The sequence below is a fragment of the Fundulus heteroclitus genome, chromosome 16, assembly GCF_011125445.2.
Source record: "Fundulus heteroclitus isolate FHET01 chromosome 16, MU-UCD_Fhet_4.1, whole genome shotgun sequence".
Taxonomy (NCBI): Eukaryota; Metazoa; Chordata; class Actinopteri; order Cyprinodontiformes; family Fundulidae; genus Fundulus; species Fundulus heteroclitus.
The window spans coordinates 37,078,110-37,143,537 of NC_046376.1; the positions used below are offsets into that span (position 1 = coordinate 37,078,110).

The 65,428-nt window shown below is 40.3% G+C and overlaps 2 protein-coding genes and 1 long non-coding RNA gene across 5 annotated transcripts in view; 2 read left to right on the forward strand and 1 right to left on the reverse strand.

Moving 5' to 3' along the window:
* Nucleotides 1–15,009, forward strand: part of praf2 (PRA1 domain family, member 2) — an 18,431-nt gene extending 3,422 nt beyond the window's left edge. The window contains exons 2-3 of the mRNA XM_036148612.1: nucleotides 12,595–12,812; nucleotides 14,348–15,009. Of these exons, the coding sequence (XP_036004505.1) occupies nucleotides 12,595–12,812; nucleotides 14,348–14,487 (358 nt within the window). The 3' untranslated portion in view covers nucleotides 14,488–15,009. The remainder of the gene's footprint in view (nucleotides 1–12,594; nucleotides 12,813–14,347) is intronic.
* A 16,168-nt stretch (nucleotides 15,010–31,177) lies between these two features.
* Nucleotides 31,178–47,030, reverse strand: LOC110367361. Of its 2 annotated transcripts, none has more exons than XR_004933027.1 (3): nucleotides 46,830–47,030; nucleotides 33,132–33,627; nucleotides 31,178–31,301 (listed from the first exon to the last, which is right to left on the reverse strand). It is a non-coding gene; the product is annotated as an uncharacterized LOC110367361 (long non-coding RNA). The 2 variants fall into 2 exon arrangements; XR_002427408.2 differs by lacking the exon at nucleotides 46,830–47,030 and having other exon boundaries at nucleotides 33,132–33,348; nucleotides 33,447–33,806.
* Nucleotides 31,207–52,164, forward strand: LOC105920976 (endoplasmic reticulum membrane sensor NFE2L1). Of its 2 annotated transcripts, none has more exons than XM_021312989.2 (6): nucleotides 31,207–31,316; nucleotides 33,803–33,976; nucleotides 46,908–47,057; nucleotides 47,181–47,352; nucleotides 47,607–48,206; nucleotides 49,847–52,164. In XM_021312989.2, exons 1-6 carry the CDS (start codon nucleotides 31,311–31,313, stop codon nucleotides 50,827–50,829), a joined length of 2,085 nt encoding a protein of 694 aa, XP_021168664.2. In that variant the 5' UTR covers nucleotides 31,207–31,310; the 3' UTR covers nucleotides 50,830–52,164. The 2 variants fall into 2 exon arrangements, with proteins under 2 accessions (XP_021168664.2, XP_036004509.1); XM_036148616.1 differs by having other exon boundaries at nucleotides 31,232–31,316; nucleotides 49,902–49,989.
* Nucleotides 52,165–65,428: the final 13,264 nt, after the last annotated feature.

Sequence of the window (65,428 nt, forward strand, 5' to 3'; positions counted from 1 at the left end):
TAGGTAACACTTTATTTGTGCATAAGATTTACATGATACTGTCATTAACGGGTTGCACAGTGGAGCAGTGGGTAGCACTGTTGCCTTCTGGGCTCAAATCCTTCTGGTTCTTTCAAATCTTCTGGGTCTTTCTGCATGGAGTTTGCATGTTCTCCATTTGCATGCATGGGTTCTCTCCGGGTACTCCGGCTTCCTCCCACAGTCCAAAAACATGACCGTTAGTTTAACTGGCTTCTCTAAATTGTCCTTAGGTGTGAGTGTGTGACACAATGGTTGGTTGTTTGTCTTGTCTGTCTCGATGTAGCCCTGCGACAGACTGGCGACCTGTCCAGGGTGTACCCTGCCTTTCGCCCAGTGAATGCTGTGTGTGTGTATATATATATATATATATATATATATATATATATATATATATATATATATATATATATATATATATATATATATATATATATATATATATATATATATATCTCATCCCACAGCATCTGGTTTTTCCACCAGATGCTGTGGGATGATGGTATTGAATGCTGAACTGAAGTCCAGGAGCGTGCTCAAAGTGGTGCGGCGTGGGTGGACTTGGAACCTGTTAATAACTGCTTACAGTTCTAGTCAAGAGTTGAGGCTACACTCTGAAAGACATTACCAGTATTTCTGTATGTTTGCTGAGAAGATGGATGAACTTCTGTCAATCGTTGGTCTAGACCTTAGACACCAGTGTACTACATACAGGGCAGTCATTGAACCAAAACAAAGACTACACAAATAAATTTATTTCACACCACAATGAGCTATATACTATATACAAGAAATATAAAAATCAAACAGGAGTTAAATCTTAAAAATCCATCAATGGACTGTTGCCCTCTTGTTCCCATTCTGGATCTGTGTGATCTCACATTTTGTTGAGCAGAGGGGGTAGGGTGTGTAGCATGGGGGTTGAGGTTGTTGATTGCCATCTAGTATGACTCAACTGTCTGGTAGCGATGATCTCTGGAATATGCAGATGAGTGGGGGGGTTTGGGTTGCTAGTGTGCATCTTCCTTGATAAGTGGATGAAGTTGAGGACACCGGCTGTGAGGGCAAAAGTGGAGTAGGCTGTAGGCTTATTGTCTAGTAAGAAATATGACTCGTCATCCAGTCCTTCTGGTATATAGGGGACCTGTGGCTCATTCAGCACATTTAAAAGTCTATCAGCAATGGTTGTCTTGTTGTCTTGTGGCCTACCACCTCAATGCAACAGTACTGTACTGGTAGTCGCAGAAGTATTGCCTGAAGTACCGGTAGTAGCAGTTGTTGTTGTTGTTGTTGCTGTTCTTGTGACACTGTTGTTGTTGTTGCTGTTCTTGCTCTGTGGCCATGAAGGCCTTTCTGCTGTGCTACCTGTGAACTAGTTTGAGACAGATGATGCCGGAGATTGCTGCTAAATTTCTCCCGAGCCATCTGTGTGTGGGAGTGGGGTGGGTTGTGTATATTCTCCCTCTGGTGTAGCTGGTGGCAAGTCCAAATTGCTCCTTGCACTAAAAATAAAATGAAATACAGCTGTTATATATCTGCTTGTGTGTGTACTTCTCAAAAAATAAAGGGAACACTAAAATAACACATCCTAGATCTGAATGAATGAAATATTGTTATTGAATATTTGTTCTTCACATAGTTGAATGTGCTGACAGCAAAATCACACAAAAATTATCAATGGAAATCAAATGTATTAAGCCATGGAGGTCTGGATTTGGAGCCACACTCATAAGTAATGTGGAAAAACACACTTCAGGCAGATCCAACTTAGATGTAATGTCCTTAAAGCAAGTCAAAATGAGGCTCGGTAACTTGTGTGGCCTCTACATGCCTGTATAATCTCTCTACAACGCCTGGGCATGCTCCTGATGAGGTGCTTGATGGTATCTTGAGGGATCTCCTGGACAGTCTGTCCTGCAACGTGGCATTGGTGGATGAAGCGAGACATGATGTCCCAGATGTTCTCCGTCGCTGCGACAGATTTCGGTCAACTGTAAAATGAGAGCAAAAAATAGGTACACTTGGTTCCGTTTAAACTTTTTTTAACCAAAGCTGACTCAACCAATGAAACCTGGCCTAGCTGGGATATTAGCCAGTCAGAAAGAGAGTAGGGCGGGTCTATGCTAAACTGATATCTGCTAGTCTGAGGTTTGTTGGTGGAAGATCTCAAACTGGCCACATATGGCATAAATGAAAGTAGTGGTTGTCATATTTTTTTTTTTTTGGATTTGTGTGAACCAGTAACTCAGAAACTTCAGCGCATTGAACATTTAAGAACAACTCCTTGATAAGCGTGTCTATCACTGCTCTTGTTAAATTAAAAGGTTATTTTCACCTGTCGCCATGTCATCTATCAGCGTTTATTCCCTCGCTTCCAGTAACTTAGCTAATAAACGTGGGCGACCAACCAGGGATCTCCTCATGATTCGCTATTACGCTTTTATTTAAAACATTAAGAAGAGTAACTCACTAGCTAAGGCTAAAATAGCATGGACATGCTTTTTCTAGAAGAAGAGTCTGAAATATTGACCGTTGACGGTGGTGTTAAGAATAAATATAGGCTTGCCTGAGAGAAACTGATAAGAATAGGAAGATTGTCAGGTTGTGGTGCAAAAAGCTTAACCTGCCAAGCGTGTTTATTTGCATAATATGCCACCAAATACTGCATGTTTTCTGCAGTACACCTCCTCTTTACCTGTGAAATAGAGTGACCAAATGTCCTGTTTATGCAGAACTGTCCCGAATTTTCACTGTAGTCCCGCAAACTGAAACATCCCGCATATGACAGATTTTGAAAAACAAAAGTTATTATTTGTCAGATTTGTCCGTCCGTCTGTCTGTTTTCTTCCACTTATCCGGGGCCGGGTCGCGGGGGTAGGCCCAGATGTCCCTCTCCCCGGCCACTTGGGCCAGCTCCTCCGGGGGAATCCCAAGGTGTTCCCAGGCCAGCCGAGAGACATAGTCCCTCCAGCGTGTCCTGGGTCTTCCCCTGGGCCTCCTCCTGGTGGGACGTGCCCGGAACACCTCACCAGGGAGGCGTCCAGGAGGCATCCTGACCAGATGCTCGAGCCACCTCAACTGGCTCCTCTCAACATGGAGGAGCAGCGGCTCTACTCTGAGTCCTCCCCGGATGACTTAGCTCCTCACCCTATCTCTAAGGGAGAGCCCAGACACACCACGGAGAAAACTCATTTCAGCCGCTTGTATCCGGGATCTCGTTCTTTCGGTCACGACCCAAAGTTCGTGACTATAGATGAGGGTAGGAACGTAGATCGACCGGTAAATCGAGAGCTTTGGCTTTTGGCTCAGCTCTCTCTTCACCACAACGGATCGGTACAGCGCCCGCTTCACAGCAGATGCTGCACCAATCCCAATCCCGAATAGACATTACCAGGGAGGCTTAAGAGTGTGATTCCTCTATAGTTGGAACACACCCTCCGGTCCCCCTTTTTAAATAGGGGGACCACCACCCCAGTCTGCCAATCCAGGGGAACTGCCCCCGATGTCCACGCAATGCTGCCGAGCCGCGTTAACCAACACAACCCCACAACATCCAGAGCCTTAAGGTACTCAGGGCGAATCTCATCCACCCCCGGAGCCTTGCCACCGAGGAGCCTTTTTAAAAACCTCGGCAACCTCAGCACCAGAGATGGGAGGACCCGACCCAGAGTCCCCAGGCTCTGCTTCCGCAATGGAAGACGTGTTGGTGGGATAAAGGAGGTCTTCGAAGTATTCTGCCCACCGACGCACGATGTCCCGAGTCGAGGTCAGCAGCACACCACCCCCACTGTAAACAGTGTTGGTACCGCACTGCTTCCCCCTCCTGAGACGCCAGATAGTGGACCAGAATCGCTTCGAAGCCGTACGGAAGTCTTTCTCCATGGCCTATTTGTCAGATTTGGAAAAGTAAAAAAAAGAAATTATTCCACCTCGCTTTTCTGAAACAAAGAACGCAGAGCTGCAGTCATCGTCAGTGAGAGCTCTTTTGGCTGTCAATCAATATGCAGCAGCGCTCCAATACAATGACAAGGATTTTGATGCATACAAATTATTAAGGAAACTATGTCAAAAAAATAAACTGCAGCTACAACATAGACTGGAGAACACTTTCTAACTGTATGAGACCAGAGAAAGACGATTCTCAGAGAGCTTTTAATAAAGTTTCCCAAAGTTATTTTTTATTTGTACATGGAGTGGAGCACGATGTGAAGAGACGCTGTAGAAGCGAGTTGCACAAGAAACACAGCTTAAAAAGCCTCATGTCAATCTATGGACTCATTTTTGTGGATAGCTTAGTTTATGGTACAGGTAGGTAATTTTGTGGGGCACTTGGGTCTGCCTTTTGTTTGTGCACATCTGTCAGCACTTTATCTTACATTGATGCTGTTTTGTTGTTGGAAAGTATGTCGTCTGTTTCTGAGTTTCTTGTCCCTCAGAGAAGTATTTAGATAATTGCACTAAAAAGCAATTATTAGAGGTAGGTAAGCACTATGGTATTGAGGTTGATGGCCGTTGAAGGCTATTCTGATTGCAAACCTGTTGGAAAGAAACATTTTAGTGCAACCAGTTGTTGAACCTAGTGCTACATCTTTGGAATTCCCAACTAGCTTGACATTTGAGTAGCACAGGCGGTTGTTAATGCAGTTTGAACATGACACATTTAAAATAAAACCACAGCTGGAGATTGAGTGCACCACGTTGGAGATAGAGCACACAAAGCTGGATTTGGCCAAGTAAAGTGAGGCTGAAGCTACAGCTTGCTACAGGTCTATGGCCTATCATGCAGAAAGCCAGGACCTTCATGCAGAAGTGAAATGCATGTTGAACAACGGCATTGCAGAGCCTTGTTCTTCAAATTGGGCATCCCCTTGTACTTTAGTTCCAATATCTGGAGGAGAAGCAGCAACCATCTTTCAGTCAGACAATTCTTTTGAACATTTAACCCTTAGTTTCCATCATCCAAACTGCAAAGCAATAAAACCTCTTCTGTTTGTTGTTTTGTGTCATCCACCATGCCCTTGCTCTGTTTGTAGATCAGTTCTCAGACTTCTTATCTGACTTAATGTTAGACACTAACAAAGTTATTATGGTGGGGGATTTTAACATTCATGTTGAATTTGATAACCTTAATGTGGCCTTTTAATACTATCCTAGATTCAATTGGTGTTGCTCAAAATATGCATAAACCACTCTTGCCTTCATACTTTGGACCTTGTGCTGACATATGGCAATGATTGCGAAGAATTAACAGTATTTCCTCAAAACCCTGTCCTATCTGACCATTTTTAATAACGTTAAATTTAAATTTGAGCTAAATTTAACTGAGTTCTCCACTCCCAAAAGAAGAGTTCATTATAGTAGATCTTTATCAGATAATGCTGTATAAAACTTTAAAGAGTCTGGCCCCCTTTTAATTTTCCCAGTATCACAGAAATGCCCAGCATATGGCAGGAATATTGTTTCTTCCCATTTGGCAGGAGAGAGCAACTTTACCCCTATTTTTTGCAAGTTACAGTTGCAATAACCACTGATAACTACTGACAGTAGCTCACGCGGCACAGATCACCATTTTGGGCTGAAATTGGTTCTGAAAGAGTTTTTACTTGGTGAGAACAATGCAGAATAACAAACGGACCGTAATTTTATGATTCTTGATTTGTTGTCTATATATTCCACACAGGGCTGCACAGTGGGTAGCGCTGTTGCCTTGCAGCAAGAAGTTCCTGGGTTCGAGTCCTACTCTGGGGTTTCAAGGCCTTTAAAAAACCATGTGTATGCATGTGTGTGAGAGAGTGAAATACATTTAAATGAATAATTTAACTTTTTCCAACTATTTTTTCTTTATTAAACTATAAAATGTAATTTATACATGCATTGATTTGTAATACTACATTTCTTTGTTTAAGAGCATACAACAAAGCATTTTAGCATGAAAGCACTTATTTATTTACATATTTAATAATATGCCACACAACATGTCTGTCTTTAAGTAACATAAAACAATATATTGAAGTTTGAAATCACGTGTTTAAAATCAGAATCAGAATATTTTATTTGTCACCGCGTGTTACCGTGGCCAAATTTCTCTTTTGCTACTCCGGTTTACATTACAGTTCATATTACACATATTGAAGACAAAAAAAAAACTGACAGACAAACATACAGGGGCAACAGTGGCGCAGAGTTTAGGGAGTTCGTTCTGCAATTGGCGGGTCGTTGTGTCCTTGGACAAGGCACTTCACCCGCATTACCTGCTGGCGGTGCTCAGAGGGCCCGGTGGCACCGGTGTACGGCAGCCTTGCCTCTGTCAGTCTACCCCAGGGCAGCTGTAGCTACTAACATAGCTCACCACTGTCAGGGTGTGAATGACTGAATGTAGTGTGTGTAGCCCTCTGGAGGTCATCAAGACTAGTTAAAGCGCTATACAAGTACAAGCCATTTACCATACAATGGGTTAAAAATTATTTATTTTTTTTAAGTACAGGAAAGTCTCAGATAAATACAATGAGGTAGTATGGTGCTTATTGAGCAATGATGAGGTTTATACATTATACATTAATATACCATATGTCTGTCTGTTAAAGAGCATTTATTTATTTCAACAATAAAACATATTATTTTGTGTGTGACAGCGTCCTGTATCATAACCACTTCTATTCCGTTTTTAACAAACCAAACTGTGAAAATCAGGCAAAAATTCAGGAAGTCATGATGTATTTTAGTTGCAGCTTCCTCTGTACAAATAAATACACTGGGGTCGTGTGAGAGACCCATCCAAGATGGTGGCCGCCCTGAAACTTCAGCTCCAGTAGGCAGCACCAGTCCATGGGGCGTCTACCTGTATAATGGCTATGCTCTTAACGGTATTTTTAAGGTCACTCTTAATTTTTCAGGGAGACTCCAACCAAAACAACATTGTTTTGCCACCTTTAACACAAGCCAAGGGGACTGATGGGTGGGGCTAACGTTCTGTTCTCACATCTTTTCTTCGCTTACTTTCATCAACACTGTTGTCAACTATTTAGCAACATTTCCAACTTCTCTAGTGACCATTTTATTCAAAAGCAACATCCATCCATCCATTTTCTAACTCTGTTAATCCCTCATGGGGTCGCGGGGGTTGCTGGTGCCTATCTCCAGCGTTCACTGGGCAAATGGCGGGGTACACCCTGAACAGGTCGCCAGTCTGTCGCAGGGCAACACAGAGACAAACAGGACAAATAACCATTCACGCACACACTCACTCCTAAGGACAATTTAGAGAAGCCAATGTTAGATATTAAGGTATATTAAGGCCCATCTTACCCCAGCCTTAAGATTTGGCAGTAAATGAGGAATCATTGATCAAGAGGTAAACATTGTAATAGGCATATTTAATTTATTGGATATCCATGAGACAAAAAATTACATTACCAGTGCATCTACGTCCATTCCCTGGCACTGCAGCTTTTTGTCTGAAGTAAGTTTTGCCAAGACATCTTTTAATACAGTGTCTGCCCACCTCTGCTGTGTTAAGGAGAAGGTCTTGTGAGCTGTCTGTTTCTCAAACAAAGGAGCTACTTTTCCCAGTACGGGGTCAGGCTGCAATGACCTAACAGCCATAAAACTAAAGTTGCATGTTATCTTACCTGGCAACAGATGGGAGACATACCTTACTGCCTGACTAAGATATTTTCCTCAACACCAATTAACCTAACAGTCATGTTTTTGGACTGTGGGAGGAAGCCAGAGTACCTAGAGAGAACCCACGCATGCACAGGGAGGACATGCAAACTCCATGCAGAAAGCCCCAGGGTTGGAACCCAGAACCTTCTTGCTGCAAGGCACCAGCGCTAACCACTGTGCCTCTGAGCAATGGTTATAGCAAATTTTTGCCGTGTTGTTTGAGACTTTGGCAACAAGTAAAACCACTGATGGCTCTTAGTTTACGGTCTCTTCAGCAAACCATCAGCTGTGTGCCTCTCCCGCTCTGAAAGCACCAACAGCCAGTCAGCTTCGCCGTGCTGCTGCAGTAAACTCAGCTTGAAGTCTGTTTCCCTATTGAAAACGAGTCACACATGAGCAAAGCTTCCACTAGATTACAAAGCGGAATGTAAATATACTATAAACATAATCTTTAATGGGTAATGGTATTTTTAGTCTCTAAAACTGATACAGTTAAATGGATCCCTCCCTGTTATTGATTCACACAGCCTTTGCTTTGGCTGTGAAGAGGGGCAAAAAGGTGCCTTTTAACACAAAAAGTAGATAAAGCATTTCAAAACTACACATGACAGTCTTTAAATGAGAGGTCAAAGAGTTTGATGCAGCACAACCAAACATACCAGAAACATACCTGAAACTCTTACCGAATTCATCGTCCTTGATGATCAGTTGTTTTCAGTGGTGAATGGTATTGTTTATTATGTGTGATGTTTTCTTCTGGGATCTGGGATTTCAGCTGGATCCATCTGCAGACATGTAAATGGTACCACTAATTGCAGATGTCACACTGAATCTGTAAAAAACAAATGTAAAGTCAATCAAAGCCATCAATGAGATTTTTTCAATCTTTTTTCAAAATGTTTTTTTGTGATTACTTGAGGTGTAGACAGTCTCTTCACAGGAGATAGACACCAGCCCGCCAGCAGTCCTGCATAGATTAATAGGTGGTATTAAAAGTGTATAGATGGATGTTTGTGTGAGATTTGTTATCAACCTGTTAATGTTCACATTTTAATTTTTCATAATATTTTGCTGTTTTATGGGTATATTAAGTCGAGTCCGAGTCGATTCCACTACTCATCCGAGTCGAGTCACTATTGACGTGTGATGTATGACATGAAGCAGTAACATTCCATTGCACTAATAACTCTTTCGCTGTAGTTACCCTTGGTTTTACTCGGTAAAACTACCGCTTTTTCCAAGTCTAAGACGTCTCCTAACCATGGTTTTTAAACATTGTTGTTATGGAACGTGCAACAGCGACTCGATGTACGCTGATAGGCCGCATATGAAGGATGTTAAAGCCGCAAGCGGCGTCGATCGGCCCTCGCAGCCAAGCGCACTCCGGCCTATTGGCCACCGCCGCGGTGCCGGCCAGCGGGCGGGGTTCGCGCACCGCCTCGGTGCCGGCCGGCGGGCGGGGTTCGCACAACGCCGCGGTGCCGGCCGGCGGGCGGGGTTCGCACACCGCCGCGGCTCCGGGCGGCCGGCGGGGTTCGCGCACCGCCGGCCGCCCGCCACCGCAGATGCTGTCACGCATTTTCCTCGCCCGTCCACCGGGCGATTCCCACAAACGCGTTCGGCAGCCCTCCCCCATGACTCACAATCTGGTGTGGATCGGTCGATGCAGCGAGGAGATACAGCCGTTGGATAATGATAATGCATTTGGCCACCGGACCGGACTAAATTGTTCGGCGGGCCGGAAAATTTATACCGATTCCTGGACGGTGACTACAAACAGAAAAAAAACGGCCGATGACGGCATGAACGCTGAGCAGGCGAAAAACAACGACTTACCTTCCTATCAACTTGGCCAGTTTCCCAGTCTTTCCGAGCCCTCGACACTCAATCCATCGTTTGAGCTGAACGCTGGTATGTTGTTCCACAGTTCTACCAGTAAAATGGGCGCCTAGACATCCTCTTGTGAGTTTAACAGCTAAAAAGTCGGTCATATAGTTGTGTCTGTTGCATGTGTAATGGCTGGTTGCTACGTGCGCTCTCACACTGTTTGCCCAACCTTAGCGGCAAGGGGCGTTGCTCATGAGATGGTGACGTCACGTGCGCGGTACGACATTTAGATATTAAAATCATACACCAAATAATATTCTAATGACATATTAAAATTATAGCCTAATGATATAAAAAAAAGTCGAGTCTTTTTCTCAATTTCCGAGTCAGAATGAACTGAATGTAGGAGTCCGAGTCCAAGTTCGAGTCATCAGTGCTCAAGTCCAAGTCAAGTCACGAGTCTCTAAATTTAGCTAATGACTCGGACTCAAGTTCGAGTCTCTGACTCGAGTACTACAACACTGGCTCTTGGCGTAGCATGACTGGGCTCACTTTATCCATTTTATTGAAGTTTCTTACCACATCTTCTTATATTGTATTTTACTCTTGTCAGGATTCTGCAGGCAGTGCCGTGCAGCTTTCTGCCGGCGTTGACAGGTGGGCTTGTTGCGCACCTGCGGCTCGTTCGGCAGCTCGTGCTGGAGCATAAAAGCAGGGTTCAGTCAGCTGGAGGCCGCCAGAGTGTTAAACCGTAGTGGTATGCCTCAGTGGCCACTGTCTCACGACATCAAACCTTTTCCCTGCGCTAACTTCTGTTTCTTGTTTCTCTCAGGTGGCCTTGCGCTAAAGGATTCTAATTCCAGGCGTCCCCACGTATTCCTATGTCTCTGATCAATGTTCCGAGTTCTCTGTTTCCGGACCCCACTCTGGAGATCCCCCTTGTGCTCCCTTGGTCTTACCAAGTCAGGCTGAGACCTTTCCCTGGACTTCTCTGGTTCCTCCAGCTGCCCTCCGCTCTCTTGGCAGACACCCTGTCTACTTTTAAGACTAATCTTAAAACTTTCCTTTTTGACAAAGCTTATAGTTAGAGTGGCTCATGTTACCCTGAGCTCCCTCTATAATTATGCTGCTGTAGGCTTAGGCTACTGGAGGACACCAGGGCCTATTTTTCTCACTCTACTGATTTCTACTGTTCTCCAGTTTTGCATTGCATTACATTGAAATGACTGTTGTCATTTCAGCTTTTAACTTTTTGCTCTCTCTCTTTTTTCTTCTTAGTAGGTACACCTGGTCTGACGTTCTGTTAACCGTGACATCATCCAGGGAAGACAGATCACCCGCTATTACCATCTAATGTAGAACAGATTACTGGATCAATGTGTGCTTCTGTGCTTTTTTGTCTGTCTTGTTGTGTCTCTGCTCTGTCTTCTGTAATCCCCAGTCGGTCGAGGCAGATGACCGTTCATACTGAGCCCGGTTCTGCTGGAGGTTTTTCCTTCCCACTAATGGGTGGTTTTTGTTTCCACTGTCGCTTCATGCTTGCTCAGTATGAGGGATTGCTGCAAAGCCATGGACAATGCAGACAACTCTCCCTGTGGCTCTACGCTTCTCCAGGAGGGAATGCTGCTTGTCGGGACTTTGAAGCAATCAACTGGTTCCCTTTATATAGGAAGTTTTTGACCAATCTGTATAATATGATTGATTTTGACTTTATAAAGTGCCTCGAGATGACATGTTTCACGAATTGCCGCTATATGGGCGACTGTGGCTTGATGGGTTGAGTCCAGCTTCCCCTTGCCACATGTCGATGTGCCCCTGGACAAGGCACTTAACCCCAAGTTGCCTACCGAGCTGCGTCTCGGTGTATAAATGTGTGCGCGTTAGTGAGAGCGACTGGGTGAATGTGGCTATAGTGTACAGCGCTTTGGGTGGTCAGCATGACTGGAAAAGCGCTATATAAGTTCAGTCCATTTACCATTTTACCATTTATATAAATAAAATTTAATTGAACTTTTTCCAAAAGTCTACAATAAAATATTTATTCTAGTTATAGTATAAGTGAGCCTTTAACATAATATGGGTGATGTCACCTCTTAGCGTTTTGGAGAAATACATTTATGAAAATTAGTCCAAACATGTCCCAGATTGGTGTTACGATGAAGCTTGACTTGCTATTTCTTCAAACATCTACTGTAGAATTCTAAAATATTTATTCTATTTTTAGTAGTGAGCATATTAGTTTGGTCATACATTTAAATTTTCTGGGGGTCATGTTTCTTTCTCTTTATTTCTATCTTTTTCTCCTGCAAGGCCACCCCTACTTCTCTCTCACCGTAATGCACCAGGTATGCGCAAAGCTAATCTTTAAGAGACAGCTGTCATCACTTGACCACGGTCTGGAAATCAGGGACGGCTCTCTACTGTAGAGCCATGAGTAATCATCTTTATTGCTGTCAAAGTGACTCGTCCCTTTTTTATATACAATGTTGGAAAAATGGAGAGTAAATGATTGATAAGTGTAGCTATGAGTGATAACTGAAGCGATTCAGCTGACATACAACAGCAGGAAATAGCAAGAACCAGCTTTTATTTTGGAAGTCAACTTCCGCTTTTTGGCGAGGGAATTTGCATATTACCCAAACATTTAGAGCTGAGCTAAGTATTTAGCAAGCGTCAAGCTAGCTAAATATTTAGGTTCGTTTTTGCTTGTTTTTACCGAAGAAAGTATGAAAGATGTCTACAGCACTGAGGCAGCTGCTAGAAAATTCAGTAGTTGTACTATTTGGAGGTTATTATCCTGCCTTTTTAGCTGAAGTGGAGAGAGTTAAAGTAACTGGAGCTGTACAGTTGTGAAAGGCACAATAATTGAACATTTTTTATTTAATAAAATATACTGCTTCATCTAGTAAATTCTAATGAATCATTAAACCTTAAATCTGACTTTAGCAGTACAGTGTATGCAAAGTGGCCTTTGACAGTTTTTTCTTAGGGCAGGGAAGCTGAAGCATACTCTGCATGTAAACTTAGTCTTACTGGGAATGTTTAGAACTTACATATGTTTTTTTTTTTTTTTTTATCCCTCAGGTATTTCCAGCCCCTCCAGCTGTTTGTTGGGATGACAGTGGTCACCGTGTTGTTCCTGGGCTTTGTTTGGGCTGCGGAGAACAAAGCGCCCATCCGCCGTTTTCGTAGAAACCACCCACTTTTTACGGTGCTCACCATTCTCTTGGCCAGTTACCTCTTCATATTAGTGTTAGGAGGAGTGGCTGTGTTCCTGCTTGGAATAGCATTCCCAGTACTGAGTAAGACTGAATATACACACATACACTGCTCCATATTTACCATCTACTGAAATTAAGTCAGTGAAATTTAGGCAGAAATATACTGATAAATTATATATTTTTTAAATGTTTTGTTTTAAAATATTCGTATTCATTTTAATTAGTTTTCACAATGCTTTTGTACCACATTATCACCTAACATCACCTGTATTAGATAATCAGTTCATTCATTCTGTTCACTTGGATGAATAAACTCCTGTCCTAGAGAAATCATAAAAACATTTTATGATTTCTCTATATGGCCGCATTTCAGTAAATTAGAAGATTATTCAAAAACTAACTTTTTTGAGTAATTTATTTGGAAAAATGTAACCTATTATATAATTTTTATTATAAAGGAATATTTCTGTTACTATTTATGTTTATGGCTCGCAGCAAAGGATATGCCAAAGTCTGGCTTCTCTGTAAATCCAATTCATCGAACTACTAAAAAAAGGATTTTTAATGCACAAATTGGAAAACTATGTCAATGTATTTTCCAGTTTATACACTCAAGACCTGGCCAGCTATGTTACATGAAGTACTACATAAATGCAGCTTTGCATGGAGATCAGCCTGTGGTTCTGCTGAGGTGTTCAGGAAGCACAACTTTCTTTGTTAGGAATCTTCAGCTTATCTGCATTGTTGGCCCTGTTGTCTCTCACCTTCTTCTTGATGATTATCCATACATTATCCTTAGTGATCAGGTCCGACCAGCTTGCTGGTCAATCAAGCACAGTGATGCCCTGGTCATTAAAGCAGGTGATGGCACTTTTGATGGTGCGGACAGGTGCCAAGTCCTGCTGGCTAATGAAATCATTACTGCCTGTCATAGAACTGTCAAGTCAGCAATTTTCCTCATGACTGCGTAGACCATGACATATATTTCTGTATTAAGATCCTTTTTTATTTGGTCTGATTGTAATTTTATAGTTTTCTGGGAAACTGAATTTAGGTTTTCATTAGATATAACCCCAAATCAATAAAATTAACCTTTTAAAAATATTAATACTTAATAAATCTCTTACAAAGGCGTGCCAGTGTTTTAATTACTCAACTAAATGGAACATTTTTCCAATGTTTTTATTTATTGAGATCCACCTGTGGATCCCTACTTGTGTTTACTGTTCTTTAGCTATTAAGATTAGTGTAAATTATTCCTGTTTTGGTAAAGAATCTGATAATATAGTTATTAGTGTGAATACAGTAGGCATTTGAACTTTTTCAGTATTTCAATTTAGCTAGCAGTTTTTCCTGTTTCAGTTTTTTTCTTTCAGCTACCTTCAGCTTACCGCATCCACACTGCATTTTTGCAGGAAATGCAATTTTTTGTATTTATACGTTGTCAGATTGCAGAATGTATCTCTGGACATTTTTTTCCTGCATCTAAAGTAAAATAAGTCAGAAAATAAAAAACAAGAAAAATAAAAAGTACTTTCTTGTTATACTTGATACTTGTGCTTTGTTTGAAAATGTTCATTTAAGAGAGGTAATTTTTTTCATCCGTCTGCTTTCAGTGGTCCTCATCCATGCATCACTGAGGCTGCGAAACCTAAAGAACAAGCTGGAAAACAAACTGGAAAGCATCGGTCTAAAGAGGACCCCCATGGGGCTCCTGTTGGAGGCCCTGGGGCAGGAACAGGAGGCTGGATCTTAAACACAGAAGGAGAAGGTGAAGCAGGGGCTAAAGAAGAAGATAGAACATTTTTATTATTATTTTCTTTACTGATCAGAAGCATGAAGAAAATTTACCAAACTTGAAGTTTTAAAGTTTGACTATTGTTGCACATTTGGTTATGGTAACTTACTAGAGAAGAGACAGTGTTTCCCTGTTTTACTGTTGAACCGTTTGCATTTTATCCCTCAACTCTACATACCGTAGCTTGTCTGCGGAAAGACATTTTAAAGCTGCCTTACATTAATGTTGAAAAAACATACCATTGAAAAACGAGTGATTTTACATGACAAGAATGTCATCAGCAGATCTGTAATAAGGGATCAGTGACTTTCTAACATTTAACTTAGAACTGTTTTTCTGATTAAGAAATGTCCTTCTACCTGAGATGATAATCTGTCATCTAGGCAGAAAATGTATAGAAGAAATGTAAAATATCGTAGCGCAACATATGTACTCCTCGGATATATCACCAATTAAACAGAGTTTTATTTTTGAAGCTCATTGCAAATTGGTTTGTAAAATCAGACTTGCAGTGCCTCTGGACTGTTTCCTCTGCATAGCATAATATTTTAATGTCAATTTGACATTTTCTTGCTCAGTTCGTGTATGTTTTAATGCAGACACTTGAGATTTTCATGAGGGTTTGCATTTTAATTGAAAACATGTCAGTTTACTGTTAATACAAAGTAAATTTAATCTTTTTTCCTGCAGTTTGAGGAAAAACATGTCAAAGGCAGCACAGTGTGTAAAAGCAGTGTTTAATGCATTTAATCTTTAATTTAATCCGGGTTTCTTTTAGTAATTTTATTAAGGCTTGTAAAACACATTTTTCGCCTTGCATCACTACAGTGATGTTTTTTGTCCTCTTTTGGTTGATGGGAACAGCAGGTTTGGGACCACTGCCATCCTAATGCCCTTTTCATAATCATAATAATTGTCATCGTTATTGTCATTGCAACATGCATTCCAATGAAATGTGTCCTCTGCATTTAACCTGTCAATCAGGGAGCAGTGGGCTGCCACTGTGTGGCGCCCAGGGAGCATTCTCAGGCTAAGGGTCCTGCTCAGAGACCCATAGTGGCAGTCTGTGGGAGTCAAATCAGGAACCTTGCAGCCTCTCCATGATGCAAACACCCTGCTCTCTAACCACTAGTTAGAGAGCAGTTTAGAATTAGAATGATTAGAAGAATTGGAAGAATGTGAAGAATTTGAAAACATTTGAAAGAATTTGAGAAATTTGAAGAATTTGAAGGGATTTGAAGGACTTGAAGAATTTTAATAATGTGAAGAATTTTAAAAATGAGAAAAAATTGAAGAATTTAAAAAATTAGAACATGTGAAGAATTTGAAGGAATTAAAGAATTTAAATAAATTTGTATTGGTTTCAATGGGAGCAACCAAAGAAAACGCACAAAAAGTGAAATATTTTAAAAAGTACAAAAGTTAGCATAACCATGAGATATAGCAGTCATGCAAGTGAGAATACTGTATAGCATTCTCACTGAATACATTCATACATACAGGGGTTGGACAATGAAACTGAAACACCTCTCATTTTAGTGTGGGAGGTTTCATGGCTAAATTGGACCAGCCTGGTGGCCAATCTTCATTAATTGCACATTGAACCAATAAGAGTGTGAAGGTCCAATTAGCAGGGTAAGAGCACAGTTTTGCTCAAAATATTGCAATGCACACAACGTTATGGGTGACATACCAGAGTTCAAAAGAGGACAAATTGTTGGTGCTGGCGCATCTGTGACCAAGACAGCAAGTCTTTGTGATGTATCAAGTGTAATCCAGGGTAATGTCAGCATACCACCAAGAAGGACAAACCACATCAAACAGGATTAGCTGTGGACGCAAGAGGAAGCTGTCTGAAAGGGATGTTCGGGTGCTAACCCAGATTGTATCCAAAAAACATAAAACCATGGCTCCCCAAATCACGGCAGAATTAAATGTGCACCTCAACTCTCCAGTTTCCACCAAAACTGTCCGTCGGGAGCTCCACAGGGTCAATATCCACGGCCGGGCTGCTATAGCCAAACCTTTGGTCACTCGTGTCAATGCCAAACGTTGGTTTCAATGGTGCAAGGAGCGCAAATCTTGGGCTGTGGACAATTTGAAACATGTATTGTTCTCTGAGTCCACCTTTACTGTTTTCCCCACATCCGAGAGAGTTACGGTGTGGAGAAGCCCCAAAGAAGCGTACCACCCAGACTGTTGCATGCCCAGAGTGAAGCATGGGGTGGATCAGTGATGGTTTGGGCTGCCATATCATGGCATTCCCTTGGCCCCACTACCAAGGACTACCGAACTATTCTGGAGGACCATGTGCATCCAATGGTTCAAACATTGTATCCTGAAGGAGGTGCCGTGTACCAGAATGACAATGCACCAATACACACAGCAAGACTGGTGAGAGATTGGTTTGATGAGCATGAAAGTGAAGTTGAACATTTCCCATGGCCTGCACAGTCACCAGATGTAAATATTATTGAGCCGCTTTGGGGTGTTTTGGAGGAGCGAGTCAGGAAACATTTTCCTCCACCAGCATCATGTCGTGACCTGGCCTCTATCCTGCAAGAAGAATGGCTTAAAATCCCTCTGACTTCTGACGAATTGACGCTGTATTGGCCGCAAAAGGAGGCCCTACACCATACTAATAAATTATTGTGGTCTAAAACCAGGTGTTACAGTTTCATTGTCTAACCCCTGTACATACCATAACATGTTTGGACAAATATGGGAGTACAAAAATCAAGGTTCCGACTCAAATACAATTACAAAAAGTTAAACTGCCCCTTTCCCGGTATTTTAAGATTACCTTAAATTTACCAAAAATCACTAGCTCTATCATCTTTGAGTCTTTTGGGAATTCATTCAAGGCAAAGAGCTTCTAACCTCTAGTTTTAACTCTGGGAATAGTTAGGTGATCCGTTTAAATGATCAGTAAATGAGCGTTTAGATACTCAGCTGAATACATGTTCTCCCATGTGTTACTGTGTGTTTTTTAACTTGAGTGAGGATTAAGAAAAATGTTCTTAAATAATTTGAGGAAGACACTACATGTACTGCATTGTTGTGTTACTGAGGTATTAAACATATACAAGGGTTCAGTTTTGTTATTATTCAGTTATGGTATGCTATCTCTAACGGTGCACTTTTTTTGGTCATAGGTTTTATTTTCCACATTCCCAGTCAGAGCATCAGTATATACCTTTCTGATGATTTGTAGAGTATTAACCCAGTGTTATGCATTGCTCTGTACATCATGTATTTGCAAACTTGTTAATTTTTGTGTTTTATAGACAAAAGCAGAGAAATGCATTATAGAGTTGCTGTTGCTAATGGTAGTTAGTACCATAGACATTATATTCGTAGACAGCTCATTACGTGCTGGAGCGCCTCCTTCATCGCCGCCATATTGAATGAGTCTCTCCCACTCAAGGCTGGCACAGCAGCCAACGGGAGTCAACGCAGAGGGAGCAACTTTGCCTGTATTTTCTGTAGCTTATGGTTGCAATAACCGGGGATAACTATTGAAAGTAAATCACGTAGTGCTGTTCACCATTTTGGACTGAGATTGGTTCTGAAGCTGAGTTTTTACTTGGTGAGAACAATGCAGAAAACCCAATAGATGGACCATAATTTTAGGCTTATTAATCTGTTATTGCCGTATTTCACAAAACAAAGCTGAATCACATTTGCCATATTAAGTAACTTGGAGTTTCAGTGTACAAAGAAGCTGTGCAAAACAGTTATTTTTCAAGGCCCTTTTTATATTTTATTATAGGCCTTTAAAAACCGTATACATGTGTGTATGCATAGCACTCATAAGAAGAAATTATTGTTGGTGTGTAGAGAAGGCTCAGGCTTGTACATGTGAGAGAGTGAAAAAAATGTTAATGAACAAACGCACTAAAATATATTAATTTATACATGTATTGATTTGTAATACCACATGTCTCTTTGTTGAAAAACATAAAACAAAGTAATTCAGCATGAAAGCACGTATTTATTTAGATATCTAATATTATGCCATACCACATGTCTGTCTTTGTTAAATAGCATAAAACAAAGGATTTCGGTATGAAATCACACATTTATACATTAATGTCATATATACTGTTAAAGAGCATACATTTATGAAATACGTTGTTTGAACAAGGTATTTCATCATTAAAACCTGTTTTTTATGTGTAACCATGTCCTGTATCATAACTACATCTCTGCGGATCTATAACAAACCAAACCGTGTGAAAATCAGGTAAAAAATTAGGGAGTTATGATTTATTTTAGTTGGGCAAACAGCTTCCTCAGTACAGATAAATGCACTGGGGTTGTGTGAGAGACCCATCCAAAATGGCAGCCGCACTGAAACGTCAGCTCCAATAGGCAGCGCCAGTCCTTGGGTTGTCTAGATATATAACGTCTATGGTTAGCACCACAACAAATGGAGGAGCCCATTATTCTCCAGTTTGCACATAGGACATACCCAAGTTGTGTGTCACATTTTTCCCATCTGTGATTTCCGATACAAATATAACACAACATAAGTCTAAGATCAAAGAAAATTGTAAGCATCAGCTTTTGAGTCAACATTGTTAGATATTTTGATGTCAGAGGATCGATATCGGAGAGAAAAAGTCTGGATGGAAATGTTCTATTTGAAACCTTTTATAGGAAGAAGCAGAAAGTATTTGTTAATGTTCCTGCTTTTATGATGAAAATAAGGATTAAGAGTATACTATGTTAGTTTGTGTCTCTCTAGTTATTACATTATGCATGTATTGATTCACTAGCTTGTTAATGCAGTGTATTGTTTTGTTCAGAACATGTGGCCGTTCTTTAATATGACTGCATCACCCCGAGTTGCCTAACTGACTGTGCTCTTTTGTCCAACCTGCACAACCTGAACAATTCTTTATTGCGAGCAAAAAACAATATTATTGGTCTACCCACAAGTAAACGAAGTGGTTAAACGATTATTTGTATCTACAAAGTGGAGACCAATTCCAACTTTAAGGTGCATAGCCACGTTATTTTTTATTTATTTTTTACGTCAAGTAGCTCACTCTGGTTTCATACAAAGTTTTTATGAAAGATTTTCACGTCCTGCTGGCGTATTAGTTATTTTGGCGTTTACGCTTTGTTTTTGCTCAATTTATGAGTACATAAAGCCTTTGTGTTTATTTTTATAACAGAGGAAGTACAACACTGCGCATGCACAGCAGGGGATTAAACAAGGAAGCAGCTAACGGCTATTTGCATCTCCTGGCAAAACAATGAAGAAAGGTTCAAGATCCAGTGAAAAAAAGCAGTGAACAATATGGTTCCAAAAGACTGGAATGTCCCTGGGAATACAGTATGAACGTTGGTGTTCACTGAAGTGGAAGCTAAAGCTGCCAATTGCTCAGATGTGACCACAGAGTTGATTGAATGAGTAAATGTTCTGATATGAGGCTCTTGTTGCTGTAGATGGGTGTATTCAATTAACAATGGTTGATCTTGAATGTGCCGCTTTACTGCAAGGCATTTCAGAGGGTCAGGCTTAGTCTGGCATTATTTGATTTTGATTTATTAATTAAGCAAACCGGCATTATGATAGTTCTGCAATACTGCCGGTAAATGGCGCCACTTCTGTTTATATCTGCTCATCGTGCCTCAGCCTCAGAAAGTATCACTATCAAGATGGAGGCTTGGTGTATATACCTTTATTTTATCATGCTCAAACGGTTTTTGGTATTTTTTATAAGCATATTACGTGGCTATATACCTTTAAGTGGTGATGTTTTTTTTTTTTTTTACTGTTTTGTTAATCCGTTGCTTCTTTGCTCTGTTAAGTGATATCTTAGACTTATACACACACACACACACACACACACACACACACTCAATGAATTATTAAAAATTTTCTGATACAAGTTATGCTGTTTTCTGTGTGAATGTTTCTTCTAATTTGAAAATTCGGAACTTTCATCAGTCAACATAGATTTCTAGAGCTACATATACAATTGGGTAAAAAATTATTCATAGTGTTAGCAGATTTCGTTTTAATATTATGTTTCAATTCCAATTAGAATCAGCTTTATGTGCAAATTTCGTGCACATAAACAAGGAATATTAATTTTGCTCTTCTTCCCTCTCAGTAACGAAATTTTAAATATAGATATATATATATATATACAAAAGGAAATTAAAAGTATAGGGTAAATATGCAAATAGTGCTCTGTAATGCCAACCTGAAGGCAAAGTCTTGACACTTTGTGTCTAGGCTGTTTGGGGTCTGCAGAGATGTTCAATTAATTTGTTTATTTATATGGCACCAATTCACAACAGATGTCATATCACGGCACTTTACTAGGTCAGTTTTATAGAATTATATAGACAGACTTGTAAAAACATTTTCTATCTAAGGAAATGCAGCAGATTTCATCAAGCCATTGACTTGCAGGATTCACTCCTCTTGGATGAGCATGGAGCCACAGTAAACGGTCGCCTACATTGGGTCATTGACTTTGCAACAATCCATCATGTTGAGCATGCATAGTGACAGTAGAGAGGAAACCTCTTTAACAGGAAGAAATCTCCAGCAGAACCAAAACAAGGCTCAGTGTGAACAGCCATCTGTTTTTCATCCTGTTTTTCGGTGAAGGCGGACGCTTTTCCTTTCTCTCCTCTCTTCGTGACAAAGAGCAGCCAAAAAAACCCTTATGATGAGTAAGATTAACGGGTCTCGTGTTCCCTCGCCCGGATGCGGGTCACCGGGGCCCCACTCTGGAGCCAGGCCTGGAGGTGTGGCACGTTGGCGAGCGTCCGGTGGCCGGGCTTTTACCCATGGAGCCCGGCCGGGCTCAGCCCGAAGAGGTGACATGGGTCCCCCTTCCGACGTGGAATGTCACCTCTGGACTCTGGACGTGGAAGGGCGTGGTTGGGAGGAATGGCCCACCTGATCTGAACTGGAGTGGTGTTCTGTTGTTGGACTTCTGTGCTCGTCATGGATTGTCCATCACGAACACCATGTTCAAGCATACCCTCATCTATGGTCACGAGCTTTGAGTCGTGACCGAAAGAACGAGATCCCGGATACAAGCGCCCGAAATGAGTTTTCTCCGTGGTGTGTCAGGGCTCTCCCTTAGAGATAGGGTGAGGAGCTCAGTCATCCGGGGAGGATTCAGAGTAGAGCCGCTGCTCCTCCATGCCGAGAGGAGCCAGTTGAGGTGGCTCAGGCATCTAGTTAGGATGCCTCCTAGACGCCTCCCTGGTGAGGTGTTCTGGGCATGTCCCAGGGGAAGACCCAGGACACGCTGGAGGGACTATGTCTCTCGGCTGGCCTGGAAACGCCTTGGGATTCCCCCAGAGGAGCTGGCCCAAGTGGCCGTGGAGAGGGACGTCTGGGCCTCCCTACTGAAGCTGCCACCCCCGCAACCCGGCCCCGGATAAGCGGAAGAAAACGGACGGAATGGACCTCTCTTCGTCTCTTTTCCCCCTCTCCCTTCCCCACCTTCCTGCTTGCTTCTATCAATCTTTTTTGGAGCCTCTTTTTACATATCTTCCAAACTATAAATTATGGATCTAGTCAGCTTGACTCTCAATGCAACTGATCAAATTTTCACGAGAAAGAGAAGGAGAGCACCTGTGCCTGATCGGACATGTGCAGTTGGACACACAGTGGGTTTAGGTCCTACCCTTGCCCTGGCTCTTTGTGCATGTGTGGGTACTCTGGCTTCCTCCCACAGTCAGGTTAATTGGCTTCTAAATTCTCCTTAGGTGTGAGTGTGTGTGTGTGTGTGTGTGTGTGTGTGTGTGTGTGTGTGTGTGTGTGTGTGTGTGTGTGTGTGTGTGTGTGTTGGGAGGACAGAACACGACTATGTGTAACACTTTGAATGTCTTTTTACTGAAAAGTGCTATATAAATAAACTCACATTACCTACCCTTACGATCTGCCATAGCCGACTGGGGGTCAGAGAGACACAAAAATAGCACAGAAGCACTTATTCAAGAGTACTTTCTATGAGAGAAAAGTAAACTCAACAAAAATATAAACGCAACACTTTTGGTTTTGCTCCCATTTTTTTATGAGATGTACTCAAAGATCTAAAACTTTTTCCACATACACAATATCACCATTTCCCTCAAATATTGTTCACAAACCAGTCTAAATCTGTGATAGTGAGCACTTCTCCTTTGCTGGGATAATCCATCCCACCTCAAAGGTGTACAGAGCCCCAAAAGGGACATGGAGGGAGAAAAAAAACTTTTGCGAGTTCTCGCAAAGGTTTTCCTATGTCAGCGAACTGGAAGTAAAACAGACACACAACAGTGGAGAAACAGGTGCACTGCTATGGGAGGATAATACGCCAGTGTGTCAGCTACAACCATGGAGGATGATATGGAGCAGTTCTTAGTTTTAAGTGGCTCTACCGAGAGCCGATTTTCCCATCTTTTTCCCTCTCTCTTTGCTTTCTCCTTATGAGTTAAATCTGTTTGTGAACTTCGGTTGGCGCTCTCCATTCAGGCCGCCTCTTAATCAAGGTGCCACCCCACATCAGCGTAAGCGTTGATTACGTCATTAAGACCTCCCCCTTTACGTATCACGCAAGGTGATGCATAAAGGGTCACGTGTTGTCATAGTCGCCATCTTGGGGCGGCACAGCATAGCTAAGCTGTAGCTAGCTGTTGAAAAAAACATTGAAGCGTCTAGCTGGATTCTCAAAGCTGTTTGTCTTTTAATGCTGCTGCGTCAGTGCCGACGTCTCGAATGTGATGTTTAAATAACTGAGTGAACTAAGATTTGCTGGCTCTTATTTTAACCCATTTTTGACTCTTATTTCCACATATATTTTGCATGTTTAGTAGTGAGTAGAGTTCCACGGTTGTTGAATCAGAGAATTACTGTAACAGGGAATTGCTTTTGGTTCAATAAAAGCAACAACTTGTGGAATAGTAATTGTTTGTGCTCATTCCAATTCACAGTTGCATGGTCTTTTAGAATATAGAGTTACCACTTTAGTGTTAACATCTGACATTAAAACAGAGACATTATCATTGGATTGGTGATAAAGGAGTAACGGTAAACTCTAGCTTGCAGTTATAATTTGAGTTATCGACACTGCTGGATAGATCTCATAAATCAGGAACCGATCAGATCAGGCCTCCTGTTCCAGCATAAATGAGTCCATAACAGCTAATTAATAAATGCATTAGTGCTATAAATTATTACAAGCTTACCGCTGGTATCACCACCATTTGGGCCACATTTTCTTATAGCTACTATTTAAATTTCAATTACCTATTATTAAAATTATAATGCCAAATTATAATAATAATAATCATATTCAAACAGCTTCTGGCATAACAGTTTCTAGAGAAGTCCCAAAAGACGACATTACATGAATGAAGAGAGACAAGGTCAGTATACCATCCATTCAATAACCTGACGTAAATTTAGCAACACAGCATTCGTGACAAAGTTAGCATGGATACTATGCTATCGTAAGCTAATATTGGTAATATTAGCAGAATTGTAGAAATGCATAATTGTTTTCATTTTATTATAGTGAATGCATACTTATAGCCTAATAACAATGATAACATGATATGATGAAACTTGAGTAGAGGATAAAACTGGTTGCCATAAAAATTTTGGACGCCCTGGCTGGTCGTGCATACTGTAGACTGTAAAGTCTGGTTAATTTTCATATCAGGAAAACTGCATCGTCATGATCAGCTGGTTAACATTCCTTGCCAGTGATTTATCATAGTATAAAGTTAGTGACATTAATAGAACCAACACGTTTTGAGGCACATGTGGCTTAAAGAACAAGGCTTGTCCTGGTGAGCTTTGCATAAAGTGTAATTTAGCAAAGTAACCCTTGCAAGCAGTCAGCGACCTTTCCAATCTGCATTTGCTGACTATTTTATTAAGCATCAGAGTAAAACTACAAAATAAATAAATAACAACTGGATACAGATCTTTGACACAGCACTGTTTTTATTTTTTTACTTTATTAGCATGAATACCTTTCTGAAACATACATTAACTAATGTATAAGACATTTAAAATTAATTTGAAGAATTTAAATTTAGTCAGCTAATTAAATATTTTAAATTATTAATCATAAGGATAAATGTTGATTTAAATACATTCATTTAAAAATAAGTAAATGGGTTATGTATGTAAATTCATAGATTACTCTATACCTTTATGTAAGATACTTGGTTATAGGTGGAGTTTTAGTCATATAGCTCAACCAGCACAGGGCCAGCTTTTGGCTTTGTTCAGGTTGAGATAACCTGGACACCAAATGTTTTTGGACCATGAAATGGAGAATGTAAACCATAGGAGAAGTTTTTAATTTTTCCACGTTGAATCAAGGAATCTTCATCTTCCAAATTAAATGGTGCATCTGGAATGTAGTTTCGGTTTTTACTAAAATGACGTCACTAAGAGCTACTTTTATTCTTATGAATCTTTGTGAATACAGGTACTGTAGAGTAAAGTAATCTGATAGGATGATATGAAGTGATCAGGTCTTTGATGTATTCTGGTCTGGATTTAACCAGGAGCACTGTTGCCTTTTGCATAGACTGGTGACCCGTCCAGGGTCTACCCCGCCGCTTTCGTATTGGCTGCTGGAGGTAGGCACCCTTTATTCTTGAGGTGCACATAAAGGACACTCTTTTGAGGACCAAAATGTTCATATTTTGGACAGAGAAGATAGATGGTTTGAGAGAGGGGTGAAGGAAGCCATTTACATAAAGCAAAAAAACCCAACTTTTACCAGAAGGGGAGGGATCAGGTTTCAACTTTCAAAAATTTGCGACACAGCGATAGACCAATTCACGCGTGACGTCACAAGCAACATCCGCGTCACGCTGGTAGGCAAAAACAGTACTGTTTTCGCCTACCAGCGTGACAAAACAGGTGATTTAGAGCGTACTTTTAGCTAGTTTATTTTTGGAATCTAAACAATGCCTATGACTCGTTGTGCTCCCAGTTGCACACAGAGGCATTGCAAATCATCGGATGTACGTTTCTTTCGTTTACCGAAAGACGACGAAAGAAGAAAGAAATGGATAATTTCAATGAAAAGGATGCAGGCAGACAATTTCAATCGATCGTGGGAGCCATCATACTACGAGAGCAGAATTTGCAGTCTACACTTCATCTCCGGTAAATACAACTTAAATTTGCACTAGTCATTGTTCTACTTAAATAATTTCTCTAAATAAAAATTAGGATATATACTTAAGTCAAGACGTAAACGTTTGTTTCATAATAATATACGTAGATGTACAATGTATGCAAACCCTCTGGCATGAATCTTAATAAGACAATATATCCAGCAACGGAATATATATTCAATTGTTGATTTAGAGCTACTTCACAGTGACTACTCTAAAAATATTTAGATCTGAGATTTATACTGTCGTTGGCTCACAAAGCACACAGTCGTGTCCTTCTCCAGTATGTTACGCAAACATGTCTGAACATGTCCCAATATGAGATAGTTGTAGCTGTCAAGTGATGTCATGGCTTTCATGCTCTCTCGTGTGTACTGGCCTGGCGCGTTGACGAGGTAGCTGTATATGTCGCCGTCGCCATACGGAACACTTGGCCAGCATTTCACAGACTCGCTCCATCCCTTCAGGCTTTTGCTGTATGGATCTGGCAATCTGGTACCATCATCAACCATCAACTTATTTTTATAACGATCTTGTGATACATTATCTAAAGAACAAAAATATGTTGAACTCGCCGTCTCCGTTGTTTTCGTCCGCCATTGTGTTCGCCTTTTGCCTACCAGTCAGGTGCGCATGCGCGAAAAACCTGAATCAAAACAATAACAATGAATTGGTCTATAGGTTTGATTCATGCCAAGTTTCACCCAAATTCACTCCTCCACACATGTGACCACAACATTCCTCCTGTGAGCCAGGCAAACAATGAGCCTAACAACTCTCCATTATTTGGGCGACCAATTCCAGGTGAATTTGCATTTGAATCTAAGCTCCAATGGGGCCTCGCCTGCAGGTCTATTAAGCTTGGAACTACACACTACTCCAGACATTTAAAGCTTCCTGGATGGGAAGCGAAACATATAGGGCTTGGGCGTCATGACGTATTACTTTCCGTGGCCGCCATGTTGAATGCCTCCGCCGCCGCTACTCAGACTACTGCTTATGACTACCGCGTACTGTACTCCCTCTCTCAGCCGTGTTTTAATTTGATTAATTTCACCTTAACTTGATGTCAACCATGGTAAACCATTGCTGTATTGTGGGCTGTAACAGTGCAACACATGATCGCCATGGGAAAAACATAGAAAATGGGTTAACTTTCCACCGCTTTCCTGCCTGGAGGCGCAACCACGGAGAACAAGTGTCAGCAATAACGAAGAGTCGTCGGCTCGCTTGGATCGCGACTTTAAGACGACCGAACATAACTTTCCACAGTATCCCGATGTCAATGAGAGTGTGTTCCCTGCATTTTCATTCTGGTAAGTTAAAGATGCACGGTTTTATTTTATAGCCTACATTGTTTCTTTCCTTCAACCGCGACACCACATACATGCACATAAATACTAAAACGGCAGCGGGAAAAGGCTCAAATACGTGAGAAACCAGGAGGGTTTAGGGAGGGTTGGCAGTTAACGTTATTAACTAAACCTTTGAAACACATAGCAGCTAGTTAAAAGTACATTACATGCGTGAGTGGTTGTTAGCACTAACGGTTAGCAGGTGCCAGAGCCCGTCTGAGCACAGCTCACCTTTGTACGAATCACTGTGTTCCCACTGTTTGCTGGCTTTATGATCTGCAGCTCCTGAACCCATCCATTCATGAACTGCACATGAGACTCCAAGTACTTGTAGCTTTGGAACTGTTCTGAAGTATAGGCGCTCACATCGCAAACAAGGTAGCCGAAGACGTCCGATATGCAAAACAGTGGCAACAAGACGTCATTGGCGCTCCATAATAATGCTGATTTTGTCAACATACCGGTCCCTGGCTTCTCTATTTAATGTGTCCTGGTAAATTTCAGATCCTTTTCGGGATTTTAACATATTTTTTCTATCTATTCTTTCTCAACTCTACTTCTACATCTCTTCGTTCAACAACATTATGTCAGAGGTATTTTATCGTTGCGTTGCCATCAACATGGCCGCCACGTCCCACAATGCAACGCGGATCCCAAGACCTATTCAGCTTCAGAATAGAAGTCCAGTTGTTTTATTTTTATTTTTTAACCTTTTTTGGATTGATCATGACCTGGATGACTGAGAATCTTCACCAACACCAAGGTTTCTATTTATTTTCTTATAATTGAGGCCAATGTAATGCTATCTAGATTAACTGATTTACTAAGCAATTACTTCTTCAAAGACCTTGGCGCAGACTTCTGCCTTGTCTGAATGAAGAAAATGTTTTTATGCCTAAAACTGAAAGGAAGAGAATAAACAGGTAGAAACCTATGTAGCAGTTTGCTGGTTCTTCTTCAGATGTTGTGGTAATGTTTGCTGGATGGCAGCCTTTCAGCTGCTCTGAAACAGATCTGGCAAGGACTAGTAGTGTAGAAACATGCAAGGACTCTGTAAGGACGGCATCTCAGTTCCTCTCACTATCCACTGCAGGACCCTCTTCTCTTATTCCTGGAGAACCATGCTGAGAAACAATATGTAAACACTACCATGGCTCTGTAGAAAGGAACAAAGAATGCTCTGCAGAGAAGCTATTTAAGTTAACTTTTCAGCACTGATTCCGGGGATGGAGTTTTTCAAGAATAAAACATAAAATAAAAACTGAACACTGCTGGGATCTGACTGGGTTCAAACTGTCAGCCACAACTTGTGTCGCATTTATGTTTCCATAGCTATTTTTAACATCTAATATGAACTTAGACTCTGTGGATGTGTGTGTGTGTGTGTGTGTGTGTGTGTGTGTGTGTGTGTGTGTGTGTGTGTGTGTGTGTGTGTGTGTGTGTGTTGGGAGGACAGAACACGACTGTGTGTAACTGTTATTTCTGACTTTTTCTAACAATGTTAAAATCCTCAACTTACACATCAGCCAAGAGAGTGATGTAATTCTGTGCTCTGAGAGCAACAGAGCTGCCACACACCACCAGAACACATTGTGACTTACTGAGAGGAGGAGCCTAGAGCAGGGCAGCTGCTTTTAAAAGGCACTGCTTCTAACTTTGTCAGAACAGAAACAGAATCCTGGGTGTGAGTGACGGCGAGCTACAGCTGAGCTGCTGAACAGAGGCAGGCTGGTAAGACAAACATCTCTCATATCTAAAAATTAGTCTGAAGTCAAACTAGTGCTGTAAGAGCAAATATATGGGACTATTTTTTGGTTTATAACTGCTGTGATCTGATGGAATCCAACTATATACAAGTCGTGTATATAACCACACAAGCTGCTTGTTTTCTTAGCTGTTTTGCAGCTGTCATATTGACTTAACTAATTTATTTGACAAGTTTCCCAGTTTGTAATTATCTGTTTATGATGGCTGGAAACATTGTGTAACCTGTTGTATTGACAAATTATTAGAAACAGCATCATGACATAATTTAACATTGCATTTTGACATCTCTGTCTTCCCCCATCTTAAAAAGTTTTAACCCAAAAAAGTCCACTGTCAAGGATAATTTTCCCCTAAGCTCGACAACAGTTAGCTCAAATAAATATTTCTTTATCTACTTAAACTGCTAAATACAAGTGTAACAGCACAAATTAGTATCCATTTTAACAATGTTATAATGTGTAAATAATTAAGAGTGGTAAGTTGACTACTATCAAATAGCTTTATCTTAGCTCCATATCCAAGTTTAAGAGGCTGCAGAGCTTAATGAAATAATTGAGATATTGGTTATCTGCCCACAAAAATGAATGTGACTTTTTCTGAACAAATATTTGCTCATTAGGTTTAACTGGAAGGAGTCTCTTGTTTTTAAACAGCTGAGTCAGCATACACCTTATAGAGACACTAAAGATAAATAAAGTGATAAAGACTAAACCACTGGCCATATAGGCTTTGACATATACTTACCCTTATATAAACACACAGCTAGGACCCTTTAGACCCAAACAACAGTTCTACGAAAAACATATAAATTCTATTTTTTTTGTTTCCAGGCTTACATATGCTAATCAGCTTCAGCCCTGATCAGAATAATACAATTTTATACATTTTTAGAAATATTTCTTTTCCTTTTTTATGCTGTCTTTGTCATTATAGCATTCCTATTTTAGAGTGGAATGTTTGAGGGATGTGTGGGGTTTTATTAGACTGTTTTGTGATTTGATTATTTATTTCATTGCCATACAATAATAAAAAAAAATCAACAGATCATTTACAGCACTCATGCCAACTAGTGGTTATGTATGCAATTTCATAAACAAATTAAAATAACAGTAGTAAAAAATAGAGTTTAACCCAGAGGATCCAATGGAAATGGTAGTCACAGGTAGTACTGCACAATATAATGCAAAATGTATCATTGTTCTCTCTCTCTCTCTCTCTCTCTCTCTCTCTCTCTCTCTCTCTCTCTCTCTTTCTCTCTGCACAATATTGTTAGCATAAAGAAAGGCTAGGATTGCAATACAAAATTGCTAATTATATAAATACTAGGTTTATCTGCCAGTGATACATTTGTTGTTAACTGCAACATGAAATGGTTCAGAGGTTAATTAAGATGTTCTGGTAAAGTTCATAAAAAATTACAACTAAAAGCTCCCACATACTCAGGTGTACTGTGCGAATACTGTGAACTGCACAGATTCCACACTGGCTCTCTGTGCAAACTATCTGCGTGACTCTTCACAGACATTTTATCCTTCATAGTCGAGCTCCTATTGCCTACATTTCTTGTGAGATATTCCTACATTTTCTACAGTATCTGCCAGTAGGATGAAGTGGGGGAAGGGATGTTTGTTTGGGGAAGGGATGTTGTTAGGGAAACACGGTCCTTTCTGTTGCTGCCCCTCATAAATTATTAAATACATAGACTTAATCAATTAATATAAATGCAGAGGATGAATTTTATTGGAATCAAGAACAAGATTATTCTACACCCAAAAGGTAGAATAATCTACCTTATTCTTTTCATTTGGTTGTGATTTTTGTGTTTGCAATACATGTCATTAGAAAATTAATGAGAATTTCCCTTTTTTTCTGTTATTTTCTTGTATGTGGTCCTCAAAGGTCCTCTGAAGAAGACCCACCCTGATTATCTCCCATTAAGCTTTATGGAAATTCCCTACAGATCCTGCTCTTGATCAAGTGAAGCTTCATGGCACATTAGCAATCTGCAATAATCTATTAAAAAATGAGGCCAAAAGGATATCTTTCAAATGCTTTTAAAATGTATTTTACCCATCAATATAAAGTTCAAACTTCATTTTTACATATGTGAGCACAGTGACCCATGTTATAGAATCACACCGACCAGCACTTTTGAGGACTTTACATTTTCCATAAAGATACTCCAAGAGGAAAAACAGCACAGGTGGACAGCATTTCTTTCTAGAAAGAAAAAATACTATGTTGCACTTCAAGAAGTACTCTACGAAAGGTCTTGTCCAGATGGCAATCCTGTTGAGTCTTTGTGGAGTCAGAGTGGATGTGGGACTGGAGTCATACCTAACTAGTTCCTGGCATGAGATGGTTTTGAGTCAAAACTCTGCACTGACACAGACACGGTTCCGCAACCAGCACAGCCTAGGTCCCAAGAGTGTGGACCTGGAGCAGTTCTTTACAGCACGCAGGTTGTTAGGCTGGGTCCGCTCTCTGGATAGAATGCAGGTAAGGAAACAGTTCTTAAACAGCTTCCTTTCTGAAGGTGCATTCTAATACATCTACAGCATAGGCATTCCCAGAAAAAGGCTGCTTGTCAGGTTTACAGGAACAACTTTCCTTTATTGGACACACATGTTCTGTTGTATTATTGGAAAAAGAAATCTGAATAATACTTTAATGCAATACCTACAAGGCTTTAAGCTCTTCTTCATATAAAGTGCCAGTCAGAATTTTACATAAACTTATTGATATGAATGTTATATTAATTTAACGGTCTAATTATTTATTTGAAGCAATAATTTTGTTGGTCAAACATACGCGCACACCCACTCATATTAGTAAAAATTTCCCATTGCAAGCTAAAGAGAAACCAACTAATCATTGGCCATCACTGTCTTAGCTCAATTCTGGCTTGGTTGTGACTCCTTTCCTCCCAAAGAATGAGCTTGGGGGGAGCGCATGTTTTTTTTTTAATATCAGAATTTCAAGAAATCCAAAATGTAGGTGTGCAACAAATTTTTGATTGTAAGAATTATTGAACTTGATCATTGTATCATAATTTCCATATGAACAGAAATGTTCAAATACATAATTTAAAAGAACATTAATTAGATTCAAGCCCACAATAACAGTATGTAACTTCTGACTAGCAGCGTATCTACTGTAACAAATAAGTACTAATTATTTTACAAATGTACAAGCTGTTCAGATATTCAAATATTTCTGGAGAATAAGTCATCAATAATGATTCAATAAAGATTGCATAACATTTTTACAATGAAGAAGTCAAGTGGTCATCACTGAATAAGTTCTCTAAAAAAAAAAAGAAGGAAATAAACATAATGTCATTATTTTAGGCAGTTTTCTGACCCACATGCAGAATCACACTAACCTGACAGAAGACAGACGCATGTCGCTCCGCCTAGCTTCACTCACATACATCTGGGACACTGCCATAGGAATTGCCTTTATTGAAGGCTGGGCCTTATCAAAACTTCTTGCATATGATTGGATAAGCCACTTGTCTGTCATCTTTATCAACGTGCTATTTCAACCACTCACATCGAAGCTAACCCGTGACGCTGATGAGAGCAACGCAGAAAAAAAACAACTTTTTTTTATGTGTTTGCGGCTCTAGAGGCACACGTTTTATTGACAGTGAGCTGACAGGAAGAGGGGGAAGACAGCCGGCAAAGCACCGCGGGTCGGAGTTGATCCCGGGCCGACCGTGTTAAGGACTAAAGGCCTCCTAATATGGTTTGCGCTAACCGCTAACCGCTCCGGGGCACCGGAAAACAAAACTTGCCAAAGGAGAAGGGCGAAAACATTGTTTCCACCAACAAAAGCCTTCAGAGCCGTTCTCTGACGTTCTTTTAATGAAACAATATTAGGTAGATTGGACAACACGGAGGAAATAGCAGCATCAATGTTAACGCTTGCTTCCTCGACAAGCCGCCATTGCTATCAAAACAGTCTCACGTCATGGTCGCGTCTCCACTACGTCACATCTATGAAATGCCAGCCCTGCGTTCTGATTGGCCAGACCATAAAATTGGTTGGAGAAATCACTTTCAATGGGCGATGTCCCAGATGTATGTGAGTGGAGCTAGGCGGAGCGACATGCGTCTGGCTTCTGTCAGGTTAGAATCACACAGGACACAGGTTAAAGTGAAGAAGGTTTATTTACAAAGAAATGACTAAGGAGTCTAGTCCACAAAGGCCGGCTAGGTATCAACAGATTCCACTTGTATCTACAGAGGAAAGAGATGAGTTATTGGTCCATGGGGAGCAGGTGTAGAAATGACAGGATGGGAGACTTACTTTGCTGTAGCTGGTAAGGGCTAGGAAGGCATGGGATTCAGTGTGACTGGAAATGGTCCAGGGTCCAGGAGTGAGTTCCAGTTAGGTTGTTTTTCTTGGAGGACAACTCGCTGGAGAGCGGGCAGTTAGGTAAGGAGACTGAGGGCCTCCAAAGCTGCACGGCAGCACGCAAGTCTTCTTTTAACCAAACTGAGGGCAGCAAATGATTGTCAAGAGTCTGAAACATAGGAATAAACAGTCCTGAAAACAGGGGCCAAAAATTAGATTCACACAAGAAAAAAAAAAGACTTACAATCAAGAACCGGCTGGGGATACCCTCATAGATAATCATCCGGTGAGGAGTGATGATCTTGCAGCTCCTTTTAAACCCCAGCCAGCCTGATGAGGTGATCCAGGTGTGCCAGATCCAGAGCTGACAGGACTCTCCAGCAGTGATCTTCTCTAAAAACAGGAACTCTCACTCATACAAGGAACCACACACACACACACCAGAATCCTGACACATATAACACATAAAAAATAGGTCACAGTAGGTTCCACAACAATTGAAAATGATGTCCCATTATCTGTTTTATTACTTTTATAATACTAAACTTGTCATTCTATTTCTGATTAAAAGTTCACATAGTTTATGTTTGTAAAAAGCTTTTATATAAGGTCATTATTGACAGGTTCCTCAGGCAGAGTTGGAGACATGGCTAGTCCAGCGGGAACCAGGTCCTCTAATTGGAGGATTTCCTGACCAGCACTCTCTGATGGACAGAGCACCTGGTGAGATAGAGAGAGTCCAAAGTGAGCCAACTACCGAGCAAGGAGCAGTACTGGGTAGTCTCGAAGAAGAAGAGGTATTGTAGATTAATTCACGCTGTGTTGGAAAGTCTGAGTTTTCTGTGTTTTAGAATCTTTGAACAAAACTAGCATGTTTCTAAACTGGCAATGAAAATTCTTGAAACAACCTAAACTGGCTTATTTTACTTGTCCAGTCCTCCATAAAATATAAACCAATCCAGCCCTTGGTTGATTTAACACCACAGAGTTGGGTTATGGGTTTGATTTAGTTTTCAAACAAAAAAAAGTTAGTTGAAATTACTAATATCTAATATGACTAATATCTAACATGTAAGAAGAACCTATAACATGGCATAGTACCTTTGTAATATTTGAGTAAAAATTAATACTTATTATTTTCAGCCCAAGAGATCGCTAAAAGGCTTTTGACATGTGAGGCTGCAAGGTCCTGGAGCTCTGCATGCAAGTTTGAATTTAATCGTTTATAAAACTGCTTAATTCTAGTAAATAAGCTACAACTTTGTCTCGAAGTTACACATTGTCAGCCGGTTTCGTTAGGTGGAAACTATTACGTCTACACGGAGCGGTTTCTTAAAGCATGTCGAACAGTAGAAGTACGAAAGCTGCTAATTCAGCTGCTAGCGAGAAAGTAGCTTGCTCTCCCACTGAAACTGCTGCATTACCATTTTCTCTGGACTCTGTCGGTAAGATTATGACGCCGACTGAATTGCTTGGCACGATTTTGACTCTCAGCCGGCTGCCCTCCGTCAGTAAATAGTCTCCATCTATCAAGAGTTGCACACTACTGTCGACTCTCTGCAGGCTGCTAATGCACAGTATGCTAAGCGTGTCGATGACCTCAAGCAAGCTACCACCTAGTGGGCCTCGACAGTAATGACTCTTGAAACTACAGTGGAACGTCTGCAATCAAAAGTGTGCAACTTGACAGAGAAGTGCTTGGACTTGGAGAGTCACAGCCGTCTCCAGAATATCCGTCTAATTGGAATAGAGGAGAGCGAAGAAGGGAGAGACCCACGAATTTTGGACCTCGAGGACACTCCACATATGGACCGTGATCATTGCTCACTGGCAACAAAACCCCGTGCAAGAGAAAGGCCCAGACCCTTCATCATCCGCATATATCAGGGGGATATGAAGGACCGCATCTTCCTCATTTTGGGTCAGAATAAGAAGCTGTTCTATAAGGAGAAGCGAGTACACATATTTCCCAACTTAGCTCCAGAAGTGGCGAAGAAGCGCATAGCTTTCACAGAGCCAAGACAGCTCCGTAAGAACACGAAGAATGTCAAATTTGGACTTCGTTTTCCGCATTACTTTCAGAGAGGAGGAGAAATCCTTCACTGATCCTGATCTGGCAGTATCCTACATAAAGGAGAACATTCTTCTGGCGTGATGATCAGGTATTCACTGATGGGCATTTAAGTATTAAGATTTCTGTTTCACATTTGGGCAGGTTTAACGTTATGCTCATTATATTGCCCGCTGTTAACATTTTAGGCCATTGCCATATCATGCAATTTCTTTGTGACACTTTCCTCTGACTGCTGAATAATGAGCTATAAACTGGCCCAGAGGCAGTAGTGGTCTGATTTGGAACTGTAGTCAACTTGCACAATCTGTAGCTTATCAGCAAGCTATGATGTTCTTTACTCTAAAGTGGATACTATTGCTGCCTGATTATTCATTACACAGTTGTAGTATTTGGCACTGTCAATTTTGTTTTCATCTGTTCAGTTGCTTATGGAGTTTGGTGTCTATTTTGATTAGTTAGAAACCCAAAAAAGTGAGATTTGGTTCGTTGGAGTGTGTAAGCACAATGTTCGAGTTAGTGTGGGGTGGTGGCGGTGGTGGGGAGGTTCTTTTTTTTTCAGTTGAAGGTCTTGTTGTTTGGTCCACCCATGGTTGTATGTTATTTCATTTGTGGTATTTATCAGACTAACTTATATTCTTCAAGACTGGTTCAATATAATTTACACAATCATGCATGGCTAGTTTAAATACTCCTTGCGGTAGGAGTGGGCAGTTATATAAGTTTACCAATTAGAATGTGAAAGGTCTGCACCATCCCATCATGTGTTCCAAGCCCACTTAAGTTCTTAAAAACTGATATAGCTTTACTTCCTGAGACACATATACGGGGGTCTGGGTGTATTGCTCTGAAGAGAGGTTGGGTGGGACAGGTATATCATTCAACTTTCCAGGGAAAGGTGAGAGGGGCTGGCATTTTATTCAGCAAATCAGTACAGTTTATTTCACCTGAAACCATATCAGATCCTAATGGTTGTTTTGTTATTGTGGTGGGCACACTTTAGGGTCTGCCTGTAACATTAGCCTGTGTCTATGCCCCTAATTGGGATGATCCTCAATTCATGAATACTTTTTTGTTAACTATACCATATTTAGACACCCATCAGCTCATATTAGCAGGCGACTGTAATTGTGTAATTAACCCCCTAGTATATAGATCTTCCACTTGCATGATCACCAAGTCCAAAACAGCAGAATGCATAGAAAACTTTTTGCAGTCCTGTGCTTTGATTGACGGATGGAGAGTTTTTAAATCCCACAAAGTTATTTTTCCTCACCTGAGCATTCATGCATAAATTATTTCTTCATACATAAAACTTTACTGTCTATGCTCATGTGACATTGATTTTAAACCTCCCCAACCATAAACCAAACAGATTCAGTTTAATTCTGCGGTTCAGTTTTTTGTTTGCTACTTCTGTTAATAACTACGTAGATATATTTTTGCAAACTAATTTAAATAATGACATTTCCCCATCCCTGCTTTGGGAGACCCTAAATGCCTACTTAAGGGGGCAGATTATTTCCCTTATTACATTGATTCATAAATTGTAAAGGGCCAGACAAGTAGAACTACTTGATCTGTGGTATCCTAGCGCAGCAGGTCTTGGTGATATCACAGTAAATTGGGCAAAAGTCTGGGCTATTTCTGCCCTGCGATGGACTACCGACCTGTCCAGGTTATACCCCGCCTCTCGCCCATTGACAGCTGGAGATAGGCACCGGCACCCCTCACGAACCCAGCAGGGATAAGCGTGTTAGAAAATGAACGATGGATGGTATGGGCTATTTCTTTTTCCTTGCCATCAAGATCTTTGCCAACTGGCACCAGAAAATGCTATTATTGGGCTTTCTTCGTCTGGAAACAAATGCTTATAACCCTTTACGGGCGCAGCCATGATGAAGTGGTTGAACTTGCTCAGCTGACAATACAGCGATCTGATAGGCTGAGCAGCAAAAATCGAATCACGTGACCTCTTGTACCGGAGTGCAACAGTTTAGATTTTTTATCGGCTATAACTTATTTATGTGCAAGTGAAAACGTGGGAACATTGGTGTTTTGAGATCACTACTATGTGTAGCAACTTTTCCTGGTGGAAGAAAGTTGCCTCCTGACAGTTCATACAAAAAGTCATCGTACAGATTCTGGCCCACGGACTAATAGTACACCATTCCTTTAAAATCTGGTCTTAGTTCCGAAAACATTACAGTGTTTTAAAATCGCTATGACAGAGTTTTCAATACATTTAACAGGTTTCCTAAACTCTTAATGCGCCAACACACCTAAAACACACAATTGGAGAGAGAGAAAGAGAGAGAGAGAGAGAGGACGAGATCAGATGAGAGAGATAGAGATGATGAGAGAGAGAGATGAGAGAGCGAGAGCAGGATAAGATAGATACCCTATCTCTGAGAGGAGCTACGTACTCATCTCTCTCTCTCCTCTATCATCCGCTCTCAGAGAGAGAGAGAGAGAGAGAGAGGTGTTTGAGTGCTGGGGATAGAGTAATACATCATGTGCATAAAGATTTGTTTTATGCTCTATTTTCATGCACTTTTTTCCTTTAACATTAGTTTGTCTAATTGTTACTGCTAGTGGTTCAATAAAAATAGCAAAGAGTGAGTAGGAAAGGAGGCATCCCTGCCTAGTGCCCCCTTGGAGACAAAAGCTGGAAGATGTTTGGTTATTTGTCCTGACACATGCTGTTGGGAAGCTGTATACAAATTTTTAACCAATTTATACAAAAAAGTTCCAAAACCGAATTTATGTAGAGTAGCAAATACTACAATAACCTTGTTTGATTTGGGATTTAAGAGGCCAAAAGGCCAATTTGATGCCATCCAAATTAAATGATTGGTTAAGAACTTTATTTTTTAAAGATTCTGATCTAAAGATGTCTTGTCTGTCTTCTTTAAGAGCAGACCTTTAAAGTCATCCAGGTTTTCATGTCATCAAGACATGTCTGTAGTCTAAGTAAGGGATTTATGGATCAAAATAGCTGAGTATCGTCAGCACAACAGTAGAAATGAATCCCACGCCATCAGATAATTTTACCAGTTGGAAGCATATATATAGTAAAGAGAACTGGCCCAAGGACTGAAACCTGACGTACTCCACAGGTAACCCTGGAGTTTTTAAATGGGCCATGACATCACTGTATAAACTATTTCATGCGGGTGGTATTGCGGCTTATGTGAATTCTCCAAAGAATTTCATATAAAAAAATAACATCACCTTTTTGTAGGGGGTTGTTTTTGCAGGGCAGATTTCACTCCTCAGTAAAGGGGATGGATACGGTAATGATATGTGATACTACCTAGTTGACTTCACTCTAATTGGCTACAACCATATTTGGGGAAACTGGTCAAACACCCCTCCTCACACCCTTGCTCTCTCCATCTACAGCTCTTTTCTCGGCATAACACTCCATCATAAATCCATTATCATGGTTTTATGGGTAGTCTGTTTGTGTTGTAGGATGTTGGACATGCGAGGCCAAACTGACCAAAGACTTTAACCTGGTGGCACAATTCATCATCCACACAGGGGGGCTGAAGTCCACGGCAGCAGGGTAGTGAGCTCTCCGCCACGCTGCCCTGCTTCTACAGATGGTTGTCATATGTTTATCAGACGAGACAGCATTTAGAAAGTAAATAAACTTATGGGTAATGACCCATAAGTTTATTTATGACCAATGAGTTGTGGTCGCCTCCTCTAGTGTTGGTAAAGAAGTTTGTTTTTTTTCAAAAGCAAAACAGCTTCAGTGAAGTGCACTGAACATATGAACCTAAAACAGTCTTGTATTGGACCGCGGTGAAGTTAGTTCTAGGTTGGATATTGGATATTCACGCTCCGCAGTGAGTGAGCAGACAGAGAGTCAGGGAGATCAGCCTCCCTGTATCGGCTCGAACAGGAGGCAGATGCGCTGAAGCTGCAGAGCGTCAATATCCAATATCCAGCCTACAGCTAACTTCACTGCAGTTTAAATTGGGGTTATAATTGTGTAGTACTTCCCTATAACTGTACTTCAGCAACTCCTTCAGGAGTAAATGGAAACTTCCATTAATTTTTGAGCCCCCTCGAACAGCTCCCCTTTTTAGTGGCCATCCTCTGCTCGGGTGGAGCAGTCATACAGGCTAGCGTGACGCAAACTATTAAAGCTGGGGGGCGGAGGTGAGGGGGGAAAGGGAGGGGAAAGGTTGTTTGCCTGATGGTGCACTCTAATTGGAGAATATTAATTGCGTAGAAAGATAACCTACATAGAAAGATAAATTATTTTCTGATATGATCATTTTTGACCAAAGAAACATAGCTGACTGCCCATGAGCAGGGCCTTTGCTACCCACTCATGACATTCACATGGCCTCATCAGTGCACAACAGATCATATTGTACCCCTAAAAACCCAGAAAAATGACATTTGTTGTAATGCCCCCTTTAATTCTGCAATGGTCTGTTCCAGATGTATTTGTAAACCTAGAAACGATCGTCCAAAACAACACAGCGATGTTGCCAATTTAGCGGTAGCTTCATAATCTAGGTTGTGAACTAAAGCAATGGTTTTGTTTTGGATAGTGACAAAACCTGAGCTTGGTGCCATGTGAGAGACTCAGTCAGAGAAAGATGAGTCACAAGCAAACCTCCCACAAGGATGAGGTCACCCAAAAATGAAGCAATGGAATTAGTTTGCCTGTAATGAAACAAAATGAAAAGACGTTCTAAATTGGATTTTTCAGCACATGCATGTTTTCTTACAGACCAGGGGTGTGAAACTCCTTGCTATATTGGGCCACTTTGGCATCATGAAATCATTAAAAGGACCAGTTGCAAATGTTTAGATGACACTTTTGATTTCATAATTTCATTCCAGTTAACATATAAATGTAAAATTTCCCAGTAACATAAAATTTGCACCTTTAGGCCCATTTGAACAGTTTATCTGCAAAAAAAAAGGTTGATATTGGAGTGAGTTAAATTTTAAACTCGTGATTCTGCATCATTGTTTCTCTTTTTGGACATTTCTGGGTTGTTTTAATGTGATGTGGAAAAACTCACATCTAGTCAAAAAAAAATCATAATTTGCTATAGGAGGCACATTTTAGCCACTTTATAAACTTTAAAATGATATATGCCTCTACTTTATGACATGATATGCCTTTTTGGGCTCTTGAGGGCTGGATAAATTGCCTTGACGGGCCGTATTCGGCCCGCAGGCCTTGAATTTGAGACGTGTTTTAGACACTGTGGCTTACATCTACAGTATTTAATGCAAATTGATGACTTTGTGATTTTGCTTAACCTGGTAAATACTTTTACTTGCTCTACAGGTAGGCCTACATCTAGAATAAAAACTAGAATAAAATAAAAACTAGAATATTGCTTTGAAGTGCAATATTTTATGTAAGTCATTTCAGAAAGTGAAACTCATATAGAGAATCATTACACATAGGGCCTGATTTTCAAAAGCTATTGTAATGATCGGTTTTTCATGTTAAGCTAAGGTTGTTCTAGTTATATCCCGAAGTGCCTACAGTTAAATTCCGAGTGTCATTAAATACAGTATTTATATTTATACCCGGGTTGCTATGGCAATGACTTGAATGATTGGTTCTTCTTTTTTTCCGGAAGGCTCTCGTTCCGGTGTTGAAACTGAGATCGGTCTCTCCTGTTTGGACGTTTAGTCCGGCCTACAGTAGCTTGTGTAAACGTTTGGCAAATAAAGAGCCACTGAGAATACTTTGGCGAGTTTCTTTCGCATCAAGTATGCTACAGTATGTATTTAAAGATGTGCAAACTAATTAGTGTGTACAAAGCTCTACATACATTATACATACTTTTCAGAAACCTGACTTTTGTGCCTAAAGCATCCATTTTGATCGGTCCAATGAGATAAAAATTTTTTGAGACCCTGAATTTTGTGTTTTCGTTACCTGTAAATTATCCTCAAAATTACAAGAAAAAAAAAACTTGAAATACTCTATGTGCAATGAGTCTGTATAAAATAACCTTTTCACTAGCTGAAATGATTGGAAAGAAATATAACTCTTTTACACAATATTCAATTTTTTTTTAGATGTACCTGTAGACCAAATAAAATTATTTATCTTGTTTTAAGCTAATTCACCAAGTCATCAGTTTGTATTAAATATTGTAGATGTAAACCACAACGTCTAAAAGGAAATATGCATGTATGACACAGCAACCAAGGAATCCAATTGTGGCTGTAAACGCTGCAACTTGACCAAACGCACATCTGCCTCAACATTCAGAGACCAAATTATGTGATACCTAAATAGTGCACATGTTGTTACCTAAAAACTACGGAGCCCCTAAAGGGACATAGAGGAAAAAAAAACCTTTTGCAAAAGTATTGCGAGGTCTCGCAAAAGGTTTTGCGGGATCTCGCAATACTTTTTGCAATACTTTTTGCGGGATCCCGCAAAAGGGTTTCCTATGTCAGCGAACCGGAAGTAAAACAGACAGTTTATTGACAGTTTATTGGAAGTTAATTGATTTCTATTTCGGTATTGGCCTGACATGTAAAGACATCCGTCCTTGGCTGCAGACGTGGATTTGACAGAAGTGAGAGACATTTCAAAAGAATACTGAGGGCGAGGGGACTTTCTTGTCATAAAGTGTACAGTGATCTTGCGGTCCTGGTTGAATTCATCAGCAACGAACTACAGTACTCTGGTCAGCTTTACGGGTACCGGTGGATGTATGCAAAATGCAGAGAGCATGGACTACGCGTTATGAAGGAGGATGTGCGGTTGGGAGAGAGCGAGCCAGAGAGAGAGAGAAGTGGTAGAGCGGCACAGAGCAACAATAACAGAACGCTCAATAAAGCTGTTATTAATCAGAGAAATAAAACATTATATCCTGTTTTTTTCACAAAGGTTACATTAAGCAGGTAAACACGCCCATAGCAACGCACCTAAGCTCCCTGCAGCCCCACCGGCAGACCGGAACACTCCCTGCTCAAGTCAGAATATGTGCTAAATCTGCCTCTTGAATATTTACTTCGCCTGTCTGAATCACAATGAAAAGTATTACAGCTCTGTGTGTGAACATTGTCAACAAACGACGTCTATCACCAAACACCACCCCCCCCCCCCCCCCCCTTTAGAGCCACAGCAGAATGAGCAGCGCTGTTTGTAGGTGCTGTACGATCAATAGAGAGGCCAAGTCACTCAGTTTAATCTTGTAAATAATACTTTCGGCCCAAAATAAAATGTTTCCTCTGCTGATGTAAACGACGTAAATTCAGGAGAGAGAAAGAAACATTTTCTAATTCTTGATCGTTTTCGTCTCCCGGATCCGTTGTAATTCTGATTCCTTTCTCTCGTTTCATCTTCATCCCTAACTTTGAACTTAGATAGACATCTACAAGCACTGACGCGCATGGCACGCCCACAGCGCAGGGGGTTGCTGACATAGAAAAACCTTTTGCAGGATCCTGCAAAAAGTATTGCCAGATCCTGCAAAACCTTTTGCGAGATCTCGCAAAAGTTTTTTTCTCTCCATGTCCCGTTAGGGACTCCGTAAATAACACTAATCCAGTCCAACCATGTCAAACAGAATGATCATGAGTAAGATTTCATTTATGGCAGCGTGTCAGTGATATTTTGACATTATATGATCAACTGACTTTGATTGTATTATAATGTAATTGGGATTAAATAACACTGAATGTAAATATCTGCCTGGACTTGAATGAATTGGACTGATCTGAATTGATTTGGAACAGAATTATATTCTATATGACTCCATTCAAGTGAGTTTGACCTCTTAGAAAGGTATCTTGAAGTGATTCTTGTTGTATTCCATAACTACTGAATGTAATTAAACCGAATTAAAGTGAATTTTATTTAAACATAGTTCCAGAAATATCCATCCAATCATCTTCTTCTGCTTATCTGGGGTCGGGTCATGGGGGTAGCAGCCTTAGAAGGGAGGCCAAGCCTTCCCTCTCCCTAGCCACTTGGGCCAGGTCCTCCGGGGGAACCCCAAGGTGTTCCCAGGACAGGCGAGAAACACAGTCCTTCCAGCGTGTCCTGGGTCTTCCTTTGGGTTTCCTCACGGTGGGTCGTGCCCGGGATACCTCATGAGGGAGGCGTCCAGGAGGCATCTTAAACGATTCAATTCATTTCAATTTTTATATAGCGCCAATTCATGATACATGTCATCTCAAGGCACTTTTCAGATTATACAGATTGTTCAAAAAATTTCCTATCTAAGGAAACCCAGTAGGTTGTATCAAGTCTTGACAAGCAGCATTTACTCCTCATGAAAGAGCATGGAGCCACTGTGGACAGTCGTCTGCATTTTCCATGGCTTTGCAGCAATGCCTCATACTGAGCATGCATGAAGAGACAGAGGAGAGGAAAACTCCCCTTTAACGGGAAGGAAAAACCTCCAGCAGAACCAGGCTCAATGTGAATGGTTATCTGCCTCAACCGACTAATGACAGAGAACAAAAAGGTAAGCTATGAAATAACAAGCAATGCAAATTGGTGAACAGTAGGAGAACTCAGCAGAGTGAGAAAAATAGACCCTGATGTCCTCCAGCAGCCTAAGCCTATAGCAGCATAACTATAGAGATAACTCAGCATAAGCTAAGCCTTTCTAACTATAAGCTTTGTCAAAAAGGAAAGTTTTAAGTCTAGTCTTAAAAGTAGACAGGGTGTCTGCCTCACGGACCAAAACTGGGAGTTGGTTCCACAGGAGAGGAGCCTTATAGCTAAAGGATCTGCCTCCCATTCTACTTTTAGAGACTCTAGGAACCACCAGCAGATCTGCAGTCTGAGAGCGAAGTGCTCTGTTAGGAACATACGGGGTAATCAGAGCTCTGATATATGATAGAGCTCGATTATTAAGGGCTTTATACGTGAGAAGGAGAATTTTAAATTCTATTCTTGATTTAACAGGAAGTCAATGCAGGGAAGCTAAAATTAGAGAAATACGATCCCCTTGTTGATTTTCATCAGAACTCTTGCAGCAGCATTTTGGATCAGCTGAATGCCTCAAACTGCATTTTGTGGACTTCCTGATAATAAAGAGTAACAAAAGTCCAGCCTTGAAGTAACAAATGCATGGACTAGTTTTTCAGCATCACTCCTGGACAGAATATTTTTTGTCCAGAAATTCCTTAAGGCATGGGCCTCAACTGGCTCCTCTCGACGTTGAGAAGCAGCAGCTCTACTCTGAGTCCTCTCCGGATGACCAAACTTCTGCCCCTATCTCTAAGGGAGAGCCCAGACGCCCTACGGAGAAAAGTTATTTTGGCCGCTTGTATCTGCAATCTTGGTCTTTCAGTCGCGACCCAAAGCTCATGCCCTTAGATGATAGTGGAAATGTAGTTTGACCGGTAAATCAAGAGCTTCACCTTCTGCTGCAGCACCAATCCGCCTATCGATCTCTCGTTCCATCTTTACCTCATTTGTGAACAAGAACTCGAGATACTTAAACTCCTCCACTTGGGGCAGGACATCTTCCCTGACCCGGAGAAGCCGCTCAACCAGAAATACATCACCCATATTGGTATTTTAAAATAAATGAGATCAAGTTAGGGTTATTCTGTTCCAGAAAGTCCAGCTTTTGGATGCAAATGACAGCAAGGGTCAAATCCTAGTGAGATAACATGTCAGTAAAAAAAAATCCCCCTCATGTCTTAAATAACAGGCTCTCAAACCAACAGCCGTACAGTCAGACATAACATTCTTTTTTAGCATCCTGCCAACCTTGTGACTGGTTGCCTTGTTTTGAAACTTGATCACTAGATCATCACATTCTGAATTGTATTTATAAGTCAGAGTTTTGCAATCCAGGCTGTTTATTCCTTTTACACATAATCATAAACAAGCCAAAGCCTACACATGTAAACAAGTTAGAAAGTGTCAGCTAATCTGTCCTTTTATAAATTCTGCATTATTTAATTTAAGGTAACGACCTATTGCTGTTTATGTCCTCTAAAGTTTCTTAAAGGCAGTGTTCAATTCATTACATCCCAATCTGTCACACCACATAATCAGCTATATTTTTAAACATTCATTTACTTATACAGACTAGATGTGTCATATGAAATGAAATGAAATTCCTAAATATAAGGACATGCTTGCCTTTTGCAACATCTTTAAATGGTTGCTGTCCCAGTCCTACTGACAGCTAATAACAGGTTAAGAACATTAAGCAAAGCTCAGTCATGTCTTCTGGCTTTTATAATTCTAACTAGAATAAATCCTTAAAGCTGTTTTTATAGACTCTTTCCTTCACAGTAACAGCAATCATGGACCCTCTTTCTTCCAATAGACTTCTGTGTTTTGCAGTGGCAGATCTAGACTTTAATACAACGAATGCCCAGAGAGTGTGCAAGGCTTTGTAAGGGGGTGCCTTCTTACTGCTGCCATGTCACTGTCTGTCCCTTTACAAAAGATATGAAACACCCTGGTGACCTCTAAAGATTGTGTTTGAAAGTATCTTAAACTATGAATCCCCACTCTTAAGCTTTATACTGAACCAACAAACTCCTACAAAAATAAACTGAATGATGCCTGGTAGTCAGCACTAGTCAGACTTTCGCAATGGCAATCAACCTACAGAGTATGTTGCTGAGATACTTCTATAAACTATAACGCTTACTATCGGGGGCTACTTATTATCCTTATATGTTTCTACGTTGCTTCAGGCTAATGTACCATAACCTTTCATACCATTAGCCAACTTGCACAGTTGAGCCATCTTCTCTTTTACATTTGTAGTCCAAGTGTCATAAGTTTAAAACTCATCAGGAAATAAAATGTTAAACTTGCTTCTGAAAGATGCCCAAATAGGTCCCTAACAGCCCATGCCAAACATTTGCTCGACCGGTTGTTTGTGCCATGTTTTCTATTTACTCTAATCAGACGTCTTGGTCAAAATACTTAAATTTTACACTCCATATGATACCAAGAAAAATACTTAATACTTGATAACATGTTCAATGCTGCATGATATCACAATATCACAAAATAATCAATGCTTAAATTAGGACAAAATTAGTAAATAGAAATTCTGCAACTATTTCGAAAAATATATAATTTAAAAGTGTTGCTTGCCAGGGTTGCAAAACTGTAGACAACATAACACTTAGAAGAAGTGTTTGTATCCTTTATGAAAATATGTGTGTAGTCATGTTATTGTTTTATATTTATCATTGCTTATCTTTAGTGTGCTTTTGTATGCCTGTCATTGTGCTGTTGTGCTGCACACATTATCCCACAGAGCCCCAAACGGTTTCCATTGGTCCATACAAAATCGTTCAACATCTGGGCTTTTCCTGTCAATCAGCTTAATGGCACCTGAAGTGATCAGTCAGGTTCCAGAGGTGGCCAATTCCACTCTTGTCACCCCTCTAGCTCCACCCCAAATACTTATTTAAAGGAGAAGTCCGGTCAAAATCAGAATTCAAACTGCTGAAAGTACTTTAAATATAAAACTACTACATGCTGTGCAATAAATTATACGTTTTTTAAATTAAGAATAATTTTCATTTAATCATGTTTATGTGGAGGAATCCATCTTGGTCAAGAATAGTACTGTCACCTCCCATTTTGTGAAGTCACTCAGCGAACCCGCTGTTGAGCAACGACGCACTATTTTCACTCTTCTCCTGTCCTTCAGAGAATTGATGTTGACAGAAGTGGTGAATTGGAATGCCAATCTTCTGACACTGAGCCCTTGGTGTCCTCTGTCATGCTCCCTGAAAATCAGCCACTGGACCTGGACCTGGAACTCCAGTGGCAGGACCTAATGGACATCCTCGAGCCAGAGGTGAGAAACAGAATTAGAATAAATATAAGAAATATTTGATGAACAATAAGATGATAAGATATACAATACATGAACATTTTAAAAAGATCATAAGCCACATAAAGTATAATCTTTTATCTGCAGAACACAGATGTTGAAATGATGACCTCTTTAAACCACACCCCTGTCTCAAGAAGGCCTGCAACTATTCAAGGTGATGGATTTGAAGCTCCACCCCAGAACTCCAACATCATTGGCAATGCTGGAACAGTGTCTCGTCATATTAACCTTTTCACAGGGACTCCCTTGCAGCGTGGTAAGTTACATTCCAAACTGGCACATGTAGGATTTACATCTCTGAACCTTTAACTTCTTAGACATGTAAAAACCCTCAAACTACATTACCAACCATTGTTATTTAGAGAGAGAGATACAAAAGGAGCAAATGCCATAAAGCCAAAGATTTGGTAAAACAGCATAGCTATGACATGATTTTCCTTGTGAGACTAAGATACCCTGATAAATCAAAAATTCTTTTTTGTCCCCAAAATGTCCTTTGTTTGTCTCTAGATTTGTTAGGGACTTGTGATCAATTGGATCAGGAGCCAGTCCTGCTTTCTCTGACTCCTAGTGATGAGCTGGATGACCACAGTTTGGTGCTGAACACAGAGCTTGCTTTGGAAGACTCTAATGTGGATTCCTGGGTGATTCCTTCAAACTACTCAGACCTGCAGGCGGAAAATCCTGTAGAAAGCTTTGATAAAGGAATAAACACTGAAGTTAACTTGACAACCTTAGGCATGAACCTTTTAACACAAGATTTTATCTCCTTCGGCTCTGACTTTTATTCATGTGATTTGAAACCTCCCAGTTACAGCCAAGCTTCTGAAGGGAACAATTTAAACCAAGACTTTAGTATAACATCATCCAGTTTGTTGGTTGAGGAAGATGCAGACAGTTTCCCCGGCCAAATTAATGATCTTTTAGAGGATGATTGTAACATCTTGGAAGACATAAATATGTTGGATGAAGCACTGGAGGATGGATTCAGTCCTGAAATGGCAGTGAAGCTTAAAGAAGAAGGCTACCTACATTGTGAAGGAGCCCATCAGGGAACTGACAGAGGTTGTAACTCCATGGAAGCTCAGAGGCTACCCAATACACAAGAAGGTAATTCAACAGATACTACAGTGACTCTCAAAAGCATACACTTCCCTGTTAAAATGCCAGGCTTCATGATGTAAAGCCACAATTTATCATTTCAAAATTTTACATAAATAATAATGTGATATTTATTTTGTGCTCTGTTGGAAGGAAAAAATAAAAAGGTGCGATAACCCAGATCCATAAGTATGCAGTCAATTTTTATCAACCTCCTTAGACCAATCAACATCCTTAAACCAATACTTTGTTTTTATTATGTCAGCATTAAGTCTTTTTTGGCTGGTGTTTGTCCAGCAACGTATGGCTTAATTTGACAATATATTTGTGCTTTAACTTGCAAGATTTTCCAAAGTGTATGAGATTGTGAGGACATCTCTTGTCTGTAGCCCTCTTCATATGACCCCACTGATTTTCTGTCCAATTAAGTTCATTCTTGCTTGAATTCAATTCAGTTAAATTTTATTTATATAGCGTCAATTCACAACACATGTCATCTCAAGGCACCTTCCAAAGTCAAATTCAATCAAATCATGCAAATTGGTCAAAATGTTTCCTATGTAAGGAAACCCAGTAGGTTGCATTGAGTGTTGACAAGCAGCATTCACTCCTCATGAAACAGCGTAGAGCCACTGTGGACAGTTGTCTGTATTGTCCTTGCACGCAGCAATCCCTCATACTGAGCATGCATGAAGAGACAGTGGAGAGAAAAACTCCCCTTTAACAGGGAGGAAAACCACCAGCAGAACCAGGCTCAGTGTGAACAGTCATCTGCCTCGTCCGACTGGGGGTTAGAGAAGACAGAACATAGACACAAAAGTACATAATCACACTTTGATCCAGGAATATTTTCTATGTTATACAGTAATAGCAGATGATCGCTTGTTGTCATTTCAGCTTTTAACTTTTTGTTCAAAACTAAAAACTCTCTTCACATTCAGCTTTCTTGCAGATACCTCAAGGCTTTGGGTAAAAACTGAACAATATTTGGAACTGTTTAGATTTTTATCTATCCTTGACAAAAAGCTCACATTCATCTTTAACCCCAGGCCATGATGCTCCCACCATCACCTCCCACCTTGCTCAAGTGCAAGCCACCAGAGAGACTCCTGTTTAGGTGTTTAAACATTTTCAGAAAGAACTGAGCAAAATTCCGGTTGCATCAGATTTAAGCCTTTCTGCTGTTGCGATGACCCGGATAACCATTACTTGGCAGAAATCCCTGCAGCTCCTAGAGTGCTACTGTCATAATCATCTGAGGTGGTTAGTCTTAAAAACAGTGTTATAGAAACTGTAAATTAAAATAACAAAATCTCAGATTTTAATAAAAAAAATTATTCAAAACAATATTAGATTAAGATCTGCACACATCCTAACCTAACGGGTTATTGCAGCCTACTTATTTATTTAAATGTTTCTTTAAACGGGGTTGTCCTGCATATTACAGGATCAGATACTATAAGATACTATACACATAGTGGAAAAAAAAAGGTTTTTAAATGCTCATAATGGCCTGATTTTAATTTACTTCACAAAAACCTGTCATTTGAACTGGGGTGTGCAGACTTTTGAGAGCTGCTGCAAATACATTTTAAAGATGACTTTTTAAAGAAAAAAACTTCTTGACCTTTCCTGTTGCATCCTGCTAGATGGTCTGGTGGAGACAGATTCTGATTCCGGCCTGTCTTTGGACTTCATCCACAGCCCTTCTTCTTCTATTGCTTCCGAAGGCTCAGCAGATGATTCCTCTTCCTCTGTTTCATCCTGTGTGTCAACTGTGAAAAATCTTTTTTCTCACGAGGAGGACTGCAGCCATGAGGCAGACTTAGCTGGATCTGATTTAGAAGTGGAAGTGACCATCAAGCAAGAGGAGATTAAAGAGGAGGAGATGGGAGCTGTCGGAGGAGTTTTTCCTGGAAATGGTATACCATTGTTACCTGCCAACCATGTGGATTACAAACAGTTTCATGGCTTTTCCTGGCTGGAACATGTAGGCCATGATCACACCTACAACAACGAGTGTTTTTACTCGTCGACTACTCCAGCTCAGGGGAGGATGCTCTCAAAACAGACTAAATCTGCCATGAGACGTGACAAAGGCAGGCCATACCACTGCTCCTCCTCCAGTCTGGTTTCTGGAGCTAAAATCTGGAACCGAGATGAACAGCGAGCTCGAGCTTTCAGGATCCCTTTCTCCTATGAGCACATTGTTAACTTGCCAGTAGAAGAGTTTAATGACCTACTGACCAGCTACCAACTTAGCAAGGAGCAGCTGACCCTCATTAGGGACATACGACGGCGTGGGAAGAATAAGATAGCTGCTCAAAACTGCAGGAAGAGGAAACAAGATGTGCTGCTTGCCTTAGAGGATGACTTGAAAGCACTGAGACTCTATCAGTCACAACTGCTGCAAGAAAAACAGAAGAGCCTTAGGCATTTGCAGAACTTGAAGAGCAGATTTGGAATGTTGTACCAGGAAATCTTCTCCATGCTGATGGATGACAATGGGAAACCACTGGATGCTAGAGAATATAAGATTTGTTTTGGACCTAATGGTTCAGTCACTGTTTCTTCGCTGAGAGCAAATCAAAACAACAAAAAACGTAGAGATGTGAAGAAGAGGAGATACTGAATGTGCTGGCTAAAACCCCTGACAGGATAAACTTTCAACAAAGACCTGACTGAGAAACAGCAACTTTACAGAGGACCCATCTTTCTTTTGCCTGGCAAGCCAGACTGACCTATGCTTTGTGTAATTCAGTGTGGTTGGCCAGGCTAATCCTCCTCACCTCACTGAAGAAACTAAACTGGAAGGTTCTGTTCACAACCAATGTAAACCACGGTTCCGATCATTTTTTTGAATTTCTGAAGTGTTATACTTTTCCACACTACGTCTCCGGTCATTTTTGTAATGACAGTATAGAGTATACAACTAGACCAAAACATTGGTGTAGTTTTTTTTTTTGCCTCATGAAATATCACAGAGCTAGAGCTGGGTTCTGCTGGTAAAGTTTTTGAAGTGTGGAAAAACTAAGATCAATTAAAATCTGTAATAATGTGACATTTGACAATAATTTGGCATTTGAATCTAACCCAGCTCAATCTTGGGCCTAGTCCACACACACATAGCAGGTATTTTTTTAAACAAATATCTCCCCTACACCGTTTAAAAAAATATTACCATACACACGGGAAGTTTTGTAGAAATGTTTATGCCACTGACCGTTTTTTTTTTTAATATACCACAAGCATAGTGTACCACAAAACAAAAATTTACATCAGCCAATCAGAATCCTTCAAAACAACCATGAATTCCAGTTAGGAATTAATCATGGCAGATGGAGTGTATCCAGTCATCTCTGTCTCATTTTCAACCGACTAGACATCTAGACGTGAAAATAGAGATGTTTCACTTTTGTTAATAATTGAAAGAGGAGTGTTGATGCTTTATTGTTCAATTAGAAAAAAACACAAATGTTCTCCCGTGATTGTTTCAACATACCAGGACTGAATAATATGAGGAGAATCACGTCTGTTTAATCTCCATTCACAACATTTACAATATTGCACCTTCTAAACAGGAAAACGGCTCTGTTGTCATTTCCAGATTTCTGACAGAAATACAGCTTGCTCCGATTGTCTCTCATCTCCAGAAATTTGGTTTTCTGCAGTCAAAACTCCACCTTTCTGAGTCCATTCCAGCTTTCTCCTTTATTCTTGTAAAATGTATTTTGTTTCTAGATAGACCTGCAACTGCTTTTTTATTTTATTTTATTAAAGAGTACCACTCATGCAGAGTGCCTCAAGGCTCCATTCTTGACCTCTTCCTCTTCTCTCCTTACCCCGCCCCTTTGGAGTCAGTTATAAGAATCATAAGAATCCTTTTTTAGGCAGAAGACAGTCAATTCAATTCAATTTTATTTATATAGCGCCAAATCATAAAACATGTCATCTCAAGGCACTTTACAAAGTCAAGTTCAATCATATTATACAGATTGGGTCAGATTATACAGATTGGTCAAAAATGTCCTATATAAGGAAACCAGTTGATTGCATCAAAGTCCCGACAAGCAGCATTCACTCCTGGGGAAGCGTAGAGCCACAGGGAGAGTTGTCTGCATTGTACATGGCTTTGCTGCAATCCCTCATACTGAGCAAGCAGGAAGCGACAGTGGTAGGAAAAACTCCTCATTGACGGGAAGGAAAACCTCCGGCAGAACCGGGCTCAGTATGAACGGTCATCTGCCTCGACCGACTGGGGGTTACAGAAGACAGAGCAGAGACACAACAAGAGAGACAAAAAAGCACAGAAGCACACATTGATCCAGTATTCTGTTCTACATTAGATGGTAGTAGCGGGTGAGCCGTCTTCTCTGGATGATGTCACAGTTAACAGAACGCCAGACCAGGTGTACCTACTATGAAGATAAAAGAGAGAGAACAGAAAGTTAAAGCAGAAATGACAACACATAATGCATAATTGACGAACAGTAGAACTCTATAGAGTGAGAAAATTAGATCCTGATATCCTCCAGTAGCCTAAGCCTATAGCAGTAAAACTATAAAGGTAGCTCAGAGTAATATGAGCCACTCTAGTTATAAGTTTTGTCAAAAAGGAAAGTTTTAAGATTAGTCTTAAAAGTAGACAGGGTGTCTGCCTCACGGACCAAAACTGGGAGTTGGTTCCACAGGAGAGGAGCCTGATAGCTAAAGGATCTGCCTCCCATTCTACTTTATTCATTATTTATTTATTATTATTGTTTTTTTTTAAACATATGCACAGATCGATGGCACTTTTTAAATTTCGTTGTTCTTGTTACAATGACAATAAAGTTTTCATTCATTCAAACTTTTAGAGACTCTAGGAACCACCAGCAGACCTGCAGTCTAATAGCGAAGTGCTCTGTTAGGAACATACGGGGTAATCAGAGCTCTGATATATGATGGAGCTTGATTTTTAAGGGCTTTATACGTTAGAAGAAAAATTTTATATTCTATTCTTGATTTAACAGGAAGCCAATGAAGGGAAGCTAAAATTGGAGAAATATAATCCCGCTTGTTGATTTTCATCAGAACTCTTGCTGCAGCATTTTGGATCAGTTGAAGGCTTTGAACTGCATTTTGTGGACTTCCTGATAGTAATACAATAGTCCAGCCTTGAAGTAACAAATGCATGGACCAGTTTTTCAGCATCACTCCTGGACAGAATGTTTATGTTGGCGATATTCCGTAGGTGAAAAAAGGAAACTCTGGAAACCTGTTTAATATGGGATTTAAATGAGATGTCTTGGTAAAAAAAAACACCAAGATTTTTTACTTTATTACCAGAGGCCAGGTTAATGCCACCCAGATTAAGTGATTGGTTAAGAAGTTTATTTTTTGAGGACTCTGGCCCAAAGATTGCAACTTCGGTCTTGTCAGAATTTAGATGCAGGAAATTTAAAGTCATCCAGCTTTTGATGTCATCAAGACATGACTGCAGTCGAAGTAATTGATTGGATTCATCAGGATTTATGGATAAATATAGCTGAGTATCATCAGCATAACAGTGGAAATTAATCCCATGCTGTCTGATAATTTTGCCGATCGGAAGCATATATATAGTAAAGAAAATTGGTCCAAGGACTGAACCCTGTGGTACTCCACAGGTGACCCTAGAGTTTGATGAAGATTTATTATTAACATGAACAAACTGGAATCATTCCGACAGATAAGATTTAAACCAGCCTAATGCTTTCCCCTTAATCCCTACAGTATGCTCAAGTCTTTGTAGGAGAATATTGTGATCAACTGTATCAAATGCAGCACTGAAATCTAACAGGACAAGTACAGACACAAGTCCATTATCTGAGGCCATGAGAATATCATTAGTGACCTTCACCAGAGCTGTTTCAGTGCTATGATGAGCTCTGAAGCCTGACTGAAACTCCTCAAGTAGGTCATTGCTTTGTAAATGTTCACAAAGTTGATTAGCAACTACTTTCTCAAGAATTTTAGATAAGAAAAGAAGATTACATATAGGTCTGTAGTTTACTAACTCATCTTGATCAAGAGACGGTTTCTTAAGTAAAGGTTTAATAACAGCTACTTTAAAAACCTGTGGTACATATCCATTTACTAAGGATAGATTAATCATGTCTAAAATAGTGCCACTGATCAAAGGGAATATGTCCTTAAACAACTTGGTTGGGATTGGGTCTAACATACAGGTAGAAGATTTAGATGAAGCTTAATTTTTTAGATAGCTCAGAAAGCTCTACTGCTTCTAAACAGTTCAAACACTGTGCAGGTTCTAAAGATTCCTCCAATGCTGCCTCACTTACTGAGGACGAGGTAATCATGTTTGGGAGGATGCCAATTATTTTATTTTTAATGGCATCAATTTTATTTATGAAGAATCCCATAAAATTGTTACTACTAAGAGCTAAGGGAATGGATGGATCAACAGAGCTTTGGCTCTGGGTAAGTTTGGCAACTGTACTAAAGAGAAATCTAGGATTATTTTTTATTCTCTTCAATTAATGATGAAAAATATGCTGCTCTGACTCTGCGAAGGGTCTTGTTATACAACAATAGACTGTCCCTCCAGATTAAGTAGGATTCCTCTTGGTGTGTAGAGCGCCATTTTCTCTCCAATTTCCTAACATTATGCTTCAAGGAACGCAGCTCTGAATTAAACCAGGGAGCCAGCTTCCTGTGAATAATCACCTTCTTTTTCAAGGGAGCTACATTGTCTAATGCGGAACGCAATGAGGAAGTCACACTGTTAGCAAAGGTATCGATTTGTGAATGGGAAGAAACAGTATTGCTGCCATCTACAGGGCATTTCTGCAATACTGAGGATATTAAGAAGGGGACAGACTCTTTAAGTTTTGATACAGCATTATCCGATAAAGATCTACTATAATGGAACCCTCTTTTGGGGGTGGAGAACTCAGTTAGATTAAACTCAAATGTTATTAAAAAATGATCAGACCGGACAGGGTTGTGAGAGAATACTATTAATTCTTCACAATCAATGCCATATGTCAGAACAAGGTCTAAAGTATGGAGCCGAGAGTGCGTCGGTTTATGCGCATTTTGAGCAAAACCAATTGAATCTAGGATAGTTTTAAAGGCTACACTAAGGTTATCACATTCAGTGTCAACATGGATGTTAAAATCACCCACTATAATAACCTTATCAGTATTTAACACCAAATCAGATAAGAAATCTGACAACTCATCCAAAAACTGAGTGTAAGGGCCTGGTGGACGATACAAAACAACAAACAGAAGAGGTTTTATTGCTTTGCAGTTTGGATGAGGGAAACTGAGGGTTAAATGTTCAAAATAACTATTATTAGTTGGCCTGGGACTAATTAATAAGTCAGACTGAAAGATAGTTGCCACTCCCTCTCCTCTTTCCACAGACCTGGGAATGTGGAAATTTGAATAACTGGAGGGGGTTGACTCATTTATACTAACGTAGTCCTCTTGTAGCCAGGTTTCTGTGAGACAAAACAAATCAATCTGATAATCAGAAATCAATTCATTAACTAACAAAGTCTTTGCAGGGAGAGACCTTATATTTAATAGACCACATTTAATTCTTTTATTTTTTGGTTCAAAGTGATCCGTATGGATTTGTATTAGATTTTTATGATTTGTTCCTTTTAGATCAGTTTTTGATCTGTTAAGTTTTGGCCGTGGGAAAGACACCGTCTCAACAGGATAATGGGTGGGTAACAGTACAGAAGCTGCAGAGAGGTGTGTTAAACTACGGCTCTGCTTCCTGGTCTGGCCCCTGGGTTGTCCTCGTTTAGGAGAACTAATAAATCCGGCCAGATTCCTACAAAGAAGAGCTGCACCATCCAAAGTGGGATGAATGCCATCTCTCCTGATCAGACCAGGTTTTCCCCAGAAAGTTCGCCAGTTATCAATATAGCCCACGTCGTTTTCTGGACACCACCTAGACAACCAGCGGTTGAATGACGACATGTGGCTAAACATGTCATCACTGGTCAGTTTAGGCAGGGGACCAGAGAAAATTACAGAGTCCGACATAGTTTTAGCAAACTCACACACCGAAGCAACACCAACTTTGGTGACCTCTGATCAGTGTGACCGGGTGTCATTACTGCCAGCGTGAATAACAATTTTGCGGTATTTACGCTTATCCTTAGCCAGTAGTTTTAGGTAGGATTCTATGTCGCCCATTCTGCCCCCTGGTAGGCATTTAACTATGGTCCCTGGTTTCTTTAGTGCCACATTTCTTATTATGGAGCTGCCAATAATTAAGGTCGGCTCCTCAACGAGACAGTCGCTGAGAGGGGAAAATTTATTAGAAACGCAGACGGGTTGGTGGTGATCTGGGGTCTGTAATCTAGAGCTGTGCTTCCTACGAACCGTCACCCAGCCAGCCTGGTTACCCGGCTGGTCGGGTGCTACTGCTTTAGGTTCGCTACGTGAAGTTACTCTATGCGGCTCCGCGCTAGCAAAGGAGCGGCTATCAGCTGGTTTTTCAACAGCACGGAGCCGGGTCTCCAATTCTGACACCCTCGCCTCCAAAGCTACAAAAACACTACATTTATTACATGTACCATTATCACTAAAGGAGGCAGAGGAATAACTGAACATCTGACACAGAGAGCAGCAGATAGGAGACTTAGTCAGAGACGGAGAAGCCATTATGAGGCTAACGCTAGGCTAAAGCTAGGCTAGCGCCCTGTTATCACGCCAAAGAACAAACCGTGTGAAACACGAGGAGTTCCCAAACGTGATGAGCAGCCACAGAAAATGTTTTAAAAGTGCTTATGTTTGGAAACAGATGTTACAGCAAAGAGGTTTAAAGATAAAAAGCGAAAGAGCCTGGAGCAAAAATCTGTCGTTCACACAGCAACAACAGGAAGTGACACAATACGCCTTACCGCAAACAGGAAGTCAGCCAAGTCAGCAAGCACATAGATATCCATAATAAAGGCTAGATGTCTTACGGCGGAGTCTCAAACGTCATCACCGGCGGCCATCTTGCCTCAGGCAAGCTTTCTGGCGTGCTCTGTGGTACCTAATGTAAGGTGAGTGATCAGCACGAACACAAATACTCTTATCTCATTGAATTCTTGACGGATTTACAAACAGTTTGGTTTCTTACAAACGTTATGAACGTGGCTATAATTCTTGACGCTTGAACTTGTCAAAATTGCAGATTTTCTTGTTGAAAAATGACTTAATCATGCAGCATAGTTGTGCATCACGGCTACTTGCGCAAGTTATCAAGGCTGAGACCACTGGTCAATTATATAGGTTTTACTGACACCAATAACGATTGTATGACAATTAATCTTTGGTGTAAATTTGAGGGAAATCAATCTCACAATGGTCCAAAAAAATAAATGTTCCCCTAATTTTCCCATGGTTATTATAAATTATTTTAATATACCAACTCTTATTTCAGGATTTGTTGAGCGACGGGCTCTGAAGAAGCTGTCCTGTGATATCTGCCGTGCCAGCTTGGTAACAGATGCTGCATCTGCCATCCAGGACCAGAGCTACCACCTGCTGAAGTTAAAAAACAATGGAAATCTGGTGATTCCATCAGAAGGCACAGTGATGGTAGTCAGGGCAGCAGAGTGGGTCATTCGTCAGACCTGTCTATGGCAAAGACAGTCACCACCATACGCTGTTAACGTTGGTTGTGTCCTTGTTTTTTTAAGTTAAGGCATGCACCACATTGCCAAAATAACTAACCTTAGCTTACAGAGCAACAACATGCAACAGAAGCTCATTAAAACCGTCCTTTTCAAAGGGCATTAACCAAGCTATGTTTTTTGGGTCATTTTTTAAATCTCTGTCTTCCATGTGTATACCATCACAGTAGTGTAGGTGGGGATTTCAACATGCTACATCTATATATACTTGTGAAGGGGACTATTGTACCAATTTTTATAGCAAATAAATGTCACTTTTATAATGGTTTAAAAATAGGAACTTTTGTGTAATTACTCCTGATATATAATCCGAATAGTCTACATGAAACTTCAAAGTGTTACCTTTAATTTGAAACCTGGATTATGCTTCTACACCAAGAGGTTGCCACACAATAAGCCTTTTTTGTCAGTATTTCATATTTTATTATAACAGTAATATTCATATTATAAAAGTATGTATGTAAATATCAATAAATTAAGACTGTGAAATAATTAATCACACCCAAATAAAAGTAATATATATATATAGATATATATATATATATATATATCTATGTATATATATATATATGTATATAGTATATATATAGATAGATATATATAGATATAGAGAGATATAATAGAGAGATAGATATAGAGAGGGATAGGTAGAGAGAGATAGAGAGGGAGGAGGGAGTAGAGAGTAGAGGGGGAGGGAGGGAGGGAGAGAGATACAGAGAGAGACAGAGAGAGAGAGAGAGAGAGAGAGAGAGAGAGAGAGACAGAGACAGAGAGAGAGAGAGAGAGAGAGAGAGAGAGAGAGACAGAGACAGAGAGAGAGATAGAGAGAGACAGAGAGAGAGAGATAGACAGAGAGACAGAGACAGAGAGAGATCAAGATAGATAGAGACAGAGAGATACAGAAGAGAGACATAGAGAGAGACCCAGATATATAGATACAAGATATCTCTACACCTAGACATCTATAGATATATATAGATATATAGTATATACACATATATATACATATATATATATATATACACATATACATATATATATATATATATATATATATACATGTGTATGTGTGTGTATATCATCTTGCCATTCTGTACATTGAGTTTTAATAGCATATATTGATTTAACATAAATACCTTGTGCATGTGTATATTTATTGCACCTGTATGTTCTATTCAATGTTCTTTTCATATAAAATTCCATGGTTATAATTATTCATAAGTGTGCAGTGTCATAACTACATGGCTGACTTTTGTTTAACAAACCAAACAGTTTGAGAATCGTTAGACAATTGAGGAAGTTATGGTTGTTTAAGTACATGCGCCATTGAAACACAATGTTACGAATGAGCGAGCTGCCTGTGGCAAGATGGCCGCCACGTGCGGACGTCGACCCCCATTGGCCAGCAGCGCGGACGAGACATCTAGCCTTTATTATGGATATCTATGAGCAAGCAGACAGTCAGACTTTCATGACTCTCTATAAGGGAAAATAGTTGCTTTAAAAATAAACTTCTCAAAGCCATTGCAGAAATCATGGATGTCAACATAGTTAATGTTGTTTGTGCCCATTGATGTCTCTAAGATCAGTGTAGACCTGGGACCTGGACTTCCAGTGGCACAGAGAACAAGACGGCAGCATAAAACGTGAACTCCCGACTGACTAACAAGAAAAACCCAATTTTTCAAACCAGGAGATTTGTTTCATAGCCTTAAGAGTGCTGCTATGCCAGAGGAGAAGACAGAGGCCCTGGCAAGGGTCTGAGATGAAAAAAGTAATGGTGCTGACATCGTGGGTGACTTCTAAGATGTTAAAGTTAACAGAGCAACCTCCTTCACTAACCTCTATTTGTGAGGTCATTAACAACACTATGGCTAAGTCCATGTCTGAGTGGGATGCTAAACTGTCTCAACAGCTGCAACAGCTTCAGTATAACTTTTCAGAAAACATGAAAAAGCAGCTTATTAAGATATAGAATGCGTATCGGCAGATGATAGAGGATACGGCAGGGAAAATGGAGGCTACATCGCTAAGACTCAACCAAGCCGAGCATCGAATAGACACTGTGGAAATGCTTGGTGTGGACATGAAAGTGTTTCACACAAATGAATAAAACTCAGCAAGAACTGAAGGCAAAAAAATCACTCAGCTTGAGGACGACTCACGTCAAAATAATATTTGTATCTATTCTCTTAAAGAGGGCGTTGGGGGGATTTCCATGATAAATTTTGTGGAAACCTTGCTGAAAAACGAGCTGTGGTAAAGTTGTCACCTGATATTTGTACCCCCTGCATCGGAGGTGATGCAGGAGGAGCGGATCTAGTCAACTCTGTCTCATTTTTAACTGACTGGACATGGAAGTAGAGATGGTTTACTTTGTTAAAAAGCGAAAGAGGAGTGTCGACACTTTATAGTTCAGTTAGTGGGTTAAAAGAGAAAAAGAACACAACAGTTCTCCGGTGATTTTTTTCAACATACCAAGACTGCCTAATATGACTGCGATAAAGCCAGCCGCCACTTAGAGAAACGACGTCAAGCCAGGACGCACTTGGTTTTGTAGGTGATATGAGCACCATGCATTACAGTAGTAATGCCTGAGACTACTTTTCAAAATAAAAGCAATATGTTTGACGTGTATCAACCTTTTCTGTTCTTTACTTTTACAAATATCTCCTTCAGTTAGTTGATATAATGTTTTACTGGTTTATGTAATATCTGTAATATATTTGTTATTATTCAGGTCTGCTGGTGAATATGGAAATATGTATTTTGGTCAGAGTCATTAGCCTCAATAACTACCAAAACAATAGCAAATAGGTTTATATAGACTTGCTGTTGCGATGACCCAGATAATTGATCATTTGCCCAGGGATACTAAAACAAAGTGTCTACTTTCACTTACAGATGACAGATGAAGATCTCCAGATGTTGCTCATCAAAGTCCATCTACATGGTATGGAATTTCTAAATTAAAGCCCTCTAAAATCTCTACGTTAAGTCAATTTAACCTAAGTTGCTGTCAATGTTGCTATTAAACCGTACGTTTTTCAGTGGATACTGTCACTTCTGGCTTTATTTCGAAAAGCCACATCAGATGTGAATGATATTTGTTGAGTAACATCTGGAGGTATTCTGTCAGTCTGAATCAAAGTTTTCCACTGAAAACTTACGGTTTAGTTGCAACATTGACAACTCATGTCAAAGTGACTATATAGTGATTTTGAGTGGCTTTTATTTAGAAATTCCACATCAGATCTTAATCAAATTTGAGGTGTTCTACTGTTGCGCTTAATCAAATTTATCCACTAAAAATGTCACGTTTACTAGCAACATTGGCAGTGTTAATGTAGAGATTTTGAGTGGCTTTTATTTTGAAATTCCACATCATGTCGATGGATTTTGATCAGTGCACCTGGAGATCATCTGTAAGTGAACTTAGTCACCTGGAAACAAATTGTTTTAGTAGTTATTGAGGCTAATGACTCTGACCAAAATATATATTTCCATATTCACCATAATAAAAAAAAATTACATAAATCAGTAAAAATTATATCAACTAATTCAAATGTCGATCTTTGTAAAAAAAAAAAAAAAAAAGAAAAAGAATAAAAAAGGTTGATATACGTCAAAATTATTGCTTTTATTGTGAAAAGTAGTCTCAGAGCTAGCTACTGTAATGCATGGTGCTCGCATGACCTACAAAACCAAGTGAGGGCTTTGTTGTTTTCGAAGTGGTGGCTGGCTTTACCGCAGTCTAACATGAGGAGAATCCCGTCTGTTTAAACCTCATTCACAACATTTACGCTCAATGATGCACCTTCTAAACAAGTAAACGGCTCTGTGGTTGTTTCCAGATTTCTGAAGAAAATACAATCTGCTCTGATTGTCGCTCATCTCCAGAAATTCTTTCTGCTGCCACCAAAAGCTGCACCTACCTGAGTTCATTCCAGCTACTTTATTTTTGTAAAACATGTTTCTAGATAGACCTGCATGAATTGATCAAATGAAACAGAGCCCAAATGTACAAATAATCACTGAATAAAGTTAAGACCAAAATAATTGATTACTCTGATCGCTCTTCCTGCTGCTCTGTTAACACAAACTGCAGCAAGAATTACTGATTGCAACAAGCAGTGAAAGCCGAAACTACTCCGCAGGAGGCGGGGATTAGACTGGGAAGGATTTGACTCAATGTGGGTCTTATAGGCCCATTAGTGTCCTTAATTAAGACTATCATTTTCTTTGCTGCCATATTAACAAAACGGTAGGAAAAGAGCATGGACTTCTTAACTGAGGAAGATAAAACTAGGTTCATCCCAGGAAGGTAGACACAGGACAATATAAGGAGGACCATTCATACTATGGTGCACATACAAAAGTAAAAATCACAGGCTATTTTACTTAGTATGGACGCAGAGAAGGCTTTTGATTCTGCTGGGTGGGGCTTTCTCCATAAAATTATGGAAAAATTTGGCTATAATCAGGATTTTATTCATACCATCAAAACTTTGTATACATCCCCATAGCTAGAATCAAAGTGAATGGGAGTTTATCTTAACCCATCCACCTGCATCATGGTTGCCGTCAAGGCTGCCCGGCTAGCCCAAATCTTTTTTTATCTTTTTATTGAACCGCTTGCACCAATTGTAGGACAAGATCAAACTTTATAAGGTATAAACATCAACGGCTTGGAGTACAGGATATGTCTTCATGCGGATAATGTCTTGTTTGCCTTAAAAATCAGGTCTCTGGGATTCCGAGATTGATGGATTTACTGCAGAAATATGATGACTTGTCAGGTTGCACCCTTAACATTGAAAAAACACAAGCCCTTGCGTATAATTATGACCCAACACCTGAATTTAAATTTAATTATAAATTTGGTCGAGACTCTAGCTCTATGTGTCAGGATGCAGCTTATAGGCTGCATGCTGAACCTCTCTCCCTCTCTCTCGTTCCTGCGCAGCCTGATCGGTTTCACCTGGCAGGCTGCAATTAACCCGCAACTGCTTCCACCTGTTTCCACCGCTTTATAAGACTCACCTCTTTCTGTTCCCGTCGCCGGTCCATAGCGTTCACTCCCGCTCAGTTCTCTGCCAGTATTCTTGTCAGCTCCGTTTTGTTACCGTCAGCCTGAAGACTCCTTTCAACCTGGTTTTTGTTACAGTCAGCCCAAAGACTTTCCGTCAGTTTGTTTTCTCCAGAACTCGGCTCAGACGTTCAGCTCTCCGGTGCACGGCTCCGACGTTCTGCTCTCCGGTGCACGGCTCCGACGTTCTGCTCTCCACTACACGGCTCAGACGTTCTGCTCTCCACTACACGGCTCAGACGTTCTGCTCTCCACTACACGGCTCAGACGTTCTGCTCTCCACTACACGGCTCAGACGTTCTGCTCTCCACTGCACGGCTCAGACGTTCAGCTCTCCAGTACTCTGCTCTGATGCTCTGCTCTCCAGTACTCTGCTCTGATGCTCTGCTATCCAGCGCTCGGCTCAGATGTTCTGCTCTCCAGTGTTCGGCTCTGATGCTCTGCTCTCCAGTGCTCGGCTCTGATGCTCTGCTCTCCAGCGCTCGGCTCTGATGCTCTGCTCTCCAGTTTTCGGCTCTGATGCTCTGCTCTCCAGTGTTCGGCTCTGATGCTCTGCTCTCCAGCACTCGGCTCAGATGTTCTGCTCTCCAGTGTTCGGCTCCAGAGTTCCTCCCGGTCAGTCTCTCCACACGCCTCCTGCCGGCCAGCTTCTACACCCTTCTCCTCCGTCCGTTGAAAGACTCTGGTCTCATCATCCATCTTCCACACTATTCAATAAAACTTACTCATAAGAACTGACTCTGTGTGTGCGTGCTGTGTCCGGGTTCATCCCAGAAAAAGATATCATAACACTATGAAGACTAACAAAAGATGTGTCTAAGCCAGAGATTTCCAACCTTTTTTAGCCACGCACCACTGTGTTCCAACCAGTGTGTTCCAACCTGTGTTCCAACCAGGTTGACGCACCCCCAATCTTAAAAACATAAATAAAATGCAACAACCTTTTTTATAGCCATATTAAAGGCGATATGTTTAATAATGCTCAAATGACCAGAACACACATTACAAAAAATTTGCAGTTGCAGTTACAATAACCTAACCATCATAACAAAGGTCATGGAAATACAATTGGAACATAATTTGAATTAAATTGCGATAAAGTTACACACAACATTCACAACAGAATCCTAAGGATTTTCAGGTGCATCAGTGACTCAGGCTGGAGCTAAAGAAAGAAAAAGACACTCAGACCGGTCAAACCTCCACAGACAACCTGAAATGTCTCTGAATCAGAGACTATCCAGGTGGGATCATGGACTAAACTCTGATAATCTACGTGTGTGTGTTCTCACTCTGTTTATTTAATGTAGCAGCTTCTAAATAAGAGTCTGACTCACAATTTACGCCGCAAAATAGAAACACCACCACCGTTTTCCAGTTTCCCTGATTGGCTCCTGCAATCAATGGTACCGTTTACAGTCCCTGAAGATGGGTCCAGCTGAAATCCCACATCTGAAGAGAAAAGCGTGGGACTGCCTGCTGTATGGGGTGCTGTTTGTAAAGTTACACTGTCCAAAATTTACAACATTTTGCGTATCATAAGAGAAAAAATGGGGGTTAATTTTTCCAACTCTTATTTACACCATGTCATTTCTACATTTATAAATATAACAGTTCCAAACTAAATATTTAATCTGCAAATTAAATATTTACTTTCCCAAATAAATGTTTAATTTTCTAACTAAATATATCATTTGCAAAATAAATATTTAATTTACAAACTAAATATTTAGCTCCAAAGTAAATATTTGGTTTGCAAATTAAGTATTTATTTTGCAAATAAAATATTTATTTTTGCAAATTAAATATTTAGTTTGCAAATTAAATATTTAGTTTGGAGCTTAATATTTAGTTAGCTAGCTCGCTGCGAACTACATATTTAGCTTCCTTCTAAATGTTTATATAATATGCAAATTCCCCTGCCAATAAGCAGAAGAAAATGTAAATTTATGACAAAGTTATCACTTTCATGCAAACTATAAACAGATTAAATATTTCATAATTTTACTGTAGATAAAAAAACTAAGTCAATGTTCCTTATAATGCCCATCTAGGAAATGCTTTTGACTGATTTTCAGGAATTTCTCCAAAATCTTAAAACATGATAACAAACTCTCTTCATATTATCTTAAAGGGTCACTTATACTATAACCAGAATAAATATTTCTGAATTTTACTGGAGATTTTAACAATAACGTAATACTTGCAATTGTCTTTTTATATGTATAACAACTTATATCTTTTTTCAAGACAGCATAAACAAAAATGTATATCATAAAAAATAGATTAACAGCCATAAAACAAAGATTAACCTCCTCTCTTATAAGAATGCAAACATTTCTCTAAGAGAAACCACAGAATAAATCTGCAAGCGACACAGTAGGTAGTCCTGTGCTTTTCTCATCAGATCTGGGAATTCAACTGGATCCATCTGCAGGGAGTATAAACGGTAC

Excerpts from the sequence above, each read along its gene's own strand:
- LOC105920976 (XM_021312989.2), top strand. Across the intron at positions 47,058-47,180 it reads TGGACATCCTCGAGCCAGAG|AACACAGATGTTGAAATGAT; the intron begins GTGAGAAACAGA and ends TTTTATCTGCAG. Across the intron at positions 48,207-49,846 it reads GCTACCCAATACACAAGAAG|ATGGTCTGGTGGAGACAGAT; the intron begins GTAATTCAACAG and ends GCATCCTGCTAG.